This window comes from Globicephala melas, chromosome 1 (assembly GCF_963455315.2).
Source record: "Globicephala melas chromosome 1, mGloMel1.2, whole genome shotgun sequence".
Classification (NCBI taxonomy): domain Eukaryota; kingdom Metazoa; phylum Chordata; class Mammalia; order Artiodactyla; family Delphinidae; genus Globicephala; species Globicephala melas.
Genome location: NC_083314.1, coordinates 91586470 through 91655584, shown reverse-complemented (window position 1 = coordinate 91655584; position 69115 = coordinate 91586470). Strand labels below are relative to the sequence as shown.

The 69115-nt window shown below is 52.2% G+C and overlaps 2 protein-coding genes across 4 annotated transcripts; one reads left to right on the top strand and one right to left on the bottom strand.

Moving 5' to 3' along the window:
• The first annotated feature begins 8985 nt into the window (after positions 1-8985).
• STRIP1 (striatin interacting protein 1) lies at positions 8986-27159 on the top strand. Of its 3 annotated transcripts, none has more exons than XM_030868968.2 (21): positions 8986-9198; positions 11646-11715; positions 12460-12534; positions 12965-13099; positions 13197-13317; positions 14099-14167; positions 15164-15270; positions 15379-15506; positions 16761-16943; positions 17331-17548; positions 18740-18805; positions 18911-18974; positions 20068-20139; positions 20616-20690; positions 20888-20985; positions 22288-22414; positions 22623-22723; positions 23489-23555; positions 24086-24190; positions 24802-25006; positions 26190-27159. In XM_030868968.2, the coding sequence occupies exons 1-21, from the start codon at positions 9019-9021 to the stop codon at positions 26435-26437; spliced, it is 2514 nt and encodes an 837-aa protein (XP_030724828.1). In that variant the 5' UTR covers positions 8986-9018; the 3' UTR covers positions 26438-27159. The 3 variants fall into 3 exon arrangements, with proteins under 3 accessions (XP_030724828.1, XP_060157462.1, XP_030724827.1); XM_060301479.1 differs by having other exon boundaries at positions 11643-11715; positions 12971-13099; XM_030868967.2 differs by having other exon boundaries at positions 11643-11715.
• Positions 27160-31823: 4664 nt separating this feature from the next.
• On the bottom strand, positions 31824-41441 carry ALX3 (ALX homeobox 3). Its single transcript, XM_030868970.2, has 4 exons — positions 41165-41441; positions 35692-36008; positions 32723-32851; positions 31824-32315 (listed from the first exon to the last, which is right to left on the bottom strand). The coding sequence occupies exons 1-4, from the start codon at positions 41439-41441 to the stop codon at positions 32007-32009; spliced, it is 1032 nt and encodes a 343-aa protein (XP_030724830.1). The 3' UTR covers positions 31824-32006.
• Between the last annotated feature and the right edge of the window lie 27674 nt (positions 41442-69115).

Below are 69115 nucleotides of genomic sequence, written 5' to 3'. Positions count from 1 at the left end.
CCCAGTTGTAGCAAGAATCCTGCTAAGTCACTTTAGCAAGAATCCCCTTACCCTTGATATCTCAACATATTCCCCATCCCCTACCCATGATAGCTGATCATCCTGGCCTGCCTTCAGCAAGAATCCTATTAAGTCAGCTTAGCAAGAATCCCCCTACCCTCGATGTTTCCTCTTAAGAAATTTTTCATCCACTGACCCCGTCATTCCGCTTGTTGGCTACAAATTTCCAGCTGTCTTTGTCGTATTTGGAGTTGAGCCCAATCTCTCTCACCTATTGTGATAGCATTGACACCTATCACAACTGTCCTGGATAAAGTCTTCCTTACCATTTTAACAAGTGTCAGAATAATTTTTTCTTTAACAGCCTTGAGCTAGAGGCACCCAGCTAAGCCATCCCCAGATTCTTGACCCATAGAAACTATGAGATAATAAATGTTTGGGTTTTTTTTTTTTAAAAAAAGTTCCAAGTGTTTTTATCTTTTTATTATTTATTGATTTATTTATTGGCTGCGTTGGGTCTTCATTGCTGCGTGTGGGCTTTCTCTAGTTGTAGAGAGCAGGGGCTATTCTTCATTGTGGTGCATGGGCTTCTCAGAGCTCAGTCTCAGTAGTTGTGGCGCGTGGGCTTTGTTGCTCCACGACATGTGGGATCCTCCGGGACCAGGGCCCAAACCCGTGTCCCCTGCATTGGCAGGCAGGTTCTTAACCACTGCGCCACCAGGGAAGTCCTAATAAATGTTTGTTTTTTTAATCCTCTAAGTATTAGGGTAATTTGCTCCACAAACTAGAAACAAATGCATGATGTATCCTGGATACTATGATGTACTGCTCAAATTCCCCATCCAGGGCTGGGGCTCTCATTCTTCTACTGCCAGGAAAGCTGGATGCTGGTAGCTCGCAGCTAAGTCCTTCTCCAGTTATTGCCCTTGGTAAAGAAACCTACCATGTATAAAGATATGCATGCCCCTTCCCTAGGGACAGTCTACCGTCCATGGTTCTGTCTGTGCAGGTATATAAAGGCCTGGCCCCTTAGCCTCCAGTGCGGGACAACTCTGAGGGATCATCTCAGTTCTAGAGTGCCCTGAAGGACACACTGAGACCTCTGTTGCAGCTGTGTCACAGTTCAACTTCTCCCTCCGCCCAATCCTGTTTCTTTCACCTCCTGGTAGGTGTTATTACCAGGAGCACAGGGACGGTCTCCAAAACATCTCCGAACTGCATATCTCTGACTGAGAGCCTGCTTTCTGGGGACCCTGACCCAAGACACTATGTGACCTGGAGCCAATACTTTAACTCTATGTGCCTTGGTTTCTTCATCTCCAAGTGGGAGAAATACCAGTGTCCATCCTATAGGGTTGTTGTAAGGATTCAGTGAGTTTAAGTCCTTGGCATGGTTCCTGCCATACAGTAAGCACACATAAATATGTGTGCATGCTATCATTATTACTATCTGTACAAAAAATATTCCAGGCTTCTCCTTCCCCCGCCCCTGCTGTTACCCTCAGAAAACCAGCAGGTGCAAAGGTTGTGAGGTAGTAGCAAGCTTGGCATGTTAGGGAGATAGGATGGAGGGCATGAGGCTAAAGGAGAAGAGTGGTAGGAGATGAGGTCAGAGAAGAAGGCAGATCCCTGTTGGCCCCATGTGGGCCTTGCATGTTAGGATAAAGAGTTAGGATTTAAATCTAAGTGAGGTGGGAAACCATGGCAGATTGAGAGCAAGTGAGTGACACGAGTTGGTCCGTGGCTCTAAAAGCTCTGGCTTCAGGGATAATCAGTTATAGGGCAGCAGGAGGGTAAGTGAGGAAGGCTAGCGTGACAATGATCATGAATAGGGAGCTCCAGGATATGTTTTGGTAGGAGAGTCATGAGTGGAATAGATGTGAGAGGTGAAGAAGAGAGGAATTAAGGATGTCTCCTTGGGGACTTCCCTGGTGGTGCAGTGGATAAGAATCTGCCTGCCAATGCAGGGGACACGGGTTCGATCCCTGGTTCGGGAAGATGCCACATGCAGCGGAGCAACTAAGCCCATGTGCCACAACTACTGAGCCTGCGTGCCACAACTACTGAGCCTGCGTGCCACAACTACTGAGCCCGTGTGCCACAACTACTGAGCCTGTGTGCCACAACTACTGAAGCCCACTTGCCTAGAGCCCATGCTCGGCAATAAAAGAAGTCACCGCCCACAACCACAACGTTGTGAGAAGCCCACACACTGCGACGAAGAGTAGCCCCTGCTGGCCGCAGCTAGAGAAAGCCTGCGTGCAACAACAAAGGCCCAACGTAGCCAAAAATTAATTAATTAATTTAAAAAAAAAAAGATGTCTCCTTGGTTTTGGCTTGAGGAAAAAATGGGTGGTTGGTAATACCATTGATTTAGATAAGGAAAAGCAGGAGAACAGCAGGCTTGGGGCAAGAAAGGGAGAATCCAGAGTTCTGTTTGTAACATGTTAAGTTTGAAATGCTAATGGACATCCAAGTGAGATGTCAAATCAGCCCTTTGATGTATGTTTGGATTCTCTTCTGACCAAACCATACTGTATGTAAGAGGCTAGGAGATTATAAATTAATCTGACCTGAGACAGAGTTAGGCTAACTGATTCCTTTGGAAGACAGGATTAATATTATTTGCCTTATTTATTAATTTACTAACTAACTAAAATATTATTAATCTTGTCCTCTTCTCATAGCCATTAATGAAGAGAACTCCACGTGGCACTGCAACTGGAGGTTAAGACCTGGCCCGTAGATGCTCCAGGAGTCATGACTTTAACATTGAGCACTTCAGTGACTAGCAATATCTTGGCCAGAGCTAAGATGGAGATTGCCAGAAATAGGCTCACTTTGCCTCCCATCATGCATTTAGGAGTGGATGGATGTGAAGCATCTTGCCCAGTACCTGACACCCTATAGACACACAGTATATGCCAGTTTCCTTCTACAGAGCCCAGCTGGAAAAACTACCATGTTTTTGTTTTGTTTTTTTCTCCAAACTTGTAATGCATTTATTTATGAATTAGATACATATAATTTTATGTACTCCATATAACATAAATAAAATTAGGATCTGAAACAATAAGATTAAAAATAAACATTCTAAAATTTTATTTTTACATCTTCAATGGCTTTTCTTGCACAGCCCACTTGAATCCTGCTCTAAGGGAGCCTAACAAAACAAGCAAAAAAATGACGAAAAGGAAATTTAAAAACACCACTGATGGGGAAATAAAAGTGGAAAGCCTTGAAAAAGTTATTAAAACTACACCTCAAATGGAAATGAACTGAGGCCAACCACAAATAATTCTTGAAGTCACTTCTGGAAAGTTTTTCTCTGAAAATGAATTTCGCGTATTTTCACTGTGATGAAAGAAAAATGAAAATGTTGGTTCGACACATTTCAGGTAACCTATGTTTTTGCTTTTATCTTCAAATTGTCCTCTTTTATGTTAATATTATAAGCCATTAAAAATCCTCTTAAATGTTTGCAAGACATAAATTCTCTCTAAAATTTTAGAGATTTTAGAAAAGCCATGTAAAATGGGTCCTATTTTCCATTTTTCTGACTACAAAATTTGAGTTATTATCACAAAATTAAAGATGTTTGCAGGAGGGGGATAGGTTGCATGCCAAATGCTTTAATGGTGAGAGTGCTTAGAAAGTACACTCAGAAGTTCTCAAGTCATTCATTTTCAATATATTTTCCAAGCATAAAATTTTTCCTCCAATTTCACATTTTTGGTTCTATTCTGGAAAAGTACTTATGTCACCTTCCTCTTACAATATATTTAAAATACACAGAGATAATTAGCTATAATTTGTTATTGACAATTAGTCCATACAACTTATTAAAATGAGAAAGCTTTTTATCAAATTAGTATGCTGAAGACAAAAAGTTTGTGTGGAAGAATTAAAAATGCTGAAAACTTTTATTAACAAAAATTCACTCTGATGACTACATCATTAAAGAGATAAGACTTATTAGGATAACGGCTTAGCAGTACAGGTAGAACATCATTTTATTAAAAATAAGTCAACAGACCTCCCTGGTGGCGCAGTGGTTAGGAATCCGCTTGCCAATGCAGGGGACACAGGTTCGAGCCCTGGTCCAGGAAAATCCCACAGCCGCGAAGCAGCTAAGCCCGTGCATCACAACTACTGAGCCTGTGCTCTCGAGTCCGTGAGCCACAAATACTGAGCCTACGTGCCACAACTAGTGAAGCCCACGCGCGTAGAACCCGTGCTCCGCAACAAGAGAAGCTACCGCAGTGAGAAGCCCGCGCACTGCAACGAAGAGTAGCCCCTGCTCACCACAACTAGAAGAAGCCTGTGCACAGCAAGGAAGACCCAACGCAGCCAAAAATAAATAAATAAAATAAATAAATTTAAAAATAAAAATAAGTCAAAAAAGGGGAAGTTTGCCACAAATATGACAAAATTTTCATTATCAATATAAAAATTCAAAAACTGATTTAAAATATACTAAGTTGCCAATAGAAAAATAGTCAATGGATATAAACAAGTCATAGAAGATAGTAGGTGACTAATAAATGTATATTCCAAGTTTAATATCAAGAAAAATCCAAGAAGTGGAAACCAAAAATATTGGCATGGTATGAAAAGGCACTCACGTGCTGCTCATGGAAATGTAAATTGGGGTCACCTTTCTGGAAAAAAAGTTGGCAATATGCTTTGATCTAATAATTACATTAGGAAGTTATTTCAAAATTCAGAGAAAGATTTGTGTAGGAAAATGACATGACATTATTTTCTTTCTGCACAGAAAAATACTGGATAAAAATGTTCTTTATGTTAACAGCAGTTGTCTCTGGGTGGTAGATGTTTACTTTCTTCTTTATAACAAGCAAATTAACTTTAGTCCAAAAAAAACTAAAGTTACTTTTTAGAATTCCTTTAAACAAATATCACCCAGCTCTTTTTATAGAAACAAATAATAAGTGTTTGCTAGTTCTAGTCCAAATGGACAGGGCTCCTATTTTAATTCTGGATTTTTACCTCCCACTCACCAAAAAGCCCCCATAGGAGCACAGCCAGAAAGGCCCTCTAGTCAGAGAGAGATCTAAGTTCAAATCCTAGAAACACCATTTATGGCTGTGTTACTTTGGGCAACTTTTCTAAATCTCAGTGCATTCTTAAATAAGACTACAGAATTTTAGAGATTAAGATAGCTCCAGGACTTCCCTGGTGGTCCAGTGGCTGAGACTCCGAGCTCCCAATGCAGGGGGCCCAGGTTCAATCCCTGGTCAGGGAACTAGATTCCACATGCCGCAACTAAGAGTTTGCATGCCACAACCAAAAGGTCCCGTGTGCCGCAACTAAGACCCGGCACAGCCAAATAATAAATAAATAAATAAAATAATAATAATAAAAAAAGATAGCTCCAATACTACAGAGGGCAGCTCAGAAAGGGTATAAAGATGAAGGTGTAATTTTGCAGGGAGGGAATAGGCTGGGACTATAAAATGAAATTATAAGAATACAGTTTGGGAATCATCCCAAAGAGAGTCATAGGGACATATGATCTGACATGATAAGCATGAGACTAAAAGAGTAAGTTTTTCTTCATTCTTCTGTACTGAACACTTCCTATGTGCTGTACACTAGGGACACAGCAGTGAACAGTATAAGCAGCAAACAGTATAAACAAGATCCCTGATTCCTGACCACACATTCTGTGGTGTCAGGGATGGAGGGTAAGGTGGGGGTGGAAGCCAGGCAGAAATAGACAAATCCAATTAGTGGTATGTGCCATAAATTAAAAAAGGTAATAAGATAGATGGGGGAGGGGTGCTTTTTAAATAGGGTGGTCAGGGAAGGCTCCCTGCAAAAGGTGAGCTGAGACTTGAAGGAAGAGGAGCCACGGAAGATCTTGGGTCTGAGGTCAGAGCAAGTGCAAAGTCAAAGATGGGAACAAACCTGACAGTGTTCACAGACAGCAAGGAGACCACTGTACAAGGAGATGAGACTGAAGTTAGGAGGGATCAGATTTTATGGGGCTGTATGATGAAAAGGAGTTTGGATTTTATTTTCATTGTGATAAGAACCCATCGATATTTTCAGCAGAGTAGCATGATCTGGTTGCGTTTTAAAACTTACTTCGGGGAGGTCCCTGATCGTCTAGCGGTTAGGATTCAGTGCTTTCACTGCAGAGGCCCAGGTTCAATCCCTGGGCAGAGAACTGAGATCCCGCAAGCTGTGCGGCACAGCCAAAATAAGAAAATAAACATAAAAATTACTTTGACTGGTCTGTGGTGAGAGAATTCTAGTAACAGGTTGCTACATACCTTGAACTAGTTAGGGGTGATAGCACTAGTGGTGGCAGAATCAAGCAGAATTCCCACAGAGGGTGATTTCAGCTCTTTCTTTCAAACCAAGCATAAAGGTCTCTTGTAAAACCGTCCGTGGTTCTCCCAGCTCCACTGTGCCACCACTGAACTTCATACACAATCCTAACCAAGTACTGCAATCATGTATTTACATAGCTGTCCTTCCTGATGGACACATTCTAGGAATGGAGGCAGGAAGCATGTCTTATTTATCTTTGATATACCTAGCCAAGTGCCTGGCACATAAAGAGTGCTCCTTTAACATCTGCTGATTGCAGTAGCGAACGAATACATTTAAAACATTTGAAGCCATTTGTATTAGTCTCCTAGGGCTGGTGTAACAAAGTACCACCAGCTGGGTGGCTTAAAACAACAGATATTTATTTCTTCTCAGTTCTGGAGACTAGAAGTTCAAAATCAAGGTGTCGGCAGGGCTGTGCTCCTTTGGCGGTACGCGAGCCTCTCACCGTTGCGTCCTCTCCCGTTGCGGAGCACAGGATTCGGACGCGCAGTCTCAGTGGCCATGGCCCACGGGCCCAGCCGCTCCGCGGCATGTGGGATCTTCCCGGACCGGGGCACGAACCCGTGTCCCTTGCATCGACAGGCGGACTCTCAACCACTGCGCCACCAGGGAAGCTCTGGCATTTACTTCTTGATAAGTTTGAACAAGTGAGAACAACTGGAAACAACCCACGTGTCTATCAACAGGTAACTGGATAAACAATGGAATACTATTTCTGTACTATTTTTTAAATAAATTTATTTATTTTATTTTTGGCTATGTTGGGTGATAGAACTTGTGGTAGTCAGTCTTAGAACTTGACCAAAGCTTCTAAGCTTTTGGTCAGCCTTAGAACTTGACCAAACTGTGGTCACTGAAACTAGATGTCAGGTGTTGGGCTGCGTGGGATTTGCTGGTATTATCTAAAAAGCCTCTCAGCATTGGTCCTTTTCCTGCAAATTCCTTAGTTTTTCCTATCAGCTTGACCCAGCCCAGCTTGGATGAAATGCTTATTTATAAAGTGTATTATTGGATTTGAGAAGGAACAGGGGCAAAAGATAGGAAGATAGGTAGGAGGAAGTGCCGGCAAAACAGCTTTGGGCTTATTCATTATTTTGCCGCAAAGACTTTAAAGCACCTACTAGGTGGAACCTTGGCAGAAATCATGCAAAAGTTGCATCACAATGACTTTACAAGAATTGAGCAGGGGGTGTGGAGCAGCCAAAATGTAGTTCTGGAGAGACAAAGATGAATAAAGTGCCTTTAAGGATTTCACAACATAGTGACAGGTAATTATTACACATCACCTCTAAGATGTCAAATGGGCATCTCAAACATGACATGTCCAAAACAGACATCTTGATCTTCCCCCTAAACCCATTTTTCTTTCTCCCAGACGTCTCTGTTTTAATAAGCAATACAACCACCCACCCAGTGCTCAAGCCAAAAATCTGGGACTCATCCTTTATTCCTTTCTATCCTGCTGATAGGATTCCAGTCTTTCAGCAAATCCTGTTGAAACTACCTACATAATATAGAAATACCATATCAACCCAGTGATCTGCCCCGGTGTAAACCACCATCATTTCCACCTATACAGTCTCTTAACCTGTCTACCCTCACCTATTCTTGCACCTACTCTCCCAATCCCTTCTCCAAAAGCAGCCAGATTGGTCTTTTAAACATCAGACCATTACATCTGCCTGGTTAACAACTTCTGCTGATTTTCCATTTCACTTAGAATAAAATCCAAACTCCGATCCATGCCTTTCAAGCCTCTGTATTTAACTGGCCCCTGCATTTACATGGCCCTCATCTCCTACTATTCTTCCCCTGGCTCACTCAGTTCCTGCCACGGCACCTCAGAGCTCCTGCAGTTAAGCTGGTCCTTCTGCCTGTGTTGCTTCCATGGATCTTGGTGTGGCCCTCCCTGACTGCTTTGAGAACTCATTCAAACTCGCACTCTCAGGCCTGCCTTCCCTGAGCAACCTATCTAATATAGCCCTGCTGCACCTCCCCCACCCCCATCACTGTCACCTTCCAATCCCTTACACTTCTTTTCATTTCTTCTCAGCACTTATTTGTCTAATTGTGACCGCATTGTCTGTCTCTTCCACTAGGCTCTATGTTATGTACCATTAGTGCAGGAACTTGATTTTGTCCCCCATTCTATCGCACTGCCTGGAGCCTAGGAGGCATTCATTAAATGTTTGTTGAATGAATGATTAATTAATGTTAAAACTGTAATTGTTTCATTGATTTACTCATTTGTTTCCCACATCGCCCCCACGTGAATGTAATCTTCGTGAAGACTGGGATCGTGTCCATTTTGTTCACTACAATACCCCCAACCTTTGGACAGGGCTGTAAAAGTGACAAGTGCAAAGCGATGTTAAAGGAAGGGGAGGGGCACTAAACTGACTGAAGGGGCTAAGGGAACCTTCACAGATAAAACGACCTCTAAACTGGAAAAGAAACAGGGTAGAAACTAAAAAGACGTAGAAGGTCTAGATTTCAAACAGAAGAAATCTCGCGAGATGTTGGACAGCCAAGATGGCTCTACCACTTGCCGCCACACTTAATATGGCGACCAGGGAGCGTTGCAGGAGGAAATCACGCGAGAGTTGCATCACCGCTACAGTCTGTGAATTGAGCCGGGGGTGTGGAGCAGCCAAGATGGAGCCGGCGGTTGGCAGTCCCGGCCTGCTGATTATGAACAACAAGCAGCCCCAGCCACCGCCACCTCCGCCGCCCGCAACGGCGCAGCCTCCAACTGGGGCACCGCGGACCGCCGGGAGCCTCGTGCCCGGGGGCAAAGCCCGAGAGTTCAACCGCAACCAGCGCAAAGACTCGGAGGTCAGGAGCTTCGGGGGGCGAGGCTAACACCAGGCAGGCGGCGGCAGGGGGTCCGGGCCCGGGGCCACTTTCGGGTCCAGGCTGGGTTTCCTGGAGGGTTCGGCAGGGAAGTTGTCATTTACAGCGAAAGGTGCAGGAAGCAAGGCTGGCATTCCCCGAGGCCGGAGGCGTGAAGGCGGGGTCCCCGCCCGGAGCTTTGCAGACCGGGAGAACCTCCCCGAGCCGCTGTCGGCTCGTTTGCTCCTGTGCGGCCGGGGCTGTGAGCGCGACCTCCGGGTCCCAGCCCCTGGGGAATCCACCCCCTGCCTCAGTTCGGGGTGAAGAGTCAGTGGTCAGCGTGCGCTCCAGAGGGCGGGGCGGCTGCACCCCCAGACCCCCTAGTCATCTCCGGCTTCTGGTCGCGTGGGTTCCGCGGCGGACGGCGTGTGTGGGCAGGGAAGGGACTGGCGAGGGTTGGGAAGGCACCTGGAAGACTGACGGAGCTAATTAGCACTAGTAGTATGCACTGTGCGCCTCGAGGTTGCGAGAGTAGGAGGGTGAGCAGTCCTGTTCACTCTGACCTTAGCCACTGCAGGTTCAGGCCACGGTTTGACAGTGCCCGGTGGTTGGTGTGCCCAGTGCGCCCGATGCTGAACTGTTAAAGATTAGAAATATATATTTAAACATGCGTTAGGTCTCAGCATCCCTCTTCTCTTGCTAGTGGGCTGTTCCTCCCATTCCGTAGACACAGTAGTCTGGAGCTGACTAGTCACCTCACCCCGAGTTAAAGAATTACTCCCACTGCCTCCGTTGTAGAATTCATGAATGAAGACACGCACGTCGCAGCGCTTTAGGGCTTCTTAATCACCTTGTTCCCAGAGCACTTACTGTGAGGTTTTCTTCACCTGAGAGGACACCGAGGCTGATTAGCAGTCAGGTGCTTATTGGTGAGAGGGAATTCCTCATTGTCCCGACATAATGTACCAGGTCATACCAAAGAGTGATGACGCTATCTTTAGACATGTGAAATCAGTTCCTCTCAAGCTTTTGGTTTTTGTTGGCAAGAGCAAACCTCTGATAAAACATCAAAATTTAGCAAGTTACAATCAGATACACTTTGAGCTTGAAGTGAATGACTTGAAAAAGCAATGAAACTGACGTTTTAGTAGCCCTTGCATGGTGGGCTTATTGCACATCAGTGGCGACTTCTTAATAATTTTTCAAGTATGGAGGATTATGAAAGTGGTAGGCGTGAATGCACTTTCATCATGAGAGGAGTCCTAGTTTTAAAATAGTGGCCATTAAATGCACTTGCTCTTTCTGCCCTTTAATTTCTATATAGACGCAACACGTGGAAGGTCAGGCAGAGAACACATTTAAGCTGAGAGACCTGCGTAAATCTGTTTTCTTACAGATACTGATGTGGCTCTTTTCTGAGTCATAGCTGAAATCAGTAGGCTGGGAGCATGAGGAATGCCTGCAGGCCAGGGAGGCAGATATTTGATGAGAGTCCACCGTGTGCCACACAGTTTTGATTAGTCCTTAAAAACCTTCAAGATAGATTTGTGTCATCCTCATTCCATAAATGAAGAAACTGAAGCTCAGGAACTTATGAGAGTGTGCACTCTGTTGCGTCGAATAAGGCGTAGAGTTCTTCACGTTATTCACTGTTTGTGGGTATATCGCTTTGTGGGTGGTCTTTGTCTTCCCAAGTAGATTGTAATTAAGTTCGAGGACTACCTTTCTCTTCAACTCTTTTCCCAGAACAGGGCTTCCAAGATGGTGTGTTCTCAGTACTCACCTATCCCCAGCAGTAAAAAGATTCTCTTTGTCATAGTCTCTCCTGTGTGTGGGAGGGAACCCATTTCTGTTCAGCCGCTGCCTTCTCTGTCAGTTCTCACTGAAATTTGAGAGAAGGGCAGGAAGGCTGAGGGTGTCAATACTCATTTTTTTCTGAGCTATTGGTAGCCCACTAGCCAGAAAGAAATGAGGCTTCCAAAATCTTAGCACCATGTGGAATGGTCATTTCACTGCACAGAGAACATGGAAGCTTCAGTGTTCATTCATCCAACAAGTACTTATTTGACTATAAGCTATTCATTCATTCAGTCAGTCAGTCATTCATGCCAAGTAGTGTGCTGGGCATTGTGGAAGCATTGGTGAGCAAAATGGACAAAACTCCCACTCTCGGGAAACTTGGCAGTCTCATGGAGAGGCAGACACTAAACAGATACACATGCGCATATATGATTATGAATTATGATAAGTGCTGTGAAGGAGCAGTGCAAGGTGCTCTGAGAGGGCTTATTAGGGAGACCTGAACTTCCCAGGAGACAATATACTGTGATACAACATCAGAAAAGTAGAGGCAAGGACGTCCTGTAACACAACAGTGTCTCTGGAAGCATATGTGTTTGTTCCTTTGGAAAACACAGTGATCTTTTGCATAACTCTCCTTTTCTCAGCAGGGCTATTCCGAGTCTCCAGACCTGGAGTTTGAGTATGCTGACACGGACAAGTGGGCTGCAGAGCTCTCAGGTAAAGCACAGGCCTTCGTATTATTTGGGGGTGCTGTTTTTCCTTATTGGTCTTTAATAAAATTAGGAGTGAGTGTCATCTGGGAGTTCATTTTTTCCCCCAGATAGTCCTAGTAGTGATGTGTATATGTAAAACATGTCAATTATTGGGTTCAAGCCCTTTGTATCTCATAACTTCGGCTTGTCCTTTACTTTTATGAAGCATCTCTGCATGATCACCTTACTTGGCTGTGGCCCAGTCCCAGTGTGGACATTGATGTTCCTTGGCCATATGCAGTCCCCCTGACAGTGATCTCTCCTAGAACAGGGGTCCTGAGGAGTGCCAGCAAGTGTGCCTGCATCTGTGCCCATCTGTCGCTGCCACTGCTGCTCACGTGTAATATGAAGTCAGCCTGAGTTGAATTTCATGCCTCCATAGCACAGGCCCTATTCTCAAGCCAGTTGCGAGACACACTTTCACGGTGGCGGTCATCCTGTGGCATGGCATGGTGGGGTTGATGCACGTCGGACTGGAAATGCCTGGCTTTATGCCTAACTGGCATCTGGTTATCGGCTGCAAGGGAAGTCAGCATTCTCTGCTTTGTGCACATCAGAGCATTAAGACCCCATCAGTCATTAGACAGCACAGTCCAGGAGTCACTGTGACTCAGGGACAGAGCTGGGTCTAGGAGCATACCTTCTCTGCTACATGTGACACCTGCTGTAGGACGTGGACATGGAGACGATGACACTTTGTTCTTGACAGAGCTTTACAGCTATACAGAAGGGCCAGAATTCCTGATGAATCGAAAATGCTTTGAGGAGGACTTCCGGATGCACGGTGAGATGATTCCCCCCACTTCCTGGCTCTTTCAACTTGCATCATGAGAGCTCTGCAGGGCTTCTCTTAGTCATCTGAATGACTTAAGTCATCCTGGAGTGGCCTGAGAAACCTGCTGAACCATGATTATTCAAGGCCAGATGGGACATTTAGGGTGGGCTTGCAGGTACTCGGTGGGGCCTTTTCAGAATGTGAGTATTGGGGGGAAAAACCTTTATGTGATTAAAATTGCACACAAAAAAGCAGTGTTTCAGGCTGGAAATTCAGATTCATAGGGCAGCAGTGTGACCTCATCCCTTATATAGAGAGTAATTTATCTTTCTGAGTGTTCTGGTTCTGTGGCAGTCCTGAATTTGATGGGTTGACATGGTGTCCGTCCCACTGTGAGGGTTTTTGTGGGCTCCAGTGTAAGTGGTCTCTTGCCCGGCAGTGACAGATAAGAAGTGGACTGAGCTGGACACCAACCAGCACCGCACCCATGCTATGAGGCTCCTGGACGGCTTGGAGGTCACTGCCAGGGAGAAGAGGCTGAAGGTGGCTCGAGCGATCCTCTACGTTGCCCAAGGTCTGAGTGGACACCCAGGGACCCCTGGCACCCACTTCAGTGGTGCTGCCCATCAGATATGGCCAGGGGCTCAGTGAGCTGTGCCCTGTGTTTGCAGGCACCTTCGGGGAGTGTAGCTCGGAGGCAGAGGTGCAGTCCTGGATGCGCTACAACATCTTTCTGCTCCTGGAGGTGGGCACGTTCAACGCTTTGGTGGAGCTTCTGAACATGGAAATAGAGTGAGTTCTTCTGAGGGGCTAAAGTAGGGAAAGGGCGGCGGAGGGACAGAGCTTGCAGAACTGGTTTTTGAGAGGGTTATATGCGCCACTTGGGGTTCTGTTCTAACCAGCCAGTTTGAATAACGGGAGATGCTCACCCAAACGTTGAAGACCAGTGAGGGGCCTCGCAGCCCGCGAACACCAGAGAGCTCGCCAGACACTGCAGCTCCTGCCCAGGCCCACAGTGCCCCTCAGAAAAATAAAAAGCCTTCTCATTTTGAACCTTCAGACTCCATGGTGTTTGCACCACAGGTTTCCCCGCAGCAGGAAGCCAGGCACAAGTCTGACACATGGGCTCAAACAAAGCCTGCTGTAGCCTGTGTCTCCACTAGTCCTTTGCTTGGTGGACAGGTCAGCTGCTGCTCGTCTGAGGAAAACACCATCAATAATAAAAGCACTCATTGCGTGCTTATATGTCCCAGGCATTGTTCTAAGGACACTACATGTACTAATTCATGTTAATGAATTAGCTGCTATTACCGTCCCCATTTTGCAGATGAGGAAACTATGGCACCGAGAAGTTGAGTGCCCAGGGGCACATAACTAGTAAGTGTTAGAGCCAAGATTCAAACCTTGGCAGTCTGGTCTTGGGCTTGAGTCCTTATCCACTGGGTCCTGTGGGTTCTTTTGCAATCTAAGCGCATAGCATAGGGTTTTATCCCCCTGTTGGGCGACACTTGTCGGGGGAGCCATTTCTCTTCCTTCCTGGGGGAAGGCACTGACTCTCGCATCTCTCCTGCAGCAACAGTGCTGCCTGCAGCAGTGCGGTGAGGAAGCCGGCCATCTCCCTGGCTGATAGCACGGACCTGAGGTGAGGCGAGCAGCAAGCCCAGACTCCCTGAGCTCTAGCTGGAGAACGAGGGCAGGGCAGGGCATGGGCGGGCACCTTTGGGTTTCCTTGCTGTGTGTGCTCACCCTCTAATTTGCAGGCGTGATGGACTCAGTGTGATCGGTAGGCCCTACTGAGGGCTCTCCCTAGGTGGGGCCCTGGGTTGAGACTCCCAACGGAAATCCAGGGTGAAGATGCTTAACAGAGCCACAGTGAAATGTGGCCTCCTGCCCACACTGCTGCTGGGAAACTCGGTGGAGTGGCATTTTGTATTTGGACAAAGCACATGAGGTGGCTCCTTCTGCTTCTGCCTTTCCGTGCAAAGCTTGACGCCTGTCTGTGTGGGGTTAGTCCTGACAACTTCATGACGTTTCCTGGCTGTGCCGGAAGTAATAGCAACTGCTAAAGAACAAGAACACCTTCCCATTTTTGTAAGGATTAGAATCTGACTCTTTCTGTGAATTTGGAAGTTTTCAGCTAGTACTGGTGGTGTTCCCCACTGTAGTTATGGTCCCTGGCCATCGCCCTGCTTGCTCCTGATTTCCCCTCCATCATGGTAAACACTTCCTTGCTCTCACCTTGATCATCCACTGCTTTGTCTGATCCAACACGGGCTTCCATAGCTCACGCCTGCCTCTGTGTTTTTCTCATTCCGGGAAGCTCAGGGTAGTAAATGCTTTTGGCCGTTCTTGTTCATATCCATCCATTCAGCAGCCACTTATTAAGCACCTGCTTTGAGCAAGCACTTTGCTAGAAACGGAAGACGATCTGGTCCCAACCTTAGCACCAGAGACAGAGAAGGAAGCACCCACCGCAAGGTGCTCTGTGGGACTCTTGTAGTTTTTTTTACATTACAGCCCTCCCCCCCAGCCAGCCTTGGTGCGCAGGCCTTTCTCGTGTCGTGTGGGATGTGAGGAAGCCAGGGGGTGCTCCCCTGACCCCCCATCCTGCTTCATTATAGCTGGCTTTTGTCGCCAGGGTCTTGCTAAACATCATGTACCTGATTGTGGAGACCGTTCACCAGGAATGTGAGGGTGATAAGGCCGAATGGAGGACAATGCGACAGACCTTCAGGGCTGAGCTGGGTAGGACTCTGGGGATCCTGGCTCAAGGCCCTGCCTGGGAATTGAGGCTGGAGGGCTTTGGGAGGGTCCTGTTCCTGCCTGTGGCCCTGATACCTTTGTGTACCCCAGGTTCCCCTCTGTACAACAGCGAGCCATTTGCCATCATGCTGTTTGGGATGGTGACCAAATTTTGCAGCGGCCATGCCCCTCACTTCCCCATGAAGAAGGTTCTCTTGCTGCTCTGGAAGACAGTGTTGGTGAGTGCGTCCTTGAAGGGGAATTCCCGTGCTAGGGGACAGGGCAGGAGGGAGAGTTTTCACTGTATATCCTTTTGAGTATTGAATTATATGAATATATAATTGCTTTGGTTAAAAAAAAAGTTCTGAAAGAAGATTCCTGAAAGGTGATGGCAAAAAAAGTGTCACTTTGGCCTCACTGCAGCCAAAGAGGACTTGGCCTTTGAATCAGAATAGACTGTTGGCTCCCTGGTTCCTGGAAGCTGTTTTCTGCAGTCATAGGACACGTCTCTCCAGGCACGCTGCTCTTGAACCTGGAGTTTGCAAAGTGATTTGAGGCAAAATTAGAGCTGGTGTAATTGGGGCCCCCTCAGTCAGATGTCACTTGAAAGAAGAAAGAGTCCTGTGCCTCCATTTTCCTCAGGGTATGGTGTGAAAGCTGACTCTTTCTCTAGCTAGTGAAGGGGTGGGTCCAGCAGAGTGGGCTGGCTAGCACCCTTGGCTTGGGAGCCGCTGTCAGCAGCCAGGCCCAGGCCAAACCAGGAGCCCTTCCCTCCAGGAGGAGCGACCTGGGGAGACAGCGGAGCTGGGGTCTGGACTCCTGCTCTTGCTGGGACTCACCTTCCCCTCTTTCACAATGGGCCAGCTCTGCGGAGCCAGGGCTCAGCGAGGTTAGGCCTCCTTAGAGTGCTCTACACATCTGACGTTGGCCAGATAAGCTTGTTGACCCCCACGAAGCCTCACTGAAGCCAGAGAGGAAAGCCGAATTGCTCAGAAACAGTGAAACTGAGCAGCCTAAAGTTGCTGAACGCTGCTGAGGTTTTGCTGCTAGGGGGATGTTTAGATGAAGGTGGGTTTTTTGTTTGGTTGGTTTTTAACTTGAACATCCAACAGTGTATTCCCCATTTGACTTTGAAAGACTGGCATGTACAGCTTTTGAAGCATTTGAGTCTCACCTACTTTTCTAGGAACTTGAAGGGTTAAGCTCTTCAGATGGCCTTTGTCTCACTCGAGGAGTCTGTTGTACACACAGAGCTAGGCGTGCCTCTGCACTAGGCTCAGTCAGCCTGCGCATCTCCACTCCTTGCCCCCTGTGCTCCTCTCCCATGTTGATGTCGCTCGTTTCTCCTGGGGGGTGCATTCAGTCCCTTGTTGGGAGGTTGTGTGGGTCTCTAAAGATACGGGTCACGGTGTGCCAGATGCTTTTGAGCTTGACACAGACAGGGACCCGCTTACGGACATGTCTTCCCGGCTCTGCGCCTGTCTGTGACACAGTGCACGCTGGGCGGCTTTGAGGAGCTGCAGAGCATGAAGGCCGAGAAGCGTGCCATCCTGGGCCTCCCCCCGCTGCCTGAGGACAGCATCAAAGTCATCCGCAACATGAGGGCCGCCTCTCCCCCAGCGTCTGCCTCTGACCTGATCGAGCAGCAGCAGAAACGGGGCCGTCGGGAGCACAAGGTGAGGGCGACAAGGTCCCTACGACTCCTGAGAGTTCTCAAGGTGCACGGGTGCAGTGGCATAGTCACTGGATGAGCCCCAGGTTGTTGGACGGTTGTTGAAGTCTCCCCTGATCAGCAAGTCAGAATGAATGCCTTTAGGGCAGGGACACTGTGTCCCCAGCCCAGGGCCCAGCTTATAGTGGGCACTCAGAATGTGGCACTTGTGAGGGACTTGGGCAAGGACTGATTTGTCACTTGGGCCCAACCTTGACTTCCTCTCAGGTTTCCACTGCTCCTGGCTCTCTTCCTACCACCTTTCTGTGTGATCACTTCTTTAGCCTCCATGCCCCTTTTTATCCAGTTCGTCAGTTGGCACTTGTCTGCTCTCCCGTCCCTCTGCTCTCAGGCTCTGATAAAGCAGGACAACTTGGATGCCTTCAACGAGAGGGATCCCTACAAGGCTGATGACTCTCGAGAGGAGGAAGAGGAGAACGATGACGACAGCAGTCTGGAGGGGGAGACATTCCCCCTTGAGCGGGATGAGGTGATGCCTCCCCCACTGCAGCACCCCCAGACTGACAGGCTTACCTGCCCAAAGGGGCTCCCGTGGGCTCCCAAGGTCAGGTGAGTCTCAGACCTCCGCAACACTCTGTGCTCCTGAAACCAGTGTTGTCACATCCCCACGCCTGGCACCGGGCCTGAGTTGTCACGTGAGGTCCTGTGCAGGGCCATTCTGGCCTTGGCTCTGCGATGAGCCTCTCTTAAAGTGCCCAGTGCTGGCCCTGGGGGTGTCAGGGTGCTGGCCTTGCACAGAGAGGCCCTTATATGGCTCTTGAGTCAGTAACGTGGGTTAGCTCTTGGTTGGACATGATACTAGTGAAAGGGAGCGGGAAAAAATTAAAACAAGGACATTTAAGTGAACCCATCTCCACCCACCCTGGGGTTGTGTATGATTTTTTTTGCGGTACGCGGGCCTCTCACTGTTGTGGCCTCTCCCGTTGCGGAGCACAGGCTCCCGACGCGCAGGCTCAGCGGCCATGGCTCACGGGCCCAGCCTCTCCGCGGCATGTGGGATCTTCCCGGACCAGGGCACGAACCCGTGTCCCCTGCATCGGCAGGCGGACTCTCAACCACTGAGCCACCAGGGAAGCCCTGTATATGATTTTTGACAGAATATTATAGATTAAGGGAGAATTTCTTTAGAACCATAATTAAGATGTTTGAGATATATGTGCGTGAGTCAGTGGATGTCAAGGTTCCTGGATGTATATAAATGGTATCTGTTTGAAAGGGCACCAACTTAAGAAATAGATGAACATGTGAAAAGATATAGGGGTCATTTTCTTGATCCAGGCTAAAGCCCCAGTTTTCAGTGATCTGTGGTGGGAATACAAAACAAGTCATCAGAAAAGGCAAGCTAGCCTGATTGTCTGAGACAGGACAGTATGACTCATATGAAAAAATCAGTAGCTTACAGCTCTAATTGTAAAAATTGTGAATATCTGAGAAATTCTGTTGTGACAAACTTGTTATTAATATCTGAATAAAGTATGCTTTTAAGTTTGATGTATCACCTTAATCTAATGAATAAACTAGTTACACATTTTTAGATTATTGATCCAACAGCATTATGAAGGACCTTAAAATAGTCTGAAGATTTCAGTTCTTTGTTTTTTTATTTTCTTTTTTCCAAAAAGAAAAACAATTGTGGGAGACTTTTTCTTTTGGCTTCACAGTTTCTGGACATTCTGTGTTTTGTTAACCATGATGACTTGAGATAACATTTAAGAAAGCTGCAGTCTTTTCCTTTGGCAGAGAGAAAGACATCGAGGTGTTCCTCGAGTCCAGCCGCAGCAAGTTCATAGGTTACACTCTGGGCAGGTGAGTGTGATCCGAGTTCCTTTTAAAGAAAGGTAGTGGGGTCACCCTCCCAGCCTTTGGTGTGTGGGGACCCAGGCCTAACACAGGGCCTCTGTTATTCTCCAGTGACACAAACACAGTGGTGGGGCTGCCCAGGCCAATCCACGAAAGCATCAAGACTCTGAAGCAGGTAGGTGGCTTTGGGTGAGCTTTTGGCCTAGGTTGGTCCCAAGTGAGTAAAGTGAGACCAGCCCTTTGGGAGAAGCCTTTTTAGACTTCTGTCTCCCTGAAGGAACTGGGGGTGGAGGAACAGGTGGACAGTGGCGGCATCCTTTAAAACAGTTTTTCATGCGTTTTACTTATTTTAACTGAGGTTTTGTTTGGGGCACTTACTGGGGGTTCATGAAAGATTATATTACCTGACAGTTGGGTTTTAAGGGGCTTAGTAAGTAGCCTGCCTTTTCCTTGCCCAAGTTCTAAGGCAGTTGAGTTAGGGGAGTAGGCAGAGGGAGATTGAAATGCCAGCTTTATTGCCCATGGAGTGATTGGAGAATGAGGCATGAGAACACAACAAAAATAGGTGTCCGGATACCTCACTTCCAGAGTTAGGCAGACTCGCCTACCCAGACCAGGCAGTGCTAGAACCCTGCTGAGCCTGGTCAAGGAGCAGAAGAGTTTACAGGCTTTTCTTTTTTCTGAAGAGAGAAGAGAAAGAGGGGCTGAGACTGTCCTGTTCCTCCTCCCGTATTGGCCAGCCCGGGAGGGGAGGAGTGAGTGTGGGGGGAGGGGCGGGGAGGGGCCAGGAGTGCTCTGTGCACTCGTGTCCCTCCACCTGGGAGGAAGCAGCACGAGTGGGGAAGAGGTGTGGCCCCTAATAGCACGTCTGGAATGTAAATGTTTATATGTTTTTGAAATTTGTGGTACCAAGTGGGCTTCATGCAGGGGCTTTCTGAGCATTTGAGTCCTTGATTCTGAGTACTTGGGTGCTTGATTCTGCTTTTGTTTTCCTCCTGTCATTGTCACTATCTGCAAAACCCCTTTTCTTCTTTAATTTGCTTTTTTCCTGATCTATCGTGTGCTTTTTTACACTGGTTTTAAGAGGTAGGTGCCCACTTAGAAAAATATTTCAGGTTTGGGATTTTAGTTCGGGATCTGTATGGTGACTTAGCGCTCTTTGAGAAGATGATGTTTGAGGAAAATTGTGTGGGGTCTTTGCCAGGTGTGGGCATTTGGCCAGAGAATGAGGGGTGTTTTCCCCGGCGCCTCGTTCCTTCTCTCTCCAGCACAAGTACACGTCGATTGCAGAGGTCCAGGCGCAGATGGAGGAGGAGTACCTTCGCTCTCCTCTCTCAGGGGTGAGTTGGAGGCCTTCCTCAGTCCGTAGGATCCCAGCTGTTCCCAGCACTGTGCTGGGCCTAGACCGCAAAATGCCCCAGGCCTGCCCTCAAAAAGCTCCCAGTCTGGCTCCCGCTGCAGGGCTGGCGAGTGTCAGGTACAGGGCTTAAGAGCACAGACTCTGGGCCGGCCACCTTCCTCTGAATCCATTTAGTGGGTAGCGACCTAGGCAAGGTACTGGCTCTCCTTCCGCTTTCGTTTCCTAGCCTCTTAAATGGGAATGACAATAGTACCTTCTCCATAGAGTTGTAGTAAGGATTAAATGTGTTTTTACAAGTAAAGTGTCTGGCATGTTGTATCATTCAAGGTTTGCTATCATTATCATCATTTACATCCATACTTACAGATTCTCCTCCAGCCAGCCAGCAAGCTGGCTCAGGAGAGCATCGTCAGGACCGGGCTTTGTATTTGTACCTATTACCCATTTTGTTGAAAGGGAGAAGAGGAAGTCGAGCAAGTCCCTGCAGAAACCCTCTACCAAGGCTTGCTCCCCAGCCTGCCGCAGTACATGGTGAGTGCACTTCTCCTGAGTGTTCTACCTGCCATGGGGTCCCCTCCCGACAACACTGGCCTTGAGAGCATGCCCGCCAGTGTCCTTTAACCCCTCCTCCTGCTGCCTGAGCACCTCCAGAAGGACCACCTCTCAGGGCCTAGTGCTGCCCCTGGCCCCTCTCATCCACACCGTCTGAACAGTCTGCTCCTCCCCAGATTGCGCTTCTGAAGATCCTGCTGGCCGCAGCTCCCACCTCAAAGGCCAAAACGGACTCAATCAACATCCTAGCAGATGTCCTGCCTGAGGAGATGCCGTGAGTATCAAGTCTTGAGTATTGAGTGTGTATGGCTCCTATGAATGGAGCAGGTCAGGGGCAGAAGGGTAGAGGCGAAAGGGGAAGTGTTTGCCTTTTGGTCCCACTGTTTGCTAGGTTGTTTGCTGTTGTCATTCTTTGTTTTTGTTGTTGCTGCCGCTGCTGTTGTTTTGGCTCAACTTCTCTGCAGATTAAGTTTAGGGTATTCCTGGCTCAGATGAAAGAAAACGTACTGGGTGAAATACTCAGTTTTACTGCTTGGGGAGGTGGCTTAATCTGGTTGGCCTGGATTCTAGTGTAGACTCTGCCGCTGAGTGAGTATCTGAGTGAATTGGTGAAAGTCACTTCCTCCTCTGTAAAATGAATCGGACTGTGTTTGACATTTCCCCAAAGGCTCCTTTGAAAGCTATGTGATTGGGACATCCAGGACGTACAGTTTTAGCTTCTGGACAAAAATCAGCCAACAGCTGGACGTGAGCTGCGTGTAGATTCTTTCCTATTTGCCAGTGAACTGGCATGCAGAATATTTTTGAATGTCTCAGGGTGATAGTAAAATCCTTAGGGGTTCTTCCTCCCTGGGGCACGGACCTCATCTTTTTGATGTGAGAGTACGAACTAAGATCACTTTGTGCTTTGAGAAGGACCTGGGCACTTGATCTCCTGCCTGCCTACCAGTACCACCCAGCTCTGAGGCCAGTTCCCTGGTGGGTGGACCCCTTGCGTCTGGTGGTGACAGCCAAGTGAGGGAGGAGGCAGCGTTGGCTAACACCGAAGGGAATGTCATGGAGCACCAGGCCATCATGATGGTCCTTGGGAAAAAGCCTCCACAGTCAAATATCGATCTCCTCTTATAAAGATTTATAGTGAGAGCTCCTAAATTTGCAAGAAACTGATTTAAGTAAATGCTTCCTAAATTTATCTGACTCCAAAACCCCTTTTCCCCATAATATGAAACATCTCAATATACTGGTATTCCACAGAACACACTCTGAAGAGCACAGGTTCATATGGTGGCAGAAGCTTAGGGGAGATCTTGAGATGAGAAGTTCAGTTTTGGAGGAAAAGCAAAGAAATAGGCTAAGAATGTGTTTGGGGCATCACAAGGAAGAAATCAATTATGCTGAGCTAGATTGCTTGTTAGGTGGGTGGGTGGAGCTGGGCGTAACCTCTGAGATGTCCGTAGGGTGGGGGTGAGGTGGGAGCTTCGCCCAGAGAAGGCTCAGGAATCCCGTCTCTCCTGGGACCACCAGAGAGGAGGGTGCTGCACCTGCTGGGGGCCCACCCGGGTGATTGTGCTTCTAGCACCACAGTGTTGCAGAGCATGAAGCTGGGAGTGGATGTGAACCGCCACAAAGAGGTCATTGTTAAGGCCATTTCTGCGGTCCTGCTGCTGCTGCTCAAGCACTTTAAGTTGAACCACGTCTACCAGGTACCTGCAGCCCCTTCCTTCTGTCCACTGGGCCAGGGCCTCAGGCAGTGCTGCTCCTCTAGCCCCAAAGAACAGAGGCCTTGGCCTTCAGATCTCCTTGAGCTCTGCATGAATGTTCTAAGACACAGTCCTCCCAAGGCCTTTTACCACTGGAGGAAGGAGGGTGAGGTCCCACGGGCATGCTTATATTTCTTCCTGTTGCTTGCAGTTTGAGTATATGGCACAGCACCTGGTGTTTGCCAACTGCATCCCTTTGATCCTGAAATTCTTCAATCAAAACATTATGTCTTACATCACTGCCAAGAACAGGTGATAAGGACCAGGGATCAGGAAGGGGTGGGTATGGCCAGATGGCAGGGCTCCCAGCTGGCCTCTCCCACTGAGTCCGTTCAGCACCCACAAGCCAGTGCTCTGCCAGGCGTCAGGACCCGAAGATGAATGAGACATGGTGCCTGCCTATAGAGAGCACCAGTTTGTCAAACCTGAGTCTAGCTAGTCTAGTGACAGGTGACTCGGTCTGTCTTTGCCTGGATGGCTGGATGGCAGGGTTCTCATCCTGGGCTCCAATACCGCCCTCACTGCCCTTCTGTGCCCTTTTTTTTTGAGGGGACTGGCTGGGCGCTTGCTCTCAAAGGAGTTTGGCCCCGTGCACTATAATGTCTTGTCCCGACCCCATCACCTGGCGCCAGCTGTACTTGACATTGACAGCTCATCGGCGTGATAACACCACAAGCTGAGCTGTTAGCCAGACACAGTCTCCAGTGGCGGCTTGGCATAAATTAATTGCCTTGAGAAGTCCGCCCCCCGCTCCAGATTTATTGCTGTGAGGGATAATGTGCTCTCTCCACCCCTTACAAGATTACGAGCTTGTCTCTGGCTACAGAGGGGTCTTACAAGTTCACTCGTAGCAGGTATTTCCCCGTCTTAGAGCTGGGGACAGTGGGGTGGTGCGGACAAGGTCGATTACTGCTTCTGCTCCCACAAGTGCGGGAGGGAGGCCAGGAGCCAGCAGCTGCTCCTCCAGACTCCAGCCCTCGCTCAGGGCGGGTGCCTGGGCTCTCTTGCCCTGTGCAGCATCTCTGTCCTAGACTACCCTCAGTGCGTGGTGCACGAGCTGCCGGAGCTGACTGCCGAGAGTCTGGTGAGTAACTAGCCTCTTCCCCGGCGGTCCCTTTGGTGTGAGGGTTGTGGTGGAGAGCCTGCCTCCCCCTCACAGGGGTAGAGGTTCTTCACAGGTGCGGTCACTGTTAAGTGCCGGGCTTTTGAAGCACTGTAATTGCATAGAAGGGCTGAGGGGCGGACCCTGCAGAGTGGGAAGATTTGGATTTACGGCTTGTTTCAGAAGTGTGGTCTTCAGGTGCTGCCGACCCAGAGCTCACCTGGTTGAGTTGTTTCCCTCTCCCCACACTCGAACTCTCTGGGGCCACAGCTCTGAGGAGCCACAGCCCCCAATATCATGCTCCATGTTTCCTGCAGGAAAATTCTAGGGAGCACCCCTTACCCTCTGCCAGCTTCTGGGATGGACGTCCCCCTGGGCTGAGGGGAGGAGAGGGTTCCTGGTACACGTGTGGAGAGACTGAGCAGTGCTGACGTCACAGATGGGAGGGCCTTGGAAACTGCGGAGCACCTGCAGCTGTGCAAGAGATGATTGTTCCTGGGTTTTCCCTGTAGGAAGCAGGTGACAATAACCAGTTTTGCTGGAGGAACCTCTTTTCCTGTATTAATCTGCTTCGGATCTTGAACAAGCTGACAAAATGGAAGCATTCGAGGACGATGGTGAGTCAGCACAGCCAGCAGGCATGAATCTTGGAGCTCAAAGCAGCGTGCCACCTGCTGTCCGGTCCCTTCACGTTAGGGGGCAGGGGTCCCCACCTAACTTTCCTATAGCCACATCCTTGCATTTTAAGGGCTGATCTCTGGTGCCTTGATGAGTTGAACTGGAAGCTGGAAGAGGCTCAGTCATGTGCTGAAACAAATCTACATATGTAGAAGGCATTTTCTGTATCCTCTTAATCTCTGCTGGTTCTCCACCAAGGTTCTGAGAGTCTCCTTAACCCTGAGTCTGTGGATCCCTTTGGGGCGGGGAGGTCCGTGAATCCTCTGAAATTGTGTATGTGTGCACATAGGGATATTTCTGGTGAAGGAATTCATAGCTTTCTTCAGATTCCAGAATGACCCATAATTAGGATGACCAGCCATCCAGCTTTGCCTGGGACTTTCCTGGTTTCAGCAGTGGAAGTGTCCCAAGTCCCAGGAAACCCTTCAGTCTGGGGGAAACTGCAGCAGTTGGTCACCCTGCCCCTAACCCCAGAAGGGATGGCAGCATGGTGGTGGTGCAGGTATTTATTTCTGCCCTCAACGTGGGCCTCCCTTTTAACCCTTCCCAGATGCTGGTGGTGTTCAAGTCAGCCCCCATCTTGAAGCGGGCCCTGAAGGTGAAACAGGCCATGATGCAGCTCTATGTGCTGAAGCTGCTCAAGGTGCAGACCAAGTATCTGGGGCGGCAGTGGCGAAAGAGCAACATGAAGACGATGTCTGCCATCTACCAGAAGGTGCGGCATCGGCTGAACGACGACTGGGCTTACGGCAACGGTGAGGCTCCCCACGAGGCGAGGCGGGGCGGGGGTGGAGGGGCGCGGGGAGGTGACAGCTTTCCCTCTAAGCTTCCCTGAGTAACCTGGAAGAGCCCAGCTCCTGCTTCTGTAGCGTCAGGATGGGAGCCCTGGGAAGGACTTGGAGAAGCTGCCAGGCTTGGCATCTGTGATCATACCCATTCCTCTCTGAGCCTCCCCTTTCCTTCTCCAGAAATGGTCACAAGACTTTCTCTGTCCTCTCGTCCTCTCTCCCCCATGCAGCTGCCGTGGTTCTGGTCACTGAAATTCTCACAGCTCCTGATGGATTCCCTGCCAGTTCCTTTCTCTCCATCAGTGCCTCAGACTTGGCTCTAGTGATCTTTTTAAAATACAGATCCAGTGGTGGTACCTCCCTGAGTAAAATCCTTCATTGGCTTCTGATTTCCCTAAGAATTAGTGCCAAACTCTTAACGTATTTAAGGCCCACACTTTGTCCCTCCGTGTCCTCATCTAATCTGTTCCAGCTTCCCCTCAGCCCAGCTTCCATCACACCTATAGGGCTCTGGGCACAGTCAGTGCACATTGGCCATGCTTTCCCCCAGTTTGTACCCTCTCCCGGCAGCGCACCTCCCCGTACCCCCTAATCGTTCTGCATCTGCATGTGTTCCTCCCCTCCGCACCTTGGCCTCCCTGGCAGAGTGGGTCTTCCCGGTGTCCCCTGAGCATGCTACCCGCACCCTTACGATTCCCGGCCACAGCACCAGGACCATATGGCTGCATCTGCACGCCCAACGCCCTGAATTTGTGCAGAGCCAAGGTGGCCCACGGCACCTGGTCAGGGAATTGAGAGAACAAGCAGAGGAGGGGATCTGCAGGTTCCTGCCTCTGATCCCAGAGAGCCAGGGAGAGCGTGACTTTGAGAGAAGCACGTTGTACCCCTGGCTTTCCCTCACTGGATCCACATAAACTGCAGTGTAGCCTCTTTCTCCGTAGCTCTGGCTTTTCGCCTTTGACCTGACTTACCTGTGTGTCTAGGAAAGAAGTCCTGTCAGTTTTCCCGAGGATGGGGCTCGGAGGTTTCCCGCTCCTGGTTGACAGTCAACATTCCAAGCCCAGGCTGGCGTGGCCCTAAGCTGCAGTGAACCCCAGGGGAGCTGCCACAAGGGCTTGGCTCCTAACCATGGCTTCCTGCTTTGTCCTAGATCTTGATGCCCGGCCTTGGGACTTCCAGGCAGAGGAGTGTGCCCTTCGTGCCAACATCGAGCGCTTCAACGCCAGGCGGTACGACCGGGTCCACAGCAACCCCGACTTCCTGCCTGTGGACAATTGCCTGCAAAGTGTCCTGGGCCAGCGGGTGGACCTCCCTGAGGACTTCCAGATGAACTACGACCTCTGGTTAGAAAGGGAGGTCTTCTCCAAGCCCATTTCCTGGGAGGAGCTGCTGCAGTGAGGCTCCTGGGCAAGAGACTGAAAATGAAAGAAGGGGTGATCTCCAGGTACCCCAGGGGCTGTCCTGGTTCCTTGCTGCAGTGCTCCCATCCCCCTCCAGGTGGCAGCACAGCCCCACTGTGCCCTTCCCAGCCAGTGCTGGGTTGGCTGGGGAGTCTGCATCTGACCTCTCATTGATTCCCAGCGTCCTGCTCGTGAGTGGTCATCTCTCTGCTTGGGATCCTCTCTTCCTTCACTCCTCCGCGCCCTCCTCTCTTGGACATAGTTGGTTGCAGCTCATTTGTCATTCCACCCAAGGCTGGGAAAACCTGGGATGGGCTGGGAACCCGCTGCATCTGAATTTCAGGGGTCACGCTGACTCTTCCTGAGACACAAATCCTTGGCATGTCAGCTTGCCAAAGAGGAGGGCTTACGATTAGAGCCAGGCCAGAAAGTCAGAATCTTGGTTTTGCTTTGGGGGCTTTCTGATGTCATTCCAGCCTCTTGCTAAGTTTCATCTAGAAGCAATTGCAGAGGCTCCTGCAGCTGCCTCAGCAGTTTGGTTTTGGACGGGGTTGGGACAGGAAGAGAAGCTTCCCTTAACCAGAGGTGCCATTTTTTTTTTTCTTGGTGTGCAAGGGTCTGTAAATATATATGAATCTGTGTGTGTTCTCTTGTGTCACATTGGGGTTTTTAATGTGTTTGTGTATTCTGTTTACATTAAAAGGAAGCAAAAACAATGCCCATTGCCTTGTCTGCAGGAAATATGGCCCCTGAATATCTCCTCCAGGTCTAGAAAGAGAGTTTTCTTGCCAGCATTGATAGGTCACCCCCTTGTCCCTGCCAAGCTGCCCACCTTTCTCATCTGAGGGGGAAGGGGGGGGGGAGTTGGCACTTATCCCAAGTGTTCTTTCCCCACATCAGTCTGGTTTTGCTCCAGGGCGCCCAGCCCAGGGCTCTGGGTTGCTGGAGCTGTAAGTTGTCTGCACCCCTGGGTTAGAGGTATTACAGTAGGCACCCCAGGCTTCTCTGGATCACACCCCTGAGCTGGTATCAGTATTAGGGAGGGAGGGGCAGGTCAGAGAGGGGCTCGACTGTGCTGGACTCTCACTGGGGTAGATGGGAACTGAGAGGAAGCTTAAGTGCCCAGAGCCTGGGGAAGCAGACCGTCAGGAGTCCCAGGAAAGGGAGTGTCGGGAGGCCCAGGAGCCCGCGTGGCTGAGGGAGAAGCAAACACCTTTGTGGTCGGTGTCAGTTTGAGGCTTCTGGAGCCTGCATCTGGCCTTCAGATCCCCGGACGTGTCTGCCTCCGCCTTGCTCGATCTTGACGCTCTGCTTCTGAGGATCTTACCATTCTGATGCTGAGAGAAGGAGTGTTCCCTTTTAGGAATTGCTTCAAGTTCCCTTATCTTACCTGTAGGCCACCTGTAGGGGATTTTAAGTCTCCGAGGGGTCTTGACTAATAAAATAAACGTATTCTGGGGGAAATCTCCCCTTTGTTGGCTCTTCCGTTCAGTACGTGTCCACTGAGCCTCAGTCCAGGCCCTGAGCTGGGCTTCTGGGACAGGCCTTTATGCGCCAGTGTGATTATGAGCAGCCGGTAGGAGCCAGCAGTGCGTCCGTATGTAAGTCACACGGCCTAGGAGATGGGAAGTCCCTGTGATTGGCCTTTGCCACAAAGTAACTTGCACAGGACAAGGGACTTTGACACAATTTATGTGTGCACAGTGGATTCTCTGCTGTTTCTTACTAGGGTCAATAGGAAGTATGCATCTTGAGGTGGCAATTTGAGTAAGTTGGAATTTCACGTTCTTGCTTGACCACGCAGCCTGGTTTACTGAAGCCGTCTGGCTGAGGCTTTGACCTCCTTCCCATTTTTTGATTTCCCCAAATCTCTCCTCTGAAGCTTCTCTGAGGCTTCACCTTAACTAGAGGTGCCATTTTCTCTCTTGGTTTGCAAATGTCTGTAAATCTCTCTATATAACTCTGTGCAGAAAGAACACAGAATATCAAAGCTGCAAGGGCTGTAAAGGTTGGGCAGGTGGATCCCGCATCTGTGGGCCCAGGGGCTGGCCCAGGAGGGGAGCTGCCTTACCATGGCCACAGAGTGTGCTCTGGGCAGACTGGCTGTTTGAAGCCTGGTCTTTGTACAGAAGTACCCCTGGAGCATCAGCCCTGCCATCATACCTTGGAGGCCTGTTCTGACGGTCCCCGTTCTGGGTGCCCTGAGTGTCCAGGTGAATAGGACACCACACTCTTACTTTCCTTGACAAGCTCACAGTTGATGGAGAGCTGGCCATAAAAGCAAGTAAGAGCAGTAGTGTGCTAGGTACTGAGACAGACATCTTCAGGGCTCCACAGGACCCATTGCTCCCAGCTGGTGCCCACCTACTGGAGAAGGGACAAGGCGAGGGGAGGCTGCAGTTGTTGAGGGCAAGGCAAGGGGGCTCCAGCATCAGGAACAAGGGCTCCAAGAGCGGACGCTTTGTGCTCATGCTGGGATGAGCCCGTGGCCAAGGCTGGAGCAGGGGTGAGGTATGTTCTCCCTCTGCCGGATACAGGAAATGCCCAGTTCCTGGGGATACTGGGCTCTGTTCCTGTCTGTGACTGCAGAGGGTCTGCACTTAGGGGTTGTAATTCAGGTTGATGTGTAAAGGACTGGGGGAGGCCGGGCATGAAAACTGAATGCCTCTAATGAGAAGCATTTCCTGATGCTGGACTGAGGCTAGAAGCTGGGACTGAAGGGCGATCTGGCTAGGGCCCTCCTCTCCGGGCCTGGTGTCCGGGCCCCTGCCAGGACCAAGATTTAGGGCTTCTCTGGGTGGGCCTCACAGGAGCAGAGAGGAACCTTAGCAAAGGGAGACCGAGCCTAGCACCTCTCTTAGGTTGAGATTCCAAGTGGGGCCACTTCCCTTTTCTTTTTCAGAGGGGCCGACCAGAGCCCCAGCCTGGCCTTGGGAAAACATCGGGCCTAGGCTGAGGGCTGAGGTTGCCTCTGGAGTGAGGCCATGGGGGCAGGGGCGTCTGGAGACCTGGGGGCTGTCTTAGGGGTGAGACGCCTAGGGTGTGGAGGAGGAGGGGAAGATGGAAGGACGGCTAATGGGAAGCAGGTGGAAGGGCTGCCTGAGTCCCAGCCAGGGGACAGGCTGGCTGGGATGGCCCAGTCAGTGGGAGAACCCGTCAACTCACAGATAATCCTAGGGAACAGGCTCCGGGATGCCCATTCATATTCATTATGTGTGAAGTGGGCGGTTGTAAAGTTAGCTTTCTCTTCATTTAGCTGTCACTAGACAGAAAAATATGAGCTGTGGGCAGATGCCCCTGGATGGGAGCCAGTAGCTGGTCTCTGGCCTCCCTGTGCCCTCCCCCACCAGGGCCTCCCTCCCGCACAGGGCTCGCTCTGGCCTCTGCCTGCCTCTCCTGCCGTTGCTGCATTGATCTCTGACTCAACTATAGTTTCTTCTCTTGCCTGTCTCTTCCCCACTTCTGCTTCCTTTGCTTTCACAGATTCTTTCCTCTTCCCTCTTTCTAAGCCGTGAGAGAGGGAATCATGGTTTTTCTTGACCATCACTCTGTCTCTGGCACCCAGCACAATACCTAACACGAGTGGGCACTCAGTATTTGTAGAACAAACTAATCTTTCTCTCTGCATCTCTCTTAACTTTTGTGAGACAAAAAGTCCAAAATTTTGCTGGCCACTCCTTGGGTGAAGAAACTTCTAGTGCAGTTCTCTTAGCCCTGGAATTAGAAGGGTGGGTTTGTACCCCAGTTCATTATTGCCCAGCTGGGCGAAGGTGGTTCTGTTCATCAGCAGTAGCTGGGGCTGCCTCTCCTTACTGCCCAGACTCTTCCCTTCCTGATGCACATGGGGCTCACACCTGGACCTCAGAAGCCAGGCCCTCAAATGAAGGGAAGGGAAGAGAAGGAGGACACTGGTTTCCTCTGGGTGATACTTGGGCCTTGTCACAGTAACTGTCTTGGCCGGCAAATCCGATCTGATGGATTTGCACTCTCCTTGGGAAGAAGCACGGCCCTGGCCACTGGAATCTTTGTGTGCTTGGGTTTCTCTGGGCCTGGAGGAGGAGGCCCGGGGTCGGGGGAGCTGGGCTGCTAGCTGAGGCTGAGCTGCTCTGAGCAATGTGGTTGTGTTTACTGGGAGGGTGGGAGGGCCAGGCCTGCTTTTTCCCTGCCTTCCAGGAAGATAAGGCAGAAAGCGGGGATGAAGGATAGAATGGGTAATACTCTCAAACCACAAGAAAGAGTCCTGGCTTTCGTCTCTGCCCTACAGCTCAGACATGCTCCTGGGCGTCTGGGAGCAGGGAATGGCCACACCCCCATTACTCTGGGGTCCCAGCCTAGGGGAGCTCAGAACCCTCGGTGGGCTCCCCGGACTTCCGTTCCATCTCCCCTCCAGTGTCCGTTCAGCCACAATCTTATTTCAGCTCTCTCACTCCCCTTCCCATGCCGCATTTTCCCTTCCAGATGAGCCCAGCAACCCTAGAGCCGGGCTTTTCCCCCTTCCTCCTTGTACCAGCCGAAGCCACAGGGACCCCGAGCAGGTGACAGAGCCAGGCGTGGCACACATTGAGGGCTGGCCGCAGGCCCATCTTCCCCTAGCCTCTAGGATCTCTGCTTGGACCCCGGGCACAGACCAGCCTTAGAGCAACCAAGTGCCAAACCCTGAGGATACACAATCACCTGGTATAAAAAATACTGCCACCTTTATTATTATGCTGGGCAGCACATTTTTTACAAAAGTACCTTTACAAAAGTGGGGTTTGGAATCTCAGGGGTTGAGTCTGTGGAAATCTGTTTTATTCTTACCAACAGCCAATGAGTAAACCAAGGGAGCCTAAGGTTTCTATGGCATTGCTCTGGCCTGATCTCATGGAAGAGAATCCAAATATTTGGTGATTTCTGGTGGAGTTTCTGCCCCTTGGAGGGGTAAGAGGACTCCATAGCATGTTGCAGGAGGGGGCACATGTTGCAGGTCAAGAGTAGAGACGGCTGAGCAGGGGAGAAGGGGTACCTTTTACACTGACCTCCAGTTTACAGGCCCTTGTCAGCGCCAGATGCTGGGTGCACACCCCCTTGTGGTGGGAGGGGGAAGTGAGGCCGGCCCTAGGTTGTCATACAAGACTGGTTTCCCCTAAGAGGCAGGGAGCGCCGCCCAGTTCAACCTGTTTCGTCCTCCCATTTTCCTGCATTCCCTGAATGAAGCGCCAGTTAAGTTGTTTCAGCTGGAGGGATGACAGTTAAACTCAGACAAAGTCTGAAGGAAGCAGGGCAGTATCTTTTTCCCTCTGGCCCAGGGTTTGGGGGAGGGGACCCAGTGTGTGGTAGGAAGAGTCCTACCTGCTTTGAAGCCCCTTTTCTCCTGGGCAGCCTCACCTTATTCTAACAGAAAAGATTCTGTAGCTTGTTCCCTGCGGAAGCCTGAGGGTCCCAGCTGCTCTGCCGGGTCCTCCAGGAACCATCTGGGCCTTGGAGGCAGAGGTGTGTCCTCTCTGGCATCCAGGCCGGGGTGGGGTGGGAGCAGCTGGAAACAGAAACGGGGTTGGGCAGCTCAGTCTGCATGTCCACGTGACAGATCATGTGGTCCAGTTCAGCAGGCTGGGTGGCTCCTTGGACTTCACCCTGAGTGAGATGAGGCTTGGAGACTTATAGTCGCCATCCGGGGAGGGCTCAAAGCTGGGGCCCCCTAGGGCAGGGGAAAAGCCATGGATGGAGTAGATGCCAGGGTGGGCTCCAGGAGAGGCTGGTACCCCCATGAAGCCAGCCACATTCCCATGAGAGTGGGAGTATGGAGACATGCATGGGGAGGGGATGCCCTCTGGAGACATGAGGCAGGGCCCCCTGGGGCTCCCAGACCCTGGACTGGGCCACAGGGAGTTCTGCAGCTGAAAAGAGAGAAAAAGAAAACCCATGAATCAGGAGCCTGGGGGGCCCTCCTTACCTAGGGACTCTCTTCGCCCTTACGGCTCCAGAAACTTTACAAGAAAACTCCACTTGGTCCAGGTCTAGAATCTGCTCCCTCCTGCCCCCAACACTTGCAGTGGCATCTCAGAAGGCCCCTGCCATTACATCTCAAAATGAGATTTCCTCTGGTGATTCCTTTGTACCAACTGCTCTGCATACACCATTCATGAGACTGGTAAGAGCCCATTTTGCAGAGGAAGAAGTGATTTACCCACAATCACTTGGAGCCCTAATGCTGCTCCAGGTCTCCCTGGGACCACAGTTCACACTCTTGCTGGCTTCCCCACGGAATTGCCAGGCCCCGAGTCTCGGGGGGGAGGGGTCTCACCTGGGGATGGCTGTCGGTTCGGGGCAGCATGGAGATGTCATAGGCAGACGTGAAGGGGTTCCGCCCCTCCTGGATCTTCCCATAACGCTCACGCTTCCGCCACTTGGCTCTGCGGTTCTGAAACCAGACCTGGGGGCAGGTTGGGAGAGGTTGAGGGGGTGATAAAGCAGCCCTGAGGCGTGGAGCCCACCGGGGAGACCGTTGATGGTTGCATCCTCTTGTGGGGTGGTGGGGAGCCGGCTCCAGGCTGGAGGATCTCGAGTTGCAGGAGCTTATAAATTCACATCATCCTCAGGGCCAGCGAGGGAGCTGGGATGGGGCCTAAGAGAGGCCCAAGCCCAGAGCGGGTTTATTGGCCCCATAGGCCCTCCCCCGCTCCCGGGCTGAGTCACTCTCTGGTTCTCCAGCCTGGCTGTGTCTGGTAAGGGTATCGTTGGGGTCCGTGGCCTCAGAGGCCCTGGACCAGTACACGTATGCTGGGTGTCTAGCCCCCCTGCCTCATCCCTTTCCCAGTGTTCCCACCTTACCGCATCTGAGAAATCTTAAAGATATTTCTGTTTGGGTCCTGCTTCTGCTTAAACTCTCAGAGGCTCCCTGGAGACCTCGGCCGAGAGCCCAGCTCCTTCACAAGGCCCCTTGGCACTGACCCTGCCCCTCCCCACAGCCTCATCTCCTGTCAGGCAACAACACTCAGTTCTTCTCGATTCTTCTTAGCTGCCTCTCACCCCAGCTTGCCTTTAAAACACTGCTCTCTTACTCCTCCTGCCTTTGCCCACGTTTTCCCTGCCTGCGCTACCCATCCCCACCACACACATACATCTGAGCTGCGCATCCTCCACTGGACTTCCTAAATACGCCAGCATTGCTCTCATTATACTTACCACATCCCACTACCATTATCTGGTTTGGAATCCGCCTTTCCCATTCATTTGTGAGCTCTTGGCGGGTGGGGTGGCATACCTGTGTGCTGTGCACATATCTGGGGTGGATTTGTCATCTGGTATGTGCCCTGTGTGTGTTGGTGCACGTATTGTGTATTTCTATCATTTAATAAACTTTTATGTGTCAGGCTCTAGGCTAGACATTGGCAATATCAAAACCAAACCAAACCCCCCAAATCCTCCTGCTTTCCAGGGATTTAGCTGGGAGCCACAACAAAAGAAGCTGCGAGTGTGTAAAAGTAACCCTACCTGAGTCCCTCACTCCCCACACCGCCTCTCATGCAGGCAGGATCCCAGAGCAGGCCTGGGGCAAGGCTGAGGAAGGACCCACAACCGGCTCTCCTTTCCCTACTCTCCCTTCCCTGCAGGAGATGAAAGAGCCTGGAGTTGCTGATCACTTTTCTGGGAATTCTTCCCTGTCACCACCCCGCTCTCCCCTCCTCGCTCTGAACCTGCCCCCTGCACTGTCCCGTGGGTGGTCCCCTTATTCCTCCCAACGGGGTGAGGTCTATGGGTGGTGTCATGCGTCTGCCAAGCATCCCTACTCTTGGGCTTCAATCATCACTGAAGCTTCTAGACTAGGTCTGGGGGGCCTTGTGGCCACGCCTCCACGCTTTTAGGGTTGAAAAGGCCTAGAAGAGCAGTGGGGGAAGTGTGCTTCGCTTCCCCAAAGCAGCTGCACCGGGGCAGCTATTCAGAGTCCCCCCACCCTCACTAAGGCCTGCTGGGGTGTCTGGATAGGCGACATTTGGACTTCTATGGCTTATGTGGTCTGGGGTTACGTTGAATGCTGGGCCTCTTACCCTGATGGCCCCAGGCCCTGAGGAGCCCTGAGGAACAGTTCTGGAAGTCTGGTTTGGGTTCCACCTGGTAGGAACACGGAAGCAGGAAGACCCAGCAGAGGAGGGGAAACAGCCCAACTCCCTCTGATCCTATGTTGAATCCAGCTGTAGGGCCTTCTCTGCTAGGCCGCAGCTGGCCTCTTTATAGACTGACTGCTGGTTCCCATATTCTGCCAGAGCTGGCCCCTGCCCCAGTGCCCTCGGAGCCTCTGGAGGGGCCCCACCCAGATTGTGAGTCTCCTCTGCCGGGAGAGGGACTGTCCTCTGCTTAGAGGTCACCTCCTCACCTTTCCCAAGAGGCCCAGACCCAAGCCTTCTCCCGGTGCCTCTTATTTGGCTGCTGCATGTCAAGCAGGTTCAGAGCAAGGCAGCAGTGACCATCTTCCTCTTGGGCCAGACGCTTACTGAAGCCTCCTTTTCCATCCCCACCCCCTGTCTGCCACCTTCATGTTCTTGCTCGCTTCCAGCATGCCTTGGACATGGATTCCCTTCCCTCCGTCCTTTCCCAGCATTCCTCCATCCTCCCACCCCATCCACACAGGCTGGCCTCCACCCTAGTGAAGCTGGCAACAGCCCCATCCCGCCCCGGGGCCTGATTTCTGTTGGGGAAGAGTTTGTTGTGGGCAGGGGCTCCCGGTCAGGCTCTCCCAACCACAGTCTGGGAGTTGGCAGGACTGAGGTCACTGGTTCAGGATGGCTTTAAGCATCACCGATCCTGAGACCCCCCCGGCGGGGACCCTCCCCACTCTGGGCAGCTACCTTGGGAGAAGCCCGGATTCGTGTTTTAGCATTTCACGTCTTCCAAAATGCACACATCTGTGATCCTCAAAGATACTCCTTATGTAGGTAGTACTATCATTCCCTTTTCTTAAATTGGGAAACCAAGACAGAGATTCAGTGACATGCCCCAAGTCACCTGGTCAGCTAGAAGTGGCAGAGTTAGGACTCCCATACAGGTCTTTTGACTCCAGGAGCCTGTCACCCCCATCCCCTGCAGGAGCCTCAACTTGGGCCGCGAGCCTGTGGCTGCAACAGAGCAGGGCGTGGAGGGGAGCCCAGGAGGGCCGACGGGGGCAGGCCGACTCTGTGTGGTACCAGCGTCCACCTCTCCCAGCCCCTCCGTGGCCCAGCTTATGGTCTGGACGGTTGAGGCAGCCAGAGAGCCCTGTGGCCGGGGTGCCCTCACCTGTACCCGGGCCTCGGTGAGGTCCGTGCGCAGAGCCAGCTGCTCCCGGGCATACACATCAGGGTAGTGGGTTTTCTGGAAGACTTTCTCCAGCTCCTCCAGCTGGAACGTGCTGAAGGTCGTGCGGTTACGGCGCTTCTTGCTCTTGTTCTTGGCCAACTCCATGGAGTCAGGGAGTCCCGGGGACAGAGGGACACGCAGGCTGGCCAAGCAGGGGCCTGGGGAGCCTGGCAAGTTAGAGGGCCCGTCTCGGGGGCCCCCTCGGCAGTCCAAGGGCAGCTGGGGGAAGCTGGCAGCTTTGGAGGCCTTCTCCTCAGCTGCAATGGAAAACACAAAAAGGAGGATGGAAACCGAACCGGGGGGTTTTGTGGGTGGAATAGAGGGAGGGGGAAGAACGTTGACGCTTCAGTCCCCGCCTCCCCCTTCCTTTTTCCTCCCGTCCTCCTGGCAGCCACCCTTCAAGGGAGCCTGGCATTCGGAGGCCTGCCTGCTGAGCCTCCAGCTGGGGAGGGGGCCCTGGGGAGCCATGTGCTCTGTGGTCTGGGTGGATCTGCTGGGGACGGAGGGGGGTTCATTTCGGGGAAGTATTCTGTGGTGGCGCGTCCCACAGGGTGTGGAGGTACCAGGATGGATGCCACGGCAGGGCCTAGCACAGGGGCGGGAAGTGGGGGTGGCCTCCTTGACCCTGACTCTGCAGGCCTTGGCTCCCATGCCCGTGCCTCTGCTCCAGGACTGGATAGGGACAGGGGTGCTCAGACCACCTTTGGCCGATCTGGCTGGGCCTTATTCTCTGAACCCCGAGTCTCAGGACAATGTCAAGTCCCCCTGCCCTGGGGTATGAAAGGCAAGATGGGGCAAAGAAGCTTCAAGAAGGATTGTCAAATTCCTCTGAAAATACTGATGTTTGGGCAAGGACTTAAGCTCCAGCATTAGAGAGCAGGAGATAGAGACAGGCTATGCTCGGAAAAGGAGAGGTAGGGGACAGTGGAAACAGGGCACAGTTCCATAGCCCATCGTTCTTGTCATCGTCTGCCCCTCCCCTCCCCAGGAGTTTCTGACGGCTCCCCCACTGCCCACGATTAACAAGCAGCCCCACTCTGACGTGCTAGCCCTCACTCAGGAAACTTAATGGAGCTCTGCCACAACTGGGGCATGGTGAAAAATAGGTCACCCTGATCACCCCGCCCTCTCCCTCTGGCAAGGACCCCCAGCAGCGTCGCCATGAAATCTCTTCTTAACAGTCCTCTGGGATGGCAGAAGCAGCGCCACAAAGATGTCCCACTGATTCACACAGCCTCTTCCCTGGCCCCAGGCCCATCCCCAGGGGGGCCTGGCCCCCAGGAGGCCCAGTAACCTAGCACCAAGAGGCAGTTTCTTCCCAGGACTTACAGCTTGGGGGGTGGGGGCGGGGGTGGGGATAGAACTGGAGAGATGGGCTCTGGGGTTCTGGATCTGACGAGTCCCTGTCTGCCTGTGGAGGACAAGTTGGGCAAGGTCCCCCCCAGCTGGAAGGTGGTGGGTGACCTCCCAGGACCACCCAGGCCGTGAAATAAGCTACGCTTCGTGAGTGTGTCCTGGAGGCCGGGGAGAGTCAGGTAGGGCCCGCTCTCAGGCCAGTGCATAGTGACAGCCCAGGCACCAGGCTTCTTTCATAATTCAGGTGGAGCATAGGTGGGGAAAATGCTTCAGTCCCTGACTTCTATTCCTGGGCAACACATTTTGGTTCTGGGGTAGTTCCACCTGGTAGGACCTGAGGAAGGAGGACTCAATGGGAGTTAAACCAAATAATTTTAAATGGTCGGGAAGACCAGGGAGACTGGGAGGGGGCACTGTACACACAGCAGGCCTGAGAGGGAGGGCTCTCGGTATCTTGGATTCAGAGGGAGGGACAGCTGGACTCCAGGCAGAAAAGGGCGAGGGTGGCTCAGGGACGGGGTCAGAGGAGCACTGATGTCACTGCAGAGGGCTCCCCAAAGCTCTGGGGCTGGCTCATCTGCCTCTTGGGCCCTCAGTGACTATCTCAATAGGATCTGCCCAGATTGGAAGTGATCAGACCTGGAGCTCTGGGACTTGCCCTCTTGACCTTAAGCCACCTAGCTACCAGGATAAAGGATGAAAATGCAGCAGGTCCCGTCTCAGAATAGCTATCTAAAAACAGAGCCAAGCCTGCTGGCCTCCTGGGACGTGGCCTCCCAGGACTGCCCATTCTGCAGCCCTCTCAGACGCCCACAGAACTTCTTCCCTTTTCACTGCCATTGTCCTGGAACCTCCATCCGCCTGGAGGACTCCAGTGTAAGGGCAGCAGTCCCCCACTTTGGAGACAGGGGCACGCCTCATAGAACACCAAGCGGCCTCCCTGAGGAGCAAGGCCCGGAAGAGAAAAGAGATGGAGGTGGGCTAAGCGAAGGGCAGCGATCAAAGAAAGGCAGAGCAGGAACAGAAGCCAGCAGCTTGAATCTAAGCTTATCAGGGGAAAGGTGCACTGTAAGCCCGGTGCATGTTTAAGATGTGCACAGGCTCTGTACAGGAGTCACTTGCACCTGGTGGGGACACTGGGTGATTAAGAGGGTAGTGCTCCCGTTGGAGACAGGAAGCCTTGGAGCTCAGCACTGGGGTGTCCGTGGCCTGCACAACCGCAGAACCACAGCAGCAGTCTGTTGGGCCTGAAAGACAAGAACCAGCAGAGCTCTGTCCCTGACTGGGCTCTCACACCCCGGGCACTCCCCCACGCGGGGGGCTGCCAGAGCCCCTACTAGCGGCTGCCTCGAAGCCTTGGCAGCTCGGGAGCCGCACGGCTCGGGCTGCCTACCGGGAGCCCCACTGGCCCCATGGATGGCGTCCATCGACGCCGCAGGACCAGCCATCCGGCTTTCAGCTTTCGCGGCAGCCTTGCTCCGCGCGCGCCCTTTCCCAAGCGACCCGCAGAGCGCTCTGAAGCCTGCGCTTCCGCTGCTCCGGCTGAATATCCGAAGCTGGTGTGGACCTACACGCCGTTTGTAAACCCCCAGTGGGGCCTTGGTGCTCTCCCTCGAGGTTCCCAGCCTTGCCCTAGAGGCCTCAGCGGGGGCCAACGGCTGAGGACTCTTCTCGAAGTCCGCGGCCGGCCCGGAGACCGCGGTCAGCCTGGTTATCCGGCTCAGGGCCTCAGCGGCGGCGGGCGCGTTCCGAGATCAAGAAGCCAAGCTAGGGGACAGACCCCGGCAGAGCAGGAAGGAACAGCCAGGCACTTCTCCGTCCCTCTGAGCAGCCACGCGCTGAGGGCGCGAAGATGGCTGGCGCCGCCAGGACGCGACCGCGGTGCAGACCAGGGCTGGGCGCTCTCCGCACAGGGCGGCCAAGGGCTGGAGAGGAGCGCCGTGCCAGGCTCTCGAGCGCGCAGTTGCCCGGCCTCGCAAGGATCGCGCAGCAGATGGGCGCAGCTGCGCGCTCACTGGTCTGAACTGGAAACGCTCGGAGCTCGTTATTTTAAAAGCCAAGAAACTAAGCGGGCTCCCTCTTTGACCAACATTTCCCACCAAGCAGACCGCGGGCCCCAGTCCCCGAGGCTGTCCCTCCCTAGCAGCCCAGCTCTGCCACAGGGACGCAGGCCACCCGCCCGCCTGCCGAGTTCAGGCCAGGGCACTGAGGAATCCAGTGGCGGCCGGGGTCTCTACCAGACTCGGCTCGCACCCGCCGCACCTCCTTTTCGTTTGGTCTGTCCTCTGCTCAGCTGGAATCGTTAATTTCCTTCTCCCACTTGTTCCCATTTTGCTATTTTCTACTCTTTTAGGATGTCCTTTTTTTCTTTCGTATTGTCTGCTGCTTCTCTCTTCCTCCGTTCCCTCCTTCTCCATTTACCCGCTTCGTTCGATCCTCCCCTTGCTTTCTTTTTTTCATTCGTTCATTTATTCCTTTCCGTTCTGCCCAGTTCGCCGACCGCCTTTTAGCTCTCCTTCTTTCCTCTCTCCTCTGTTGTTTTGTCCAATTTCCTTTTCCCTCTTTTTGGTGGTTGTTTACACTTTTTGGTTTTCTTTCCACGCATTTCGTTGTGAACACCCTCGCCGTCGCTAGATTCCTCCCCGCCCGCTCGTTCTGCTCCAGCGCTCTCCGTAGTTTGCTCGGCGCTGGGGCCGGGGCCGGGGCCGGTCGCGATCCTGGCGGTCAGTGCGGGATCCGTCGCGCCCAGCAGGGACTCGGACCTGCAGGGTGGGTCCTGCCGGACGTGGCGCACCAAGCCAGGCCGGGTACCTGTCCCCGGCGGTGCTCACGGCGCTGCGCGGCCGCCGCCGTCTGTCTGGGATCAGAGGAGCCAGGCCAACTGCTTCTCATTAAGTCCCAACTGTGGTTTTTATCAGGAGAGCCTCTTTCAAAGGGCACAGACACGAAGCTCCGCGGACTCGCTCATTTCCTCCGCTGACCCCCACACACCTCCCAGCCCTCCCCTACACATTCCCACCGCCCCGACTGGGCGAAGGCCCGAGCTGCCTGGCCTCTCCGAGGAGGCCCGCGAGGCGCCAGCGGGGCGGAGGCGGGTTGCAGCCGATCTCGGAGGATCCAGCTCTGGGCCTAAGCTGCGGGATGCGGCAGCAAAGATGAGGCGGGCGCGGGCACCGACATTTCCACAGGTCAGCCGGTGCAGCGGGCGGCGGCGGGGTTGCGAACCCGCCCGCCAGGCCCCGGAGTTCAGGCGCGTTCTTGGGAGACTGAGCGGTCCAACTGGCCTTAGTGAATAGGGCACTGGCCCAGGAGCCGGAGGCACCCAGGGGTTAGGCCCGCTCCCGACGGCCCCGCGGTGACGATCCAGTGCGAGGAAGCCAAGACTGCGAGAAGGGCGGCCATCGCCGTGCATAACGACGGGGAGGCCAGGTTAGTCTGGGAAATAAGAACACAGTTATTCCGTATTGAGAACGGCCCCGGCACTGCGGCACTAGCCGCGGCCACTGCGCCGAGCGCCTAAGGCGCAGGCAGCAGAGCCTTTCCCGGGGAGGCCAGGCCGCAGCCCTCGGCTGAGTCCCGGCTTGGCCACTGTAGGTCGGGGCCAGCCTCAGGGCCCACAGCGGGCGCCAGACACAAAAGCCGCGCTTCTCTCCCCGTATGCGGGCCAAGAGTTAAGTGTGGCGCCCGGGTCCTGGGCCCGGTCCGGGCTTCTGGGTCGGTGTCAGTTCCGGCCAAGCACGATCTCTCTTTCCCGGTTCCGGCCGCCTTCGGGCCCGAGTGGGCCCCGGGCCGTCGCCACTCCACCCTCTCTCGACCTCCCGCCTCCCATTCCCGCCACCAGAGGCACGCGTGGCTCTGCCTCCCGCACCGCGCTGGCTTTCGCCCGGCCGGGACCAGCACCGGTCCGGCTTCAGAGGGAGCCGCGGCGAAGGGCGAGAGAGGTAAAAAGTTAAGAGTAGGCGAGCGGGAGAGGGAAGCGGGGAGGCCCCTGCGGGCCCGGGGATGGAAGACGGAGAGCTGGTAGGGGCTGCGCGCTACGCCCCGCGCCGCGCTTTACCTTCCGCGGGGCCCTCGTAGAAGTGGCCGCCGTTGAGCGCCGGGCTGGGGCCGAGGTCCTGCAGGTACTTGGCGGGCGGCTTGGCCGGCTCCGGGAGGTAGGGCTCCAGGGGCCCGCAGGCCGGAAAGCGGGTCAGCCGCGGGCCGCGGGGTGGCGCAGGGTGCAGGTGAGGCGCGGCGGCCGGGGTCCCCTGGGGGCCCGGAGGCTCATCCCCGGCGGCCGCGTAGGGGCGAGGCCCGGGCCCCACGCCGAAAGGCGCGCAGCTCTCCGGGTCCATGCCGGCTCGGGGCACACAGGCCGCCGGGGGCTCCGGGGCTCGCGCTGCCCGCGCGGCCTGTGAGCGCCCGCCAAGGGGGAGGGACCTGGGCGCGGGGGCGCGGAGCCCCCGGGAGCGGCGCGCGCCGCGGGGGGCGGGGGACAGGGGAGGGGGCCGCACTCTGACTTAATGCTGGAACCATCCACGTCACGTGCGGCCCCGCGCGGGTTAACCCCTCGGAGCCCGGGAGCCCCCTGATTCACTCCAGTCGCGGTATCAGAAGCAGTTGGAGAGGGGGAGGAAACCACCCCCTCTCGAGGGCAGGGTCCTTTTTGTCTGCCCATCTTGGTGAGTCCCTTGTTTAGAGCAGCACCCTTGGCCCTGATATCTGGCCTGGAGGCTCTTGACCCTGGAGGGGTGAGGCAGTTCAGGGATAGAGACCACCTCCACCCACAACAAATACTTTTAGGCCTGGTCTCCTGACATTAGCCTGGGATAATGGCCAGGCAGCAGGTAGGAGCTGGGCTGGGACTTTATCTAACTCTCTTTACTGGGAGTTGGAAAAACTTGCCTCCAGCAAAAACACCTCCGTTAGAGAGCTCTTGTTTCGGGGAGAGGAGGGGAGAGGAGTCACTGGGAGTGTTGTGTGGAAACAGCTCTTATCTGGCAATGAGGGTTGGGAGCTGGGCACGATCATTACTTAGCTGTGGAGCCTTGAACTAGCCACTTAGTGTCCTCATCTGACTGTGGAGGTTGGACAGAGTCAATCCTCATAGTCTTTCTGTATATTCCTGGTGGGTTTCAGAAGCAGAGGCAGGGCCAGAGCAGACAGGGGGTCTCCCAGAGGCAGCCCAGGACTGAACAGAGTCCAGCAGAGGTTACCTTAGGAGCAGGTGGAGGAATACCTAGAGGGTTTTGTGTTTGAACAGCAGGCAGGGAGTGAATGCCTTTTAGTGGGCAAATGATCTGGAAGTGCCTGGGGAACCACTGGAGAGAGGCTGTCTGCAGCTCAGACCTTGGGGCTCTGCTGCCCCAGGCCTGCCACCTTGGAAGGAGGCCAAGATGGGAGCTCCATCTCCTGAGAGCTGGGTCTCCCTAGCCCAGAGGAAGCAGAGGACTAAAGCAGTAGCTTAGAATTTCCAAAAAGTGAAACAACCTCCACCCTACCCAAGATCTGGGAAGAAACACCCAAGGGCCCTAGGACCCTGCTTACTTCAGTGGATTGAGGAGTCCCTAGGTCTGGTTACACCGATTTTTATTTTCAGTGCCTCCAGAGGCTAGCAAGAGGGATGGGGAGTCAAACATCATTTGTATTTCATTTGAATTCTCAATTTTTAAAGGAATCCAAGGGCCCTGGTGTGAACACCTCCCTCTTCCGCTGGGGGCTTAGAGGGGGTTTCTTGGCTGTCCTCAGCCAGAGTTGGGCTGTAAATCAAGGCCAAACAGGAACCAGAAGCCTTGCATCTCACGAGTAGTCATTAAGCCATTATTAAACATACCGTAACTTCTCTGAAGCCTTATTGGTTTAAACACCACATTGGAGGCATTATGGCCATTAGGGCTCCTAATCACAGACTGCAGACTGGGGTAGTGAGATGGGAGCACCTGGGGCTGCTATTTCCAGCCAAGAGGGAGGCTTAGCTTGGAATTAAGCTTCCTCTCTGGCCTCACCAGGGAGATCCATTCTCTAGGATCCAGTGGGTCCCAGCTCTGGGCAACCAACTTGTATCGATCACTTTTGCCCATTAATGAGGGTTTTTCAATAGTTATTGGGTTAGTAAGTCAACTATACCTCAATTTAAAAAATAACAGATATTGGGGTAGGGCTGTAGATATTGTTGACTTTTTTAGGAGCACGTTAATATCAATTCAGGACACCTCTTCCGTTTAACAAAGTAATCAAGCAGTTTACTGTGGAAGATGGAAGTATGACACAGGAAAAACATCATCAACAGTCTAAACAAGGCAGCTTAGCTTAAATGCCAAGTGTTTTGCCTCCGGTGATAACCGTTCTGAGGCTCAGTTTACTCATCATAAAAATGGGCCACACACATGGATGAGCGATATTTGAGAAGCACTTATTTTGATGGCTGTGATGAACTGTGTTCACTTAAGAGATTATCATTATCATTAAGAGATCCAGAAACTGTAGCCCAGATTTCTGGGTTACATCACTGAATTGGTGGAAGGCTCCTGACCCCAGATGGAAGGGGCCAGAATCTGGGGCTGAACAGAGAGCCCTAGGGACCCGCACCCCTTCCCGAGCCCAGAAGTTCCTCCTGCCATTCTCCCGCTCTTTGAACAGAACCAATTTCCATGCTGAGATGGTGTTGCCAATTGCACTGAGGTGGCAGGAAATTACAGATTACATTTAAGTTGGGTTAGGTAGATGGGGTTGCCCCTCTGGGAGGGTTTTCTTCCAGGACCATGCAAAACAGAGCGCTGAGAGGAGCCTTTCCTTCTCTCCTTTTAAACCACTAGTGCAAACTCTTACCTTTATCCGTATATGGTCTGGGCAGGTGCATAGGAAAAACAAAAATGCAACCTCAGAGTTATTAAGTTTTCCCTTCTTAGGAGGGCTGAGGGATCATGAAGTATAGGGGCCTCATTTTACAGATAAAAACAACAGCTAACATATAGTATGTACAGTGTGCCAGCACTGTCTAATGTATTCTCTCTATACTGATTTACTTAACCCTCACAACAACCCCAGGAAGGAGGCACAGTTATTATCCCCATTTTACAGAGAGAGACTGAGGCCACAGAAGGGAGCCATCTGTCTAGCGTGGATACAGCCACTTAGTAGCAGAACCTAAATTTACGCTCGGATCCATGGTTTCCCACCTGACACCACCTGTCTCTCAGTCGTTCTTCAGCTAACGTAACAAAGCTGGAATCATTCGATGCACACCCTCCTTCTCCCAGAGGAAGGTCAGAACTTCTTCCTGAGAGGGAATTTGAGGCCAGAGTGGATGGGGACAGTTGGTCCAAGATGGAGCCGTACTGCTGCCTTTCTGATCACCAAGTGACAGTTTATTGAGACTTGCCATACCCAGCTGTGGTGGCCAGGACAGTAGGTGGAGAGTGGTTTCTGCTAAGCTGAGACCAAATGAAACAGGGCATCTAACACCTGAGAGGTTTTACGACCCACCAACACAGCCAGACGTGGGGCAGAGTTTTAAGAGAATTTGTGAGTTCACCGTTCGTGCTATTTAATAACCAGCTGAATTACAATAGCATTTTGTCACTGATGTAGTGTCCAAAGACTCAGTGAGATGAGCTGATAGGATGATCCAGACAATTCTGGGTCCTATCATGTAAAAAAAAATGTCTCCACCTGCTGAGGAAAACCTACTTTTAAAATGGGAATGAAGGACTATCCTGGTGGTGCAGTGGTTAAGAATCCACCTGCCAATGCAGGGGACACGGGTTTGAGCCCTGGCCCGGGAAGATCCCACATGCCGTGGAGCGACTAAGCCCCTGCACAACTACTGGGCCTGTGCTCTAGGGCCCACGAGCCACACTACTGAGCCTGTGTGCCACAACTACTGAAGCCCGCATGCCTAAAGCCCGTGCTCCACAACAAGAGAAGCCACCGCAGTGAGAAGCCCGCGTACAGCAACAAAGACCCAACGCAGCCAAAAAATAAATTAAAAAAAAAAAAAGGAAATGATACTTATTGGCTGTTTCTAGGCAACTGTTTTACAGTGACTGATTGTTTCATTCATTCATTCATTTAATAGGAGGACCTATTATGTGACAGGCATCTGCTGGCAGTGGGATACAGCAGAGAGCAAGACAGACATGACCCCTGCTTTCGTGGAGTGTAAACTTTGCTGGAATGGAAATGTCTCCTCCACAGTGAAAAAAAAAATCGTCATTTGGATGTGAATGAGAATGGAATCTGGTCTCCAGAGCAGAGTTCCTGGCTTCTAGGCTCGACTGTAAGGTCAGTTCTTGAATTAGGGAAACATCAGTCCCAACTTCAGCTTTCCTTTCCTTTTCCACTTCTCTCAGCCTACACCACACGAAGGCGAATGTGCTCCTTTCTCTCCCAGTGGATGTCCAAACGCGGTCAGAACAACGGGAAAGATGGAACCTCAGATCTGACATTTGTTTGACATATACAAAACTTCCTTTCAGACAGGAAAAACTCAGTTGCTTTTTTTTTTTTCTTTGAAGGCAAGACAGTCAGTATTACCCTTGTCCTGTTTAGACTTTGAAATCCTAAATTGATCCCTATGAAAATTCTGGGTCGGGGAGCCCAAGTAGATTGTTTCTCATTAGTGACATTCTTCCTGGAAGGTCAGGCTAAGGAATGGTAAATAAACCTTCAGATCCGGTACTTCCTCCTCATCCATGATATTTAAAAGAAAGAAAGGAAGGGCGGGGCGGGGGGGGGGGAAGAAAGCAGTAGCTTTGTGCTGTGGGTACCCAGAATCCTTGGCTTTCATTCGGACAATCCAGGCTGAAGTCTGTGCTTCGGAGTAAAATTTCTGGGCAGTTAAGGAGCTATTTTTTCTCTTCTGTTGATTTGATCTCTTTCATTGAGAGAGCCAGTTAACCTGTCTGTACCTCAGTTTCTCCCCTGGAGAATTGAGAGGGATGCTTCTGTAGTTCAGCTTTTCTGGAATGAATGAAACAGTATGCATAGAGATGTTTCTTGAGCCTGAGTCCCCCCCGAAACCTGTATTTGTCTGCTCATTTTCTCCACCCACCTCCCTCGGGTCGGGTTGGAATGGGGGCAGGGGCCGGAGAGGTGGAGCTATGTCTGGGATGTGGCGGTGTCCCAAGGGTCTGGTTTGCCCTGATGTGTGCCTTGCTGCCTTTGAGTGGAGGTGACTGGGTTCGGAGGCAAGTGGCGGCACGGACCAGGGGAAGTCATTTTGTGAGGGTGTTTTTGATAAACTCTTTCTTGGTGTGAAACAGAGGGGGGCAGGTTTAGACTTCTTGGCAATTTTCACACTTTGATCAATCGGTTTTATGTATTCGTTTAGTCATCAAGCATTTGTTGAATGTCTGCCATGCGCCAGACAGTGGGGCTGTGCGGTCGGGATAGACTCAGAGACAGACCACTTTTTCTCAGGGCTTTTCCACACCAGCAAGGAGAGACACAGAGCGACAGACACGTATATAGCAGGGTATGTTGTGCTGAGGCAGGAGGGCACAGGGGACTATGGGGGCCATGAGACGGGCACTTTCCCAGCCTTGGGCTGGGGGCAGCTGGCCATGGAACACTTCCAGGTTGAACCCTGAAAGTTGAGTGAGGGTCAACCAGGGGAAGGTGTATGGAGACGGCAGGGAGAGGGGGCATTCCAGAGAGAACAGCCCAGAGGTGAGAAAGAGGAAGCCAAGTTTGGGGAACTTGGATTTGTTGAATATTGCTGGGGCCTGGGCGGGCAGAGAGTTTGGTGGGGGTGGTGGTGGGAGGAAGTCCACAGGAATCAAGGGAAGGTCTGGGGGGAGGGCAGGCTGGCACCTCAGGTGTCAGTCCCTAGCACCTGCCAAGCCCAGCTGCAAGTGCTGGACTCGCTAGTGGGAGGCGTAGAGGAGGAAGCCCCAGTCCCTAAAGGCCTCCCTAAGCTAAGGCGGGAATGCAGGAGCCACACCCAGAGGGCGCATATTAAGAAAACAGGAAAACAACAGCAACAGAAAAGCACACCTGCTCCCGGGAGCCATGAGGTGGAGAGCTGAGTGGAGGGGCAGAGGAGCTGAGGGATGTGGGCAGACAGGTGGTCTGCAAGGCCTCGTGGGGCAGGGCTCTTACCGGGAATGCTGGTCAGGGCACCCCTTGAACTCATTTCAGCAGGAAATCCATTGGTTCCAGAGTGTAGATTCCAGATTTGTTATTTTACAGGGCTAACAAGTATGTAATTATCACATTTGGGGCCCTTCAAAGGAAATGCAAACACACACCACTGAACACCCTTAGAAATGTGAGCGGAACCCACCCCACAGTTCTGGATGGAGCTCACCACCATGTCACACATACATCCACTCCAGCCCAGGGTCTGCGCCTGCGTTGGAGGAAGAGAGAATATGAAGGCCGGGCCTGCACCTTACAAGGGACTGGGAGAAAAGCAAGTGAAGAGGGTGGAAGGGCCTCTGCCCAGCCTCTTCTGGAGTCTCCTGGGAAGGAGAGGGAGCAGGATTGGTAACAATAATAGTATCCACCACTCACAGAGCAGCTACAGTGTGCCAGGCACACGCCATCTCCTGTCCTCTCTAACTGTGTTACAGAGTCGGTATTAATATTCCCATTTGACAGAATGAAGAAGCTGAGATTGGTCTGTGTATTCGTTATCTAATGCTGCATAACAAGTCACTCCAAAACTTAGTGGCTTAAAACAGCAATAGTCAGTGACTGCGGGTCAGGGATTCAGGAGCATCTTGGCCGAGTGGTCTGTCTTGAGGTGCCTCGTGACCCCAGGTCAGACATTGGCCAGGCTACGGAGGATTTGCTTCCAAGGTGGCCTGCTCACATGGTTGGCTGGTTGGTGTTGACTGTTGACGGGAGGCCTCAGTTCAGCCCCATGTGGGCCTGTCCACGTGGCTGCCTCATAACCTGGCATCTGGCTTGCCCCACAGAGAATGAACCAAGAGACCAAGGTAGAAGCTGAGATGCGTTTATGGCCCAGCCTCGGAACCCACACACCGTTACTGCTGCCATATTCTACTGGCCACACAAATCAGTCCTGACTTTGTGTAGGAGAGGATCCCACACTGCGGCTCCTTGGGCGCCACCGTGTATCCCACCATTGCTGAGTGCTGCTCGGATCCCAACCCAAGTTGCCTGACCCCGAAGGCAAGGCTCTAATGTCAGATGTTGGGTCAGGGGGAGTGGCTGCATTGATGGGTTAAGAAGGGGACTTCACGGGGCATGATGGGGTGCCTGGCAGGCAAGTGGCAAAGCCCACTGGGCAGTGAGAGCCACGTTGCCTGTCCTGAGGGAGACTGAGGAGGTCCCCAAATGGGACCATACACGTTTTGTGCACTCTGGGTGTTCAGCTGTCACAGCAGGCAAACTCCCAGGGGGCTCCCTCAGTACAGTGAGCTGATATCAGGGCTCCACGGGGGGCCCTTTGTTCACACGGGTGAAGGAAGGAAGCAGACTCACCTTTCATCTGAGAAGGGTATTCAGATTCCCTGTTTGCCTCGCTGTCAGCTTAGCAGAGGGAACCCTGGCCTTAGAGCTTGAGCTGAGCGATGGGGAGGGGAAATAGTGTTGAGAGCCCATTGTGAGGCCGGTCTGAACTCGGCCCTCTACATTTTAAAATTTCATATCATCTGCTCTGGAGGTAGCTATTATTACTTCTACTTTACAGATGACAATATAGAACTCAGAGAAATGAAGTAAGTGGCCCAAGATGTCACATACTTCCTAAATGACAGAACCAGGAGGCCCCCAGGCAGGTGGCCCGGTCAGCTTGCACCATCTCCAGCAGGCACACTGCCTGAGTCTTCAAAGACAGACAAGGGCTGCACCTGCCCCAGCCATTCAGTGGATCTGAGCATTCGGTGAGGCAGAGACCGTGCTGGGCAGAATTGCGGGCTGGGGGGATGCACCCCAACTCCAAAGCCGGAGTGGGTCCTTCTTCTAAGATTTTTTCTCCTGGGGAGATGAGATTTGGACACGTGAACAGTAGTCCTCTAAGATAACTTCTGAGGGTGAGACAGGCTGCCCTTGCTGAGGAACAGATGTGAGCAGGGAGGGGCTGCTGCACTCCCAGGTCACTTGCAGGTGCAGAAGGACACCACTCGGTGGCCATAAGCACATTAGCACTGAGCCCGGGACTCCCAGCTGCACACCCTGAGGACCAAGGCAAAGGATCATTCCCCCTCTCAGGGAATCCTGGGAGATCTCTGAGCAGCCCAGGAAAATGTGAAGGGCCAGGAAAATGTGGGCCGATGGAGAGGAGGGTAGCTGCTGAGCGTGGGTCGAGTGGGCAGGACGCGTCTGGGCACAGGGAGCTCGACTGCCTCCTGCAGGGGGTTTTGTGAAGGAGTAGCAGACATGACGACACATAGGCTGGGCAGCACCAGAAGGTGGCACATGCAGAATGTGGCGCCTACTTTCTTTTGGGCAGTGGGGAGGGTATTGAGAGGCACTTGGAGCAGGGCCTGGCCCATAATAAGTGTTAGTATTATTACCGTTGTCATCGTTGTTGTTGTTATTTAGCAGGAGAATGAGAGCTGTGCTTTGGGAATATGATTTTGGTAGCTTGAGCAGAATAATAATAGTAATGATGGTACCTGACATTTATTGAACACTTACTGTGAGCCAGGTCTTTTAAGTACATTGTCTTATGCAATTCCTTATGAGGCAGGTACCATCATTTCTCCAGATGAGAAAACTAGGGCACACAGAGCGTAAGTAACTTGCCCAGAGTTGCCAGGGGACAGACGAGAAAGGGGCATAGTCAGCATATAGGAAAGTCGTCCAGGCATGGGGTGACTAAGGCCTGACTGAGGTGTGGCCGAGGAAATGAAGAGGGACGGCTGAAAGGAAGAGGTAGTTAGTGGGAAGGAGCGACCAGACTTATTGTCACATGGGTGGTGGGGTGTATGGATGACCCGCAGCCCAGAGAACGGGGGCTGCAGAGACAGGGCACAGAGACATGGCTTCAGGGGACATTTTGAACCTCTGAGCCAGATTTCCATCCTGAAAGGGGTCCTTCACTCAGTCAGTGCACGTTGTCAACTGTAAAGCCAGTGCATCTCCAAAGCCCCAGGCTACCCGCTGGACACTGGGGATCTCCTTAGGGGGCAGAGGGAGGAGGGCACCGAGTGGACTTTCTGGGCTCTGGAACCCTGTGATCAGTGCCATCCTGGTGACAGCACGGGGCATCCCAGGTGCTGAGTGAGAGTGGGCCTGGCTACTGACTCTCTTGCTCTTCAAAGAGCCCTGGCTGTGAGGCTGCAGGGGCTGTCGGAGGCAGGGAGCCCAGCCCTGAGGATGATTCCTGGGAAGCAAGCAGGATGCTTGAGGTGGGGGGAGAGCAGCGGAGGAGACCTTGTTCTGAGTCGAAACCTTGGTCCCTTTAAGTGGGTGGAGAGGGCCCGAGCCCTCAGCTGCGGGAGAGGTGGTTCCCTCCACCGAGCTCCCAAACTTCAGGACTGAGATGACAGTGATGATTTTAGAAGCAGCTCCGTCCTTTGGGGCTGGGGGCGCTCTGCCAGGCCTGGGGAGGGGCCACGGGGGCGAGGTGCCGGGTTGTTAGTCCGCTGTGGGCGCCTGAGGCTCTGCTGGTGGAGTGTGCGTGCACGTGTGGAGTACGGTGGCTGGGTCTCCCTATTCGGGAAGATGCCGCGAAGCCCTGCGTTTGCTCTGGGGGCCCCTTGCAGCATAAGTAGGCAAGCCCTGGATTTCTTGGGGTCCTCAGAGGGGAGAGTATCTATAAGCACACACAGACCCCAGGGCATCTGGGGAAAGGCAGCTCTGTAGGCACATTCACACCAGATCCATCGGACAAAGAGACCGGATATTTTGCTGTTTGATAAACTTCGTAAAACAGTGGAGCTGAGTGATTTTGCTGCTGCCTGAATGGAAGTATTCTAAGAACCCATGCCAAGAAGATAAATAAGGCCGTGGCTCCAGGAGAGGAGCTGAAACAAATGTGCGGCGAGAGGTACATCAAAGTAAAACTAGTTCTCCTGACGACCGGGGTTCTCTGTGTGACGGAGTGTGCGCATGTGTGTGTCGGGCCAAGTGTTTGGCAGATACTAGGCTACATCGAGGGGCCTGAAGATGTACCCTGGGCTCTTGCCAACCCCTCTGAAGGCCTGCTTGAGATTTAGCTAGGATTAGGCCCAGCCCTGCTTGGTACAAAGGGAAAGAAGCATTAGAGCCACTATTGGAGATTCAGGCCCTGCAGTCAGCCAGCTGGGGTTAATTCAAACTGGAATATGTGTACTGAGAGGGCAGGGATTCCTCAGTGGGCAGGGTGACCAGTCCCTGTTGGCCAGCGAAAGATTTATCCTGCACTGATGACAGGGGATACAAGCTTGAGTGTGAAAACATCAGCCCTCTCTTATGTGGCTCCAAACACCTCAAGGGATGAGGGGGAGATACAGGGGCGTGAGGATAGAACAGAGTGTTAGATCTGGATGCGAGTTTAAACAGCATCTAGCCCAAAGGTTATCAGGCCAGCAGCAGTGGCATCTAGGAACTTGTGAGAAAGGCAGATTATGGGTGCTCCGTGAGACCTACTAAGTCAGAAACTCTTGGGGTGGAGCCAGCAATTTCTGTTTTAACATTTTTTTTCCGGATGATACAGATGCAGACTAGAGCTTGAGAATCGCTGATCTAGGTTGTCATCTTCATTTAGAAATGAGGGAACTGAGGCCTGAAGAGGGAACTTTTGCCAGGAACAGAGCTAATTAGGACACAGCCACCTTCTCCCTCACCCATAGGGTCTCAGCTGTTTATCTTGCAAATAACACGGGGGGATTTTAATAAGTTTTTTCTTAGAGGCAATTGTTATGTGTTTATATATTTTCCATTTGTTAATAAACCATTTAGATCAGCAGTGTCGCTGGGGCCCAAACCTTGGAGTTATTGGTTGTAAAGTTTAGGCTCGGGGAAATGGACTCTCCTTCCAGTTTGGCCCCAAGTCCAGGCAGCCAGGTCCCATTCCTGCAGCTGCCCCCAAGTCACCAGCACCTTCTTCCCCTGTCTATCCCCAGTTGCTTTCTCTGTAACTGCACCACCAGCCCCATAGGCTCCCTCTATGTGTGGATGTTTTGGTCAATAATCCCTCCCTCAATTTGCAGGGCCAAGCAAGGGTGGACGTGGTGGGATTAGTTTCGCCCACTGGCCTTCTCTGCCTTCCTGAGAAGACCTGCCTCTGCTTCCGGCTCTCACAGTGGGCCCAGCATGTTTCCAATATTGCATCAGTGTTTTCCCCAACAGAGTAACGCTTTAATGGGGCAGATTTGTTCTCTGTACGGGAAACATGTGGGCCCTTGTCAGACGCCGTGGGAGCGAGTTGCCCTCCACCATGGCCATCGGGTCACCTCTTGGGGCTCCCGTACCTGTGCTCAGGAGAAGGGCAATTTCCTAGATCCGGTGGTGTGAGGAGGATGAGGGGCCCTTCAAGACTTTGGGGTGAGTAACTCCTCTAAAAGAGCAGAACCATGACAGATAGCCTGTTTACAGCAGCCCAGATTCCTGGGAAATTCATACAAAAATTCTGTTGTGGTCTAAATTTCCTAGCAAAAGAGGAAGGAACCAGTTTGCTTTGTCCAGTGTAAACTGGAACTTACTGAAGGATTTTCAATGGGAGTGGTGTGGGGTAGGAAGGGAGAAACCCACTCCCTTCCTCCTCCAAAGGCCTAGATGGAGATGGTTTGCAAGAGGGTGAGGGGAGGAAGCCCCAGGGAAGGACAGAGTCCCTGGCCTCTCTTGTTAGAGAGCCCTCCCCGGCCCCAAACATTAATGGGAACTTGACTTTCTTTTCCCGAGCCTGGGATTCTTTCCTGAGCCCTGAAATCTCTGAAGCTGGCATTTCTCACCTTCCGGGAGCTGTGACACCCAGGGATGTTTTATCTGATTCACCAACCTTCTCCTCTGCTTTTCCTGCTAATCAGGGGTCCATAACCTGCAGTTAAATAATTAAAGTTAATTTAAGTTTATTTCATTTTGAGCATTTCACAAAGCCCTGGAGATAATTGGAGTTTCCCTAGAGTGCTGCAAAACCAGGTTTGGAAATCTCAGATCAAGAGGACATTGGGCAATGGATGATGGAGACAAAGGAGGAGAAAAGAGAGCAAGAGGTGGGGGGGGGGGTGGGGCGAGGCAGAACCTTTTGTTTCCACTGGGTCTCCTGTGTGGGCTGGAGGGCTCTAGTTAGTTAAACGGTAATTCAGTCCAAAAATGGTTGATTCCGTTCTGATGTACCGGGAACACAGATAGAAAAGACACAGCCAAGGAGCGACGGAAAGAAACAAAGAGAGGGGCTCTCCGGGTCCCCCAACACAGCCACTGGCAGTATCATCCCAGGAAGACCTCTATTCTCGACTCCCTCGCGTCCCCCAACCGTAGGGATTTTAGGGAAACCCCTCTTTACAAATGCAAAGTCTGCTGATTTGAATTAGGCCCCTGAAAACTTGCCTCCTGCCCCGGAAGATTTATTTTATTAAGTGGTCCACACCTGAAAGTAATTGAGTGTCTCGGCATGGGTACAGGGGCTGCGGAGGGAGAACGGAGTGGCGGCGGCGGCGGCTCCCAGTTCCTCTCCGGCCCCATGCTCTGCGCCTCTCCGAGACCCGGTCTCTCCGCCGCGCCTCAACCCTGCTCTGCCTCCCGCGCCTCCCAACCCTGCTCTGCTTTCTCCCGCTGCGGAGAAAGCGGCCTGGCGCGCGAGTGGGAGTAAGGAGGGATACGTGGGACGATCGGGAGTTGCGTGTGAAGGTGGGTAGGTGGCTGCGCCCAGCGTCGCCCTCGCGCCGACATGCCATCGGGCCCGCTGACCCCGGTGCCCTAGTCCCAACCGCGCGCCCTGGCCAGCCCTTAGACATTGTCGCGCTGGCACAGGAGTCCCCGCCCAAAGAAGGAATAGGAGAGAGATTGAAATAGATAAAAGCATTCGAAGTTTAATGTCAGCATCAAATCTCTATAAAACCAGATCAAAGAGAACAGGCGCTTGGTTTCTTCCGGGATCGCCGGGGGCCTTGGGGCTCAGGGGGCCCCGGGGGTTGAGCCCGCGGCCGCCCGGCGCGTTCTTCGCTCCACCCGGGGCCGAGGATTCCAGCACCGCATCCCGGGGCCTGAGCCCGGCCGGGGCGCACGCGAGCGGAACCGGGGCGGCGGCCGTGAACTTGGGGCCTGGTGAATTAAGAGCGGCACGCAGGTTGTCCGCCGCGCGTCGAGGTTCTCCGAGAGCCGAGCTGGAGGCGGCGGGCAGAGGAAACGCGCGAGCCGGGAGCGCGGCGCGCGGGGTCCGCGACCCGCGACGGGCAGACGGCACGACGGGAGGGTGGCAGACAGGAGGGCGGGTGTCGGCTGCTCCGAACCCGCCGTTGCAGCTCTCGTCCCGCTCTCTTCCGGGCCGCGGGCCGCAGGCCGTGGCGAGCGGCCCGGCAGCTAATTGCCACTTTCCGTCGGTTGTGCGCGCCGAGCCGCGCCGGCTCCCGCGTCTTCCTCGGGTTCCTGCGGCGCGGACTGTGCGTTTGCTTTCGTTTTCTCCGTTCCGTTCTTCCATGTGTGTTTCCCTTTGCGTCCCCAAAACGATTCTTCTAAGGTGAATGACCAAATGGAGTTTTCTTCTCGTGCTTAGTCACCGGCAACTTTTGCAGGGTGGAATGAAACCCCCCGGTGTTTCCAATGAGACGTGCAAATTGAGCTCTTTTCTAATTATAAACCTGCAATCTCATAGAGGCTTCAAAGTTACGACCACAAGAAATATGAATGAAGATAAACCCTCACATCTTGAGGATAAATATGGAGAACTTTATTAGTAGCAAAATTATAGTCTCTTTCTCTCACTCCACATAAAAAAGAATTGTAAATTACCGACGTTCTCTGCCTGTATCAATTTTATGTGCTGTAGCATTCCACCCCTCCGGACATAAATTTACATGTCTGCAGAGCCTGCTCATAGGTAAAACCACATGTCTATTTTGTGTGCCTGTGTGTGCTGGCACAGTAATCTTGCCGCCATGGACAGTTCATGGCGATGGACGTTGGGACAAGAGTCATTCGATGAGCATATGCATGGAGCACTCTTTGTGTTTGGACCCCCGGGAGAAACACCCAGGACTCATAATGGTAAATACACCAGCCAAAGAGGATTTCCTCTCATACATAGCCTGAAATGACAGGAAATCCACAAGCAGAAAAAGGGCAGAAAAATTAAAGAGAGGCTGAAGAAAAGAGGTTGTTGCTGTGAAAAAGAAAAAGGAAGAGAGAGAGAGAGACAGAGAGAGACAGAGAAAGAGAGAGACAGAGAAAGAAAGAGCATGAGAGAGACAGAGAGAGAAAGAAAGAAAAAGAAAGAAAAGACAAAATGTAAAGAGACAGATGCAGTGCTGAAAGACAAAAGGGATAGAAATTCACAACAAAGGGAGGGAAATATCACAAAAAGGCAGATTTTGAGAGGGAAACAGAGGGGAAAAAGAGAGAGGTAGAACACTGTTAGGACAAGAAATATATAAAGAGAGATGGAAGGAGAAGAGGGACAGATGGAAGGAGAAAGAGTAGGCACAAAAAGATGCAGAAGAAAGGCATCAAGAAGGATGGAGAGACAAAGAGCGGAGCCCAGAATGGGGGTGGGGTGGGCTGGAGAGGAGAAGATAGAAGCCTTGGAAGCTGGGAGCCTTCCCAGGGCTAGGCGCCTCCCCAGGGCCTCACTTCTCAGATTTCCTCAATGCAAGGGAAATCCAGGGAAGCCTTTGTGGGCGCCGTTTGTTTGCTCCAGACCCAGATCTGATGATGCTGTTGATTTGGTTTTTAAACAGTGGGTTTGCAGCCTTCTGGGCTGGGGCAGGGGTCTGCTAGCCATCCTTAAACCTGCAGATTGGATTGAATTTCGACCACTTTGATGGTCCTGTAATCGTCTCCCAGTTTTCCAATTTCCAATCCCCTCCACCCGGCTGGGGGTTGAAAAGGAACTTTAAAGACGCCTTTGATAACGTCTCACGGTTACATATTTCCATAACAATTTTCTTTACCAGATCGTTATGTCTGATGCAGCCCCAGATGTTCTGAGGGAGAAAAAGGGAACCAGTCCCCCTGTCCCAGCCTGTCAGGCACTGGAGACAGGCGTGGGGAGGCGAACTCAAGTGCCTCAGGACCCAGGACACTCCAGCCCTTCTCTCCTCTTGTGGCCCCTTCCTCCAGCTCTTCCTTGGCCACATTTTTCGAATCTCTCTCAGGGCCAGGGACCCATCCTCTGCACACAGCTCAGGCACTAGTGCGGCTCTAGGTGTCTCTTTTCCACCCAAACCTGCCTATTTTCGATTTCCTTCCATGCTCTCTGCTTGGTGACGGTTTGTGAAGTGAAGAAACCACTCCATGCTCGTGTCTCAGTAGGTCAAATTGATTCCAGGTGCCTTTCTTGAGAACTTTAACGGGCCTTTCTGGAGACACAGTGTCCTTAGGAGTATCAGGAGACTTCCTTCTTCCTCAAACAAATGTATTGAATATTACTGTTTGAAGGCACTGAGATGGAAGCAAATGTCAATCAAACGTGTCCTACCTTTAAGGAGTGCAGCATCTGCACTGTTGGGGAAAGGAGACATGTATGCAAATAACTTGGGCTGAGGGCTGAGTGAGTGTGAAGAATGCAGGAAAGAGGTGTAATAAAGTGGCCCCAGCGTTCAAAGGCAGCAAGATGACTCTGGCTGGAGACATCTGGGAAGGCTTCACGGAGGAGGTAGCATCTGCTCTGGGTCCTGGAGGACATGCAGGGTTAGACTGCGTGGTAATGCGGAACAGTAGGCACTGTGGTAGGCTGATGGGGGAGACATTTGGAGACAGAGGCGCTTTTTGGTGCCCTCTCTCCAAATCAGACCTGGGCAGTTATGAGAGCAAGCTTCTCTCATTCAATTCATTTCACCCAACATTTGTTGAAACCGGGCACCGAACTGGGCATGTGCTGGGCACTAGGGTATAGGAATGAAGGAGACAGGTTTCTGCCGTCCTGGCATAGATCGATCATGTTGCTATAGATCCTGTTGCACAGAATTCTAAGGGGCTACTCAGGGCCGTTGGGGCAGTGAAGGGGAGGCCAAGCAGCCAGCAGCCAGGGCAGTTCCACTTTTTTTTTTTTTTTTTTTTTTGCGGTACGCGGGCCTCTCACTGCTGCGGCCTCTCCCGCCGCGGAGCCCAGGCTCCGGACGCGCAGGCCCAGCGGCCATGGCCCACGGGCCCAGCCGCCCCGTGGCATGTGGGATCCTCCCGGACCGGGGCACGAACCCGCGTCCCCCGCATCGGCAGGCGGACCCCCCAACCACTGCGCCACCAGGGAAGCCCAGTTCCACTTTTTATATCCCGGGGTTCCTGTGAAATTTCCTTTAGAAGAAGAGCGGGGCTCTACCGCTTGAAAAGAAAGAAAATCCCTAGTTCATAGGTACTTATGAATTATGAAAAATAACTAAGTGAATAGTTAACCAAATGAAAGCATGAGTGTATGTTTGCCAAAGACTGTGATAATCCAATTCTGGACACCTAAGTTTTGATTTAAAAGATCCAAGGTCCCTTCTGTGCTTTCACTGTCTGTCTGTGGTCTGTGGATAGAGTGTGCATCAGGTCCCAGGCTGCTGTTTTCTCTGAAGTTGTCTTCCCACATCCTGCTCTTTTCTCCCACTCCTCAGCTGGTTGGGAGTGGCTAGGTTCCAGCTATTCCTAGAACACTCAAAGGGTCTTATCCTAATGATATCCCAAGACCCGGCTCCCCAAATGGGGGGTACAGTGGGCTGAACTCAGCCAGTCCGAAACCCTACCCCTTGCTTTTTGTTGTATCTCATGAGTTGCAATATGACAAAACGCCACCAGGGGGCAGGACAGAAACGTGGGGTGCTGCTCTCCAAGGGCATTGTCCATGGACAGTGTGGAGAGTCCATAGCCCGTCTAAGCACTGCCCTTCAGGGTAGACTAAGATGAGTGCACATAGCCCCTGCCTGCAAGAAACTTACAGTCCCGTGGTGACTTCAGTAATATAGTTCCCTACTCCTTAAGTGGGCAGAGGAGTCAGTCGGAGTTGTAGCTGGAACCCCTAGCTTCTTCCAGCACCGCCCCCTACCCCAGCAGTTCCTGCTGTGCCCCGGAGGCCTCGTCTCCGCTCAGGGTCCCCACTGGTTTCTCCAGCTGCAAGAACCAAGGCCAAGGGAAGCCTCTGCCTTCCCGTGATGACCCCAGACATACGTGGGGTACATTGACTATTGTGGGCTCCTTGCAGGTGGGACCCCTGAGGGAACAGGATGCTGGAGCCCGAGGCTAAGACCTCGCAGCTAGGGGAAAACAAGCCAGCTCTGGTCCCCCTCATCTAGGGGACCACCTTCCCCTAACCTAGGCTGGCGTCTGCCTACAGGCCTGCCGTGTGTCCTCTTCCCCCTTCCCAGCTGAGAGGGGTGGGTGCCCTCTGTGCTGGGTCAGGAAGAATGTCGCTCAAAGACTAGGTGGGCCCGTGTGCGTAGGTGCGTGTGCTTGTGGGCTGGTGTGGGTGAGAGGCTGTGGGCATTCACTGGTCGCCGAGGTGTCCCCACTCCCAGCCTGCCCTAGGTGCCTTAGCCCCTCAAGCCGAAGACATGTATTCAGCACCCGTCCCGCTCAGGGCCCAGGGCCAGCTCAGCGGGAGGTGGAGCCATGAACTAGACGCAGTCCCCATGTTCGGGGGCCTGAGCTGTAAGGGAGGCCCAGTCTGCGGGCTTCAATGGCCAGGTCACGCCTGTCCTTTCACTGCTGAGCAAATAATGACATTTCATTATGTGTTGCGTGGATAAACGGAGGGGGAGAAGTCAGAAGGCATTCCAACAGGGTGGCATGGTGAGTCCCTAGGCAGGACTGCTCCTCGAGGGACCAACCTTACAGGTTTTAAACCGGGAAGTCTTGTCTCTCAGGAAGCCCTTCGGTCGCAGGCAAACCTGGAGGGTTGGCCACCCTAGCTTCTGCCCCCCCAACCCCTCGGGAAAGGGCCAAGCAGCTAGTTCCTCCTTGGCCCTCCTCTAGTCTCCCACCCCTTTCTCCTTTTCCCCCCACCCAGCAGGGTCTTCTCTTAGGTCTCCTGGGTCTTACCCTGCCCCAGCCATGACCCCCCAGCCTGACCTCCAGGGCTACCCACTTCCCTTTCCCTCGGCCATTCCTGATAAGGAGACTAGAAGCAGGTTTGCCCTTTCACCTCTGCATATCTCTCCATGGAGCCCCCGGGTCCCCACATCCTATGTCACATCCTCCAAGTCCTGCAGCTCCCCCAGGCTGCAGGTTTTAGGTGGGAGAGGACTGCGGGGATGAGGGGGCTGCAAAGGCCACAGCCCTTGGGACACGAGCCTCTCCCTATCCTGGCTGAGGACGGTCCAGGCGCCTGCTCCCAGGACGCAAGAGCTGCTGGGCAGGATGGCTGAGCTGACCGAGTCCTGCGCTGCATTTTGACTGACATTCTTGGTGGAATTGGCCGGATGTTTCTCCTTCACAAGAGACACAGCCTCGGGCAAGACAGCTGTGCCTCCCTCAGCCCAGCCGCGCAGCTGGGGGTGCTGAGAACCCAGGACCCACAATTCCTACTTTTGGGATAACATCACTGGGCCAAGAGGTCTCCAGGGAAGGGGTGTGGTGGCTTCTTTGGGGCCCTAAGAGGTCAGCACGACTCGCATCTGAATATCTTCTGTTCTTGTTCTGCCTGAGCTCTGTTCTCTACCTGGTTCTATGGACCGCACGTGGACACTGTCATCTGACTTGGGCAGGCAATGCGGTGCAGGGACCACCTGATACACAGAGTTACCTGAGGTCTGGCCTGCTCAAGGCCCTGAGTCATGCCCAAACCCACTCCTTATTTTTGGTAAGTGCATCATTTGGTAAGTGCATCATTTGGGGACGTTTTGGTCCAGAACTTCAATCCCCATGAATTAGGAGTGTGATCAGATGCAGCTGTTATTTAAAGGGCACATAATAATCTTTGCTGATTCAGAAGGCATTTCATAAGTTTGCAGCATTTGGGGAAATAACATTGGTAACATCAAATTCGTGGCCTTGAGATGGTGAGAATTCTCTATGCAGAGAATTTTTGCCTTTGGTGAAATCTAGCCATAGCAAATACCAAAAGCAACATGGAAGAGAAAAAGTTATCCACCTGCAGCCTGACAGGGCTATAAAGGGAAAGGAAGATGCTCTCGCCCTTGATCTCGGGTGATTATGAGCTTTGTGTATGAATATGAGGCTCAGGGCTCTTATTTCCATTTCTTTTTTTTTTTTTTATAAACTTATTTTATTTATTTATTTATTGGCTGCATTGGGTCTTCGTTGCTGCGTGCGGGCTTTCTCTAGTTGCGGTGAGCGGGGGCTACTCTTTGTTGCGGTGTGCAGGCTTCTCATTGCAGTGGCTTCTCTTGTTGCGGAGCATGGGCTCTAGGCGCGCGGGTTCCAGTAGTTGTGGTGCACGGGCTCAGTAGTTGTGGCTCATGGGCTCTAGAGCGCAGGCTCAGCAGTTGTGGCGCACGGGCCTAGTTGCTCCGCGGCATGTGGGATCTTCCCGGACCGGGGCTTGAACCCGTGTCCCTTGCATTGGCAGGTGGATTCTTAACCACTGTACCATCAGGGATGCCCTCTTATTTTCATTTCTGCATCTTTTATAGCCATGGTTTTTCAGGCTGTAGTCATATGAGTAGCACCTTCGTCATTTTGGCCTCATATGAGTGCCACTTGTACTGTTAACATTTTTCTTTAAATTAACTGACTACACACACACACACACATGTATGCACACATACACACGAATATCTTTCAAAAGGACATTGTACATTCTTAACTCCAAATGGGACACCAGTAGCACTTGTCTTAAACAGAGGGTAGCCAGAAAAATAAATAAAACTAAAGCATAGGATGTGATTACATTGTAGCTAGAGTTGCCTTTGGAAGGCTTTGAGTCTAAGATTTGCTTTCTTCCCTTAAACAGGAATGTCAGCAAGTGTTAGAGGCAGTTAAAGTCCCATCGGCCACAGTTTTAGTGACCAGATGCAGCTGTAATTCAAAAGTCACATTGTGATCAGGTCCGAGAGAGAATTGGACCGGAATGATTATTTCACTGTCTCTTCAGGGCACCATATAAGATTGTCTCCAGTTCTGCCCAGAGCCCTGAGTGGTTCTGCCCAGGAGGTATTTTCCTCTGGCCACTGGCCCAAAGCATCCCTCTCGGCTGATTTCCTGAGCACACCTTTCCTGGAGCTCCTGCCATCAGAGGTCTGCTCACCTGCCCACTGGGAGAGGACTGATGGAGTTGCTGGAGACAAGGGGTGCCCGTCTCCCCTTCTCTGATGTTGCGTAGAATATTCCAGCCTTAATGAGACAACCCTAGAAAGAATGTTTCCACTTTTCTTAGCAGAGCTACAGGCAGTTTTCCATGACTATGAGAAAACCCCAAGCGTGAGAACAGGCAGGGCATTTGAACTCGACTTCCTGCTGCTGCCGATTCCCAGTGGTATTTTCCACTCTTCCCGCTCCCTTGAGTTCTAGACTGGTATGTCCAGCTGCCCGTGTGTCCTCTCCACTTGCAAGCCTAAAAGTCGTCTCAACAAAGCAGAACTCTCCACTGCGCCGCAAACCAGCTTCTCTCGCAGGCGCCCCCCCTCAGCTACAGGCACTGCCCCTCCCCGGTTGCTCAGGCCAAAGACCCACGTGACCCCTTTCCTCACACCCCAGATCCAGTCCATCCCTCATCCTGTTGGCTCCACCTTCCCAAAGTATGCAGAAGCCAATGACTCTCCCCACCCCCTCTGCCCCGAACCTGGTCTCCCTGCTCCTGCCCGTTCTCCACACACCAAGGCCAAGCGTGATCTTTGGAAGTGAGAGGCCTGATTGTATCACCACTCAGCTCAGACTCCTCCAGTGGCTTCTCCTGGCACTCGGAACCGAACTCAAACTCCTCCCGTGACCCGGGCCCTGGGTCCTTCCTTCTTCACTGCACCCTCCGCCCTGGGTTTGTCACGCTCCAGCAGTGCTGGCTTCATTCTACTTCTCCAACACCCCACCAACCCCGGGGCCTCGGCACCTCCTGTTCTCTCTGCCAGGAGCGCTCACTCCTGCTCCCCACAGGGCTCCAGCTCTGCTCCTTCCCTTTGTTCAGGTCTCCACGGAACTGGCACCTCCTTTGGGAGATGCCCTGACCTCTCTGAGATGGTACCTTCCCTTTATGCTGCTCTCTTTTTCCTCACGGCATTTACCACCGTTGACATCGCTTGCCTGAGAAAGTCCGTTTCTCTTTCGCTTTTCAGAGATAATTTCACGGGATACAGAATTCTTTCAGCACGTTAAATATTTCACTCCCCTTTCATCTTGTCTGTATGATGAAGTGTCTGAGGAGAAGTCTGATGTAATTCTTACCTTGTTCCTCTGTGGGAAGCATTCTTTTTCCTTCTGACTTCTTTCAAGAGTTGCTATTTGTCTTGATTTTCTGCCATTTCAGTGTGTTGTGGCTTTGTGTAGACTTTTTGGTATTTATCCTGCTTGCTGTCCTCTGCTGATGCTGTATTATATATTTATTTGATTATTTCTGTCCTGTCTCCCACATGAGAATGTAAATTCATGAGGACAGGGACTTTATCTAATTCACTGCTTTATTCCGCTGTCTGGAATAGTTTTGGAGGCTAGTGTCATTCACTAAATATTTCTTGAGTGATGAATGAGTAATCAAATATAGAGCCTCTAATAAGTTTGTGTAAGAAAGCAGTATCATGTAATGTAATTCATACTATGAAATGTCACTTTATGTTTTCTTAATTTGAGGTTGTTTCATCTATTTTTGTATTTCAGCATGAAGTTGGCAGCTGCACTTTCTTGGAATAATATTCATAACAATGACTAGCACTTACCGAGCGATGACTACATGGCAAACACTTTGATGGGCTTCGCATGTATTAACTCAGTTAACCCTCACAAGGACGCTTTAAAGTAAGTATAATTATTATCCTCATTTAGAGATGAGGAAACTGAGGCACAGAGAGGTTAAGTAATTTGTTCAAAGTCACACAGATACCAAGAAGTGGAGCTAGAATTTGAACTCATGAAGCGTGGCCTCAAGTCCATGAGCTTCCATGAATCTAATGTCCGACTTCTGTCTCTATTTGCTCTTTTCATTGAGGTATAACTTATGTGGGCCAAGTGTACTGACCAAGAGTACAAATCAACAAATTTCCATGTACTCCCGGATCTGGAGCTACTACTGGCCTAGTGCCCCCCAGGCCTCCTGGTGTCGCTTTGATTCAGTTCCCCACAAAGTAACCCTTAGTCTAACCTCTATCACTAACTGATATTGGGAAAAACTGTCTTTTATCCTCTTTAGTTTTTTTAAAAAGTGTTAAAATACTTTCCTTTTGTCTGTTCTTTAATATCCTTAGTTGATTAAATGAAAAGTAAGAACATTGAATAATAATTTCAAGCAAGTTAGACACCACCCCCTGCCTTGCCCCGCCCGGCACTGCTCTCAGGTGCCTTCCTGAGTCTCCTAGACTGAGGGGGAGAGAGGCCTTTCCGAGAAAATTCTGCGTGTTTGTCACTGTGTCAGGCCTACGGCAGGTATTTAAAACACCTGCTGATGGGTGGACAGATGGATCGGTCATCTGCAGAGATGCTCTATCCCTGCCCTTGAGGGGTTCCTGGAGAGAGACCTGTCTTTGTCTGGGGTGAAGGCTCCAAGCTGCCAGCTGGTAAGGTCGGAGGCTGCCAGCCTGGTACCAGGACCTGTCCATCACCTTCTGGGGTCCCCTGGCTGGACTCCCACACTGCCACCCTGTACTCACATGGCTAGAATCCCCCTCAGACCTATAGCTGACTCCCCTGCTCCAGCCCCGTCTAACGCCTGCTCAGAACTCACCGACTTCACAATCCCTAGCCTCCCCGCTCCCGGGGCCCTTCCCCGAGTGTCAACAGCAATTTCCTGGCAGGCCTGGTGACAGTAGCCTGAGCCAGCCCAGGGGAAACCCAATGCCATGGTGTCAGCAGCGGGTGTCCCTTGGTGTCTGGGGAATGGGGCTGAGACTGTGCAGAGCTGAGCCGCCCGAGGGGGTGGAAGGGCTACGACCACCCTGCCCCCACGGCTCCCTGTTCCTTCCATACTCAGTGCAGGCATCTGTGCCCACTTGCCCTGCACCCAAGGACCCTGGCAAAGACACCTCTTTCCTGCTTCACAACTGGATCAGGGCTAAAAAGTCACCCACACGCTGGAGACAGTGCCTGGGGTGACAGTGCCTGGCTCTGGGCCGGCACACGTCCTTTCTAATCTTGCTCCGCATTCAGAGAGATGGCTGCATCCCAGGCCCCACGGATGGCCAAGTCCATGCCTTCTGCCTCTGCTTTTACCTTGTTGCTGGGTCTGTGCACGACACCCACCTTTTCTGTCCAGAATTCTCGTTAGGGGAGGACTGGGTCTCCTCTCTCCTCCGTATCCCCCTCAGTAGAGTTATTTTCCGAGGACCGGTCCTTGAGTGTGGAGACTGCTCGTATTTTGTTTAGTCTGGTTGCCTCTTAACACACTTGGATGCTTATGAATTCTTCTATTCTAAATTTAACTGATGTGGCACTACTGTATGCTCCGTTTTCCTGGATCATGTGTGCGTCCCCTGCCCTTGGCACAGAGCAGGGGCTAAGTGGAGGCTGGCTGCATTGGACTAGATCCACTTGACCTACAGAGGGGTGGCGAGACTCACGGTGGAAGGACGGCTCTCAGCCTGGTCCCAGCCTGGCGGGGCTGGGAGATGCATCCAAAGGCGTGGGCCAGTGGGCATTCATTTGGTTTGGGCCTAAGTCTTGTCTACTGTCCGATTAAGCTCTTGTCTCATGGCCAGCAGACCCTTGGTTGTTGTTACTAGAACTTCTCTCATGTGGGCTGACTGAACAGGTGCCTCTCCCCGACCCCCTTCAGGCCTCTGCCTGGAGCAGAGCTGCAGACTCAGTGCTTGAGACTGGCCAGTCTCTTTCCCAGGAGCTCAGTCACCCTTCCCAGAGCCGTGGAATGTTGCCCTTGGGATTCATCTTAGAGGTTGCCTGAAAGTCCTGTCTCCTCCTCTGTCTCTTCCTCCACAAGAGGAAACTGAGGCTGAAAGTGCAGTAATTTGCTCAGGCTTGCCCAGCCATTTGAGATTCTATGGCCCAGATCTCCCCACCCGAAGTCCCTGCTGACCCAGGCTGTAATATGTCCCATGCTCCACGTGTATTAAGCACTCGCAGCGCGCAGAGGTCTGAACTGTGCCTCAGGCTAGGTAAGAATGTCTCCAAATAAAATAATAACAGTTGTTCCCAAACTTGTGGATTTTATGGACCAATTAAAAATTAAGGGGATGGACATAGGTTTGACAATTATAATTTTGCCAAGAATAGGTTTTCTAGAAGTCCTACTTTCATCATGTTTTGTAACAAGAAAGAAGAACATTTTAAATCAGAAAAGAGACGATATTTCAAATTTAAAGGCTGACTAAATGTTACCATATACAGAATTCATTATCGATTTTTCTCTTTCACCTCTGACTGGTAAAAGCATCATCGTGGACAAAAGCCCTTCCTTGGACCCGAATTAGAAGACCCAGTTCTGTCCCAAGGAGCCCATGCTTTGGTCTAAGGGGGAGTGGGGATTGGCCCAGAGGTCCAGCTATCACCTCATAGTCGCCTCCGGGCAAGGGTGGCCCAAAGTGTTGGAGTGTGACTGGGGCATGGGCAGAGCCAGTCCAGGCCTTTCTCCTGGTGCTCGGAAGGCCGGGGAGCAGGAGGGGTCTGGGAAGGGCCTCTGGGGGTTCTGCCCTTAACTGTCTGATGTTATTGTTTCCATCTGGAGGCTTTGACCTGAGAACTAGCCGAGGCCGTTCCATTCAGGGGGGTTGGAGCACTGGCTAGATATCCCGAGCCTTCGGTGATTGTACCAGCTTCTTCTCTCCTAGGCTGTGTGACCTTGGACCAGTCCCTGAACCTGTCTGGGCCGCTTTCCTTGGCTCATAGGGCAAATGTGAGGTTAGCCACTCGGATAGCAAGTGTACAGCTGTGTAGCCACAGGAGCTTTTTAAAAAGCATTTGCTCCAGGATCCCAGAGCACCCACTGGCTCGACTTCCGAGCCCTTCCTCTACACCGCACAGCCTCCAGGTCTTCATCAAACCTGAAATCTGCCCAGTTATGGCATTATTGTTCCAGCCTCTTGCTCCTTCAGGCCTTAATTCCCTCAACCTGACCCTGACACCTCGCAATTTCCACTGGGTTCTGCGTGTTTGACTCACCATCAGCACCTGTCCCCTCTGGTGCTGGCACCTCTGGCATGAAGCTTGAGTCCAGACACCATTGCTCAGACTCCGTGGTGGCCCCTGGCAGGGGTTTTTCCTGCCATTGGGTGGTGGAGACCATGGTTGACTCTCCCTCACCGCTTTCCCATCATCTCTCATTCCAAGGGCCAGGAGGAAGCCTCTTCTCTGGAAAAAACGGCTCCCCGTTGGCTCTTCTGGGCTCCAGGGGGCTCCCCCAGCCTCACAGCATCCTCCCCTCCTGCCTCACACCAGTGCCAGCACGGGAACTGTAGGCTGCCAGCCCTCTGCACTCTTAGGGAAAACCTGTGTCTTTCCCTCCCTCCTTCCTATCCTTTTCATCCTCCCTCAGCCCCCAGCCCCCTGGCCCCCCAGGTCCTCTCCCTCTCAGCCCTTATCTGCCCCAGCATCTGACCTGCAGATGCACTCACTGCTCGGTGTGCTCCTGACCCTGGGATGGCATCACCGCCCAGCCTGCCTGCCCCGGGGCCAGCTCCGGCCTGCTCTCCTTCCCTTTAAAAGCCCCCATGTCTTGAAGCTGATTAAAACAAACACAGCTCGTATTTTTGTTCTTAATCCAATTGTGCGCTGGGCTAGGGTCGGGGAGGGAGGATAGGATGACAAAAGCACATTCCTCGCCATGCCAGGGGGGGAGAGCCAGACCAGGTACCCGCCAAGAAGTCCCCAGCAGCTGGGGAGGCCATACGTCCAAGTGGGGTGCTGTCCAGCAATAGTGGTTGGACCCCTCCCTGAGCAGGATTCAGCTGCTGCTCCCCGGGCAGGTCAGGAGGAGGGACAAGTTCTCCAGGCCTTCCCAGAAGGGGAACGAGAGGCCCTTCTGGGAGCAGAGTGGCCAGCTGGGGGGCAGGGGCTCCAAATAGAGGCCTTTATTCTCTCTAGTCTGGAAATGAGACATAATCCTCTTGTCTCAGCCGACCCCTGTGACATCCCTGCTCAGCACTTGGCCTTGGAGTTCCTCAGGACACACAGACCCAGACACACACTGTGGACACCTTCCCCTGGTAGGCTAGGCCCATAGGCCCCTGAGGACTCTGTTACTGTCTGAGCCAGAGATGATGCCTCCATCACCCTGAATTTCCTGATGAAGGGACCACTTGCTGTCGAGCATGGAGAGGAGGGAGGGCCCAGTGATGGTGCAGATGGTGCGTACAGAGTCCGGAGGCCAGGTGCCCAGGCTTGAATCTTACTCTGCTGCTTACTAGTTACGCAGGCAAGTTATTTCATCTCTTTGCACTTCAGTTTCATCATTTGTAAAACGGGGTAGTAACAGCAGTACCTACCTCCTAGGGGTGTGAGCTGGGAACACAAACACAAACACAAACACTCAGCCCTGTACTGTATACTATACTAAATATACCATCTGTATTTGGCATATACTATACTATATTCTGACACTCTACTATATACCGCTACCATAAGAAATCTTGATCATCGTTATTATTGAAGGCAGGTGGAGGTAATCCTAGATCAGTCATCTAATAGCTGTGTGGTTCTAAGCAAATCATGCCTGTTCTCTGAGCCTCAGTTTGGCACCTGTAAAATGGGAACAGACTCAACCTCAGAGAATGATGGTGAAGTTTAAACGTAATAATAACCACGAAAGTGCTGTGTTTATTGAATCTTAAAAATTATGTGATTTCGTTGTTAAATGAGACCTTAAGGGACAGTCTTGTCCAAGAGAGGAGGGAATAAGATGGGTAGATCAAATAAAAAAGATAGAAAGGGAAAGAGGAGAAAGAAAAGGTAAATACAAAGTGGAAGGGTCCAGAGAATGAGCGTAGGGGTGAGACTAATGAAAAGGAAAAGGGGAGAATGAGGAGGGAGAGGAAAAACTAACAACAGCCGCTCCAGAAATAGCAGAGAAGGAGCTTGATAGAGAAGACAGTCAAGAAAGGAGGGGCAGTGAGCAGGATGGAGAGGGGACACAGGCAGGCCTCAATGAGGGGTCTCGGGGTCTGCCTTGGGAGCCTGGAGGGCTGGGCTTCCTCCTTGGCTGAGGTCTCCAGGCAGGAGAAGCAGGGAGACCCCGGGAGCAGGTGGAGACCCTGGCCGCTTCTTCCTCTCCACCAGGCTTCTGTCAGCTCCCAGGCTGCCCCACCCCATCCCCACTGCCTATGCACTGAGCCAGAGAGATCTCTGCACCGAGTAGGATCAGAGGCCCAGGTGGGGAAAACTCTCCTGGGCTCTTCTGTGAGGCTGCTGGGGTGAAGCTCTAGCTCTACGTTGGAGAGATGCTTAATCATCTTTCCCCCAAATCCTTAGATGTCTATAGCTTCAGTCTTTCAGGGCTAAACAAGATCTTAAAAATCAATTGTTTGAATGCTAGTGTGAACAGCTCACCTGCCTGGCCAACTCCAGAATGGGCTGAATACCTCTTAGGACAAGGCCCTCCCTGTCCTTCAGAGGAGTTTGCTGGGCCCCTTCCAAGACTGACCCACAGTTACTGTGACTGCAAGTCGGTCAGTTGATCAATACCAACTTTGTGCAACCTTAGTTTGAGCCCCATGTGAAGGACAGAGGGCCAATCAGAGGGCCACACTGGCGCATTGAGGGTGGGTGACCAGCTTGGCTTTGCTGAGGCATCCTCGCCTCCCAGGTTCAGGGCTGTCTCATTCTCCTTCCCTGCCCGATGGTCACTTGCCTTGGGCTGTGACAATTGCCCACACCACAGCCAGAAACCACGATGCATCAGTAGGTCAGGGAGAGGAGGACTAGAAATGGCCCGTAAAAGTCTCGGGCTCCCCAT

Bases quoted from the DNA above. Each gene is read 5' to 3' on its own strand.
- ALX3 (XM_030868970.2), bottom strand. From the start codon at position 41,441: ATGGACCCGGAGAGCTGCGCGCCTTTCGGCGTGGGGCCCGGGCCTCGC. The intron at 36,009-41,164 runs GTAAAGCGCGGC...TTTCCATTGCAG, and splicing joins CTACGAGGGCCCCGCGGAAG to CTGAGGAGAAGGCCTCCAAA. The intron at 32,316-32,722 runs GTGAGACCCCTC...CTCTCTTTTCAG, and splicing joins GAACCGACAGCCATCCCCAG to CTGCAGAACTCCCTGTGGCC.
- STRIP1 (XM_030868967.2), top strand. From the start codon at position 9,019: ATGGAGCCGGCGGTTGGCAGTCCCGGCCTGCTGATTATGAACAACAAG. The intron at 17,549-18,739 runs GTGAGTCTCAGA...TTCCTTTGGCAG, and splicing joins CCGTGGGCTCCCAAGGTCAG to AGAGAAAGACATCGAGGTGT. The intron at 23,556-24,085 runs GTGAGTAACTAG...TTTTCCCTGTAG, and splicing joins AGCTGACTGCCGAGAGTCTG to GAAGCAGGTGACAATAACCA.